At 41.3% G+C, this 72089-nt stretch overlaps 2 protein-coding genes across 4 annotated transcripts; one reads left to right on the top strand and one right to left on the bottom strand.

Annotated features, from left to right (window-relative positions):
- Nucleotides 1–16471: 16471 nt before the first annotated feature.
- LOC107830925 (vacuolar protein sorting-associated protein 32 homolog 2) lies at nucleotides 16472–20355 on the bottom strand. Of its 3 annotated transcripts, none has more exons than XM_016658613.2 (8): nucleotides 20137–20355; nucleotides 19913–20024; nucleotides 18428–18527; nucleotides 17932–18017; nucleotides 17753–17844; nucleotides 17458–17572; nucleotides 17108–17324; nucleotides 16472–16843 (listed from the first exon to the last, which is right to left on the bottom strand). In XM_016658613.2, exons 2-7 carry the CDS (start codon nucleotides 19982–19984, stop codon nucleotides 17133–17135), a joined length of 657 nt encoding a protein of 218 aa, XP_016514099.1. In that variant the 5' UTR covers nucleotides 19985–20024; nucleotides 20137–20355; the 3' UTR covers nucleotides 16472–16843; nucleotides 17108–17132. The 3 variants fall into 3 exon arrangements, with proteins under 3 accessions (XP_016514099.1, XP_016514100.1, XP_016514101.1); XM_016658614.2 differs by having other exon boundaries at nucleotides 20095–20235; XM_016658615.2 differs by having other exon boundaries at nucleotides 19913–20014; nucleotides 20095–20234.
- A 12522-nt stretch (nucleotides 20356–32877) lies between these two features.
- Nucleotides 32878–53898, top strand: LOC142168113 (uncharacterized). The gene is made up of 2 exons (XM_075228773.1): nucleotides 32878–33031; nucleotides 53429–53898. Exons 1-2 carry the CDS (start codon nucleotides 32878–32880, stop codon nucleotides 53896–53898), a joined length of 624 nt encoding a protein of 207 aa, XP_075084874.1.
- The last annotated feature ends 18191 nt before the right edge of the window (nucleotides 53899–72089 follow it).

Below are 72089 nucleotides of genomic sequence, written 5' to 3'. Positions count from 1 at the left end.
CGCATGTACATCTTCAATCCAGCTCCCATCGAACACAGCAACATCAGCAACCAACATCTGCACACAAGGTGCAGAAGTGTAGTATGAGTACAACCGACCCCATGTATTCAATAAGTAACAAACCTAACCTTAGGTTGAAAGTAGTGACAAGCTAACAGAAAGGTCATACGTGGATGACATTATCATCAAGTCAATCAAGAGTGCAGATCATTTAGACGACCTACAAAAGTCCTTTTAATGGTTGCGAAAGTACAATTTGAAGTTGAACCTTGTAAAGTGTGCATTCGGAGTTCCCGTCGGGAAATTGTTGGGTTTAAACATTAGCAGGTTAGGGATAGAGTGGAGGATCTATGCAATTACTTAGGGGTCGACAATCATGACTCGAGGATTCTACAGAATTTCATCTGTAATCCTATCTACACTGCCATTTGTCACACACTATGTGGTGTGGATTCCAATGCCAAGTGGACCAGAATAAAAGAAATGAAGCATCTGGAGCTGTGTAGAGTGGACTTCCTCAAGACAACCAAGGTAAGACTATCGATATTAGAGCACTCAAGTCCGATTTAGGAACAATGTAAAAAGGTTCTTCTTTGGGAACCTGTTAACGAAGTACATGTTGTCCCCTAAGGTGCCTGAGTATTCGGATAGTGATGATATAGAGGCTGCTCCTAAGGGACATTTGGACATCACATATGTGTTGGACACCACAAAGAAGATGAGCAATGCTGCTAAGGCTGAAAAGGATGAGAACTTCAACCACCACATCTATGGCACGTTGAACATGATTATGTGGCGACTGGGAATGACAGATGATGAGAGGTTGCAACTGCACACTAAATATCCTCTACTAGGAGCCATGAGAGAGATGTTGGAACTTACACCTGGCAGTCCAACTCACCCGTCTAAGGATGAGAACACGGTTCCAGGATCTCCTAAGGGAGGTGATGATGGTGAAGAGGTCGAGGGGCCACTCGAATTGGAAAGAGTTGTTGAGGTTGATGATGATGGAGATGATACAAAGTTAAAAATTGCTAGAGCTTCAGGCGGTGCACAGTCCGATGAGGATACATTAGAGTACGACCCGAAGCGGTCAGAGTAGTAAAGAGTACCCTTTTCCTCCCTAGTTGTTTACGTTTTATATGTGCATTGAGGACAAAGCACTGACTAAGTGTGGGATAGGGGAAACTTCCTGTGTCTATTTTTGGATAATTGTATCGGCATTATAAGTTTCTTTTGTTTAGTCATTTGACTATGTTATTTCTTGTAGGTTAAGATTATGGCAGTAGCTATCTAATTGTTAAATCTAAGGAAAAAAAGAAAAAATTGAAAAAGATTGAACTTTTTTCTGACGATGAATTTCCTGGACAGTTGTCTTGAGGGATTAAAGTCTAATAAAAAATCCAAAAAGATTTTTTTTTTAGGATTAGTTTGTTTTTCCTTCTAGGTAGTATTAGCGACTTAGCTAGGTAATAAATACCCTTGGTTTTTATTTGTGCATCGGTACTTTTTGAAGGTATATAACTTGAACCGGGTATTTGTCTTTTTAGTTTAGAATATAAATTAAGGAAAGAATATTGAATTGCTCCTACATGCCTTTTAACTTGTTTGATGCTAGCACACTTAGGCCTTAGCATGCGAATTACCTTTCTGACAAGTTTTAAAAATTCTTATGTCGTCGAAATATCGAATAGCCTATTATGTGACACCTTCTCTCAGTTCTTTCTCGCATGTTCATCTGGTGCATATTGCTTAATATCTCTTGGTTATGTGATTACTTGCTTTGACTTGAGAGTTGGAATGAACCTGTCCTAAATGGATCATGTGCAATGTGTATTAGAGGTTTAAAGTTGTGTTTTATGTTATCATGTGTTAGTCCAGAACTTACCATGTGTCTGTGACGAAGCGAAATAAGTAAGTCTTGTTGAGTATAAGAGATTATTTAGGCATTTGTTTTACTATCCCGTTGACCTATATTATTAATATTTACCATACTAGCTCTTTTAAGCTTGTAAACCTTTTCTTTGGCAACCGCATTACAAGCCTATCGCCTTTTGTTATTAATTGACATTGTTAAACCTTTTATCTAAAGCACTTGAATCGCAAGACTATGCGCTAGAAATAAGTAAGGAGAAAATTTTGGTAGCTTTTGAGTAGAACCATAAAAGGGACGAAAGGTGCACTTGTATAAGCTAAAAACCGCTAGAGAAAGTCGCAAACATGTGGAGAGTGTTAAGAGAAAAAAAAAAGAAAAAAAAGGAAGAACAATAAAACAAAACAACAAAAGAAAGAAAATAACAAAACAAAAAGATGAAGAAAAAAATCAAAACATTTCCCAATTATATCTTATCATCGCTAGTGAGTTGCTGATACTTAAGTTCTTAAAGAAAGAAGGCCTACTCGTGATGTGGTGGAACATGTAAAGATTGGATTATGATGCGTATGTACGTAAATTGATTGTTATATTACACAAATATATCTTACTTGTTTATTAGCCTACAATTATAAATCGTAAAGTCCTATTTGATCTTAGATTTATCAAGCTTAGATTAGTCTAGTCCTACTCTATGGGAAAGCTTATGGTACGACCATGGAAGCATATAAATTTATTTGTCAGAGCGAGTGAATTCTTGTTCCTGTGTGTAAGTTCTTAAATTACATTTGATCTCGTGAATTAAATTTGTGGACTATCTCTTCTCTTGTTTTGTGGTAGGGCACATGATTTCATGATGGATAAGTAACATTATTAGACTTTTCTTCTTAGGGTGAGTGTCTTCGAGAATGCTTAGTGGCGACGAGCCGGTCCTTGAGGTGGGGTGGTTATGGGCAGGTTGTTGGAAGCTTTGAAATAATTTACTTATACTTTGGTATGTAAAAGGTTAGGAAATATATAAAGTAGGTATGCAAAGGTTTACTTATTGGTATCAGCCATAGTAGTAGGTGCATTGTGGTTAATGGTTATATGCTCCCTCGTGGTGTGGCATTTTGAGTTGTTTTTGGGGATAGTGAAGTTTTAAGTTTAAGTATAGTGTGGTGTTATTCGGCTAAAAGTATGAGTATTTGTATATGTGTCACCTCACATTTTACTTAAATCTCATTTATTTTCATGAGTGTTGTGATTGGTTGAGCTTACTTTTGGTGTTCATATGTCTAGGAACCGATCGGGAGCGGAACCGAATGAATGTGCACGAGTTTAAGTAGAAAAGAAGAAAACTGAAAAAGTATAAGTCTAGTGTCCAGGCTAGTGTTAGGCGCTACCTGTAGCGCGGGGAACAGATCTGGCAGAAGATGAAGTAAGCGCGCTGCTTAGCGCTACGCGCTAGCCCAGGTCCTCTGTTTGGGAACTGTCCAATTTCGACTGGAAGAGATTTCTTTCAATCCTACATGTCCCTAACTTGTAAAAAGGTTTCAAAACCTAATTTGGAGGGGGAAATGACACTTCAGTTTGGAGAAAGTTGGAGCAAGGATTAGAGATTACTTCTACTGGTCATCTTTACTAAGTATTTTAATCATTAAATTTCTTGTGAAATTATTATGATTATTAAGCGTGGCTAAGTCCATTCATTCTAGGTTGGTGATTAGCCACGAATATTGATATTTGATTATTATTTACGCCTTTAATATGAATTGCTATTATATGATTATTTCCTTAACTCTGTGCTTAATTACTTGATTGTCTGGCTAACAGTTAAGTTCTATTCACTATCAAGATTATGCTTGAAAAAATGGCCAGCTAAGTTCTATCCACTATCAAGGTTATTCTTGAAAATACTGTTTTAGATTAGAGAAGAGTTAAAGAAAGCATGGTCTTATTTCTAAGATTAGAGGGCGGATTTGTAGTTAGAATATAATTATACCTAGTAATCATGCTTAATTGAATATTGTGATTTTATTGTGTCCTTGGTATATTAATTCCATACAAATATAGGCATTAACCTATCTTGGGCATGCGGGTAGTAATTCGAGAGAATGCTACGAGTACATATAATCCAGTTAATTAGCAACCATAAGAGATTCGAGTTGAAGAGAAATTAACTAGAATTCACTAATATTGGTGAACTTACCACAACCCTAGAATATTCATCTCTACTGATGTAACTCTAAACAATAGTGCTCTGATGTCCTAGTTTAATTTTTGCATCTATAGTTTAGTAACACCTCTGTACCTTCATGAGGTAGGGCTAAGGTAAGTGTACACACTACCCTCCCCAGACCCCACTTGTGGTATTACACTGGGTATATTGTTGTTGTTGATCCATAATTTAGTAACAAAACTCAACCTTTGGTCCACTTGGTTGAATAATGATTTTAGTTGAATTAGTAGGTGTCACGACCCCAATTTTCCTCCGTAGGATGTCGTGATGGCACTTAGTCTCTAAAACTAGGTAATCCTAACATTTACGCAGAAATAACTAAAATAATAAATAAACCCTCAAATACTCAACATCTATATAGAATAAACTCTGTTGCTCAACATATACAATTTTCCCAAAACCTGGTGATATCAAGTCACAAGATCTACAATAAGGAGTCCACGGCTCAACCACAATGTACACAAAGTCTCGACAATAACAACCGGAAGTGAATAACTCAACAGAATAGTATTTCACAACTTAACACTTTGCCTCAATGTGAATCACGACCTTTATAACTCAATACCAATTTCAACAACAAGATATTCCAAGAATGACAACTTCAAGTAAGGATTTCAACAGTTAAATAATGAATAAGGAATAAAGGAAACAAAAACTTCAATTAAACACGTAGAGCAATTAGCAAGTAAGAGATAAGACAAGTAGAACATGTAAAAAAAGACTAATGATAACGAATATATCATGATAAGATACCTCAATTAAGGCATGAAAGGAATCTACATAGCTAAAATCGGTAATTTTCACATTTAGCCCGTGCACACACCCGTCACCTTGCGTGCACGGCTTTCACACATCACAGCTATCACAAACAACACAAATCCTAAGGGGTAATTCCCCCACACAAAGTTAGGCAAGACACTTACCTCAAAACAAGCTAACTCAATCCACTAGTAGGCCTTTCCATCGATTTTTCAACTCTGAACGGCTCGAATCTAGCCAAAACAACTTCATACCATAAATATAAACTATAGAAAACTAATTCGAATAATAAAATTACGATCTTTGCGAAGAAATAAAAAGTCAACACTGGCTTGTATCTCGGAAACCCGACCAAAATTACAAAATCTGAACATACATTCGATAATGAGTTCAACCATACAAGAATTACTCAAATTTGACCCCAAATCGCCTTTCAAAACTCAAAACTTTAGTCTAGGAAGTATTTTACCATTTTTTCCAAATTTCCAACTCAAATCCCTAATTAGATGATGAAAATAGTAATAGATTTATGAAATATAGTCCAATCCGGGTTAGAATCACTTAACCCAATAATCTCCTTGAAGAACCCATGAAAGATCGCCACACACCGAGCTCTCTACGTCCAAAATATGAACCCTCGTTTTTGAAATTATATTATGTTGCCCAGTGATTTCTTCTTCGCGAACGCGGAAAGTGCATCGCGTTCGCGAAGCACAAATTAAGTTGCTGCCAAAATTCCTCTTCCGCGAACGCGAGAACCCACTTGCGAACGCGATGGCCAAACAATCCCAAGCTTCGCAAACGCGAAGCCTTATTCACAAACACGTAGACCAAACGCGTGAGGTCCCCAGTCTGCCTCTCTTCTACGCGAATGCGGCTCCCTGCTCGCAATCGCAGAGCACAAACCTACTGAACCTTCGCGAACACGTGGCCTTCTTCGCAAACGCAAAGGGTAAATTTCCAGCAACCCCTGAAGACTCTACATGAATGCGGGAAAACCTTCGCGAATGCGTAGAAGGAAACCAGACCTGTAGAAACCAGTATCTTCAGCAATCCTTAAGGTTTCGAAATGCGCCGAACATGGTCTGAATTACACCCGAGGCCCCCGGGACCTCAACCAAACATACTAACAAGTCCTAAAATATCATACTAACACGCTCGAAGCATCAAATCACATCAAACAACACTAGAACCACGAATCGTGTATCGATTTAAGCATAATGAACTTATGAACTTCTAACTTCTATATTCGATGACGAAACCTATCAAATCAACTCCGATTGAAATCAAATTTTGTACACAAGTCATAAATGACAAAACGAACCTATTCATACTTTCGAAATCATGAACCAACTCTGATATCAATAAATTCAACACTCGATCAAACTTTCCAACGTTTCAAACCTTCAGCCTTCTAACGTTCGCCAATTCACATCAAAACGAACTACGGACCTACAAATCAACATCCGTACATACTCCTAAGTCAAAAATCACCATACAGAGCTATTAGAACCGTCAAAACTCCATTCCGAAGTCATCTAACAAAAGTCAAACTACAGTCAACTCCTACAACTTAAACCTCCAACTTAGGGACTATGTGTCCCATTTAACTCTGAAACTCACCTGAAACCAAAATCAAACACCCCGACAAGTCACATAATCACAATATAGCATCGAGGAGGCAATAAATAGGGGATCGGGGCTAAAATACTCAAAACGATCAGCCAGGTCGTTACATTCTCCCCCTCTTAAAACAAACGTTCATCCTCGAACGAGCATAGAGCCATCCGAATGCTCGACTGATAGCTGTTGTTGTAGGCAAACTCCGCAAGCGGTAAGAACTGATCCTAAGAAACCCCAAACTCCATCACACATGCACGAAGCATATCCTCCAATATCTGAATAGTGCGCTCGGACTATCCGTCCGTCTGAGGGTGAAATATTGTGCTCAATTCAAACCGTATGCCTAACTCACGTTGTACGGCCCTCCATAACCACGATGTAAACTGTGTACCCTGGTCAGAGATGATGGATACCGGCACGCCATGAAGTTGGACAATCTCGTGAATATAAACCTGAGCCAGCTGCTCTGAAGAATAAGTATTCACCACTTGAATGAAATGAGCCGACTTGGTCAACATATCCACAATCACCTATACTGCATCAAACATCCTCTGAGTCTGTGGGAGCCTAACAACAAAGTCCATAGTAACCCGCTCCCATTTCCACTCTGGAATCTCTAGCCTCTGAAGCAATCCACCTGGCCGTTGATGCTCATACTTCATTTGCTGACAATTTAGGCACCGAGCTACATACTCCATTATGTCCTTCTTCATTCTCCTCCGCCAATTGTGCTGCCTCAAGTCACGATACATCTTAGCGGCACTCGGATAAATAGAATACCGCGAACTGCGGGCCTCCTAAAGAATCAACTCACGCAAACCATGTACATTGGGCACACATAGCCTGCCCTACATCCGTAACACACCATCATCCCCAATAGTGACCTACTTGGCATCGCCGTGCTGAACCATGTCCTTGAGGACAACCAGATGGGGGTCGTCATACTGACGCTCTCTGATACGATAATAAAGAGAAGACCGAGAAACCACACAAGTTAAAACTCGGCTCGGCTCCAAAACATCCAATCTAACAAGTTGGTGGCCAAGGCCTGAACATCCAATGCTAATGGCCTCTCCGATGTCGGTAGATATGCTAAACTGCCCAAGCTCTCCGCTTTGCGACTCAAGGCATCGGTCACCACATTGGCCTTCCCAAGATGATATAGAATGGTGATATCATAGTCCATAAGAAACTCTAACCACATCCGTTTTCGCAAGTTAAGATCCTTCTGTTTGAACAGATGTTGTAGACTCTGATGGTCGGTATAGACCTCACAAGGGACACCGTATAATTAGTGCCGCCAAATCTTCAAGGCATGAACAATAGCTACTAACTCAAGGTCGTGAACAGGATAGTTCTTCTCATGCACCTTCAGTTGTCTAGACACGTAGGCAATCACCCTACCGTCTTGCATGAACACTGCACCGAGACCAATAAATGATGCATCATAAGGTAACACCAACACTAGGGTTGTAGTCAAAGCAATCTTGAGCTTTTGAAATCTCTCCTCACACTCATTGGTCCACCTGAACGGAGCACCCTTCTGGGTCAATCTGGTCATAGGTGCAGCAATAGATGAGAAACCCTCTATGAATCGGCGATAATACCCTGCCAAACCAAGGAAACTCCGGATCTTAGTAGCTGAAGACAGTCTGGGACAACTCTGCACTGCTTCAATCTTCTTCGAATCTACCTTAATCCCCTCACTCGACATGACATGACCCAAAAATGCCACCGAATCAAGCCAAAATTCACACTTTGAAAATTTGCATACAACTTCTTTTCTCTCAAGGTCTGAAGCACGGTCCTTAGGTGCTGCTCATGATCCTCCTAGCTCTGGGAGTACACCAAGATGTCGTCAATAAACATAATGATGAATGAGTCAAGATAGGGCTGGAATACACTATTCATAAAGTGCATGAATGTTGCTGGGGTGTTGGTCAGCACAAATGACATCACAAGGAACTCGTAATGACCATACCGAGTCCTGATGGCAGTCTTCGGAATATCCGGCTCCCGAATCTTCAACTGATGATAGCTTGAACACAAGTCAATCTTTGAGAACACTTTGGCACCCTATAATTGATCAAATAGGTCATCAATGCGTGGAAATGGATATATGTTCTTCACTATAACCTTGTTCAACTATCGATAATCAATATACATGCGCATCAAACCATCCTTCTTCTTTACAAACAAGACCGGAGCACCCAAAGGTGATACACTGGGCCGAATGAAACCCTTATCAAGTAACTCTTGCAACTGCTCATTTAACTCCTTCAACTCTGTTGGGGCTATATGATATAGTGGAATAGAAATGGGTTATGTGCCAGGCAGTAAATCAATACCAAAATCGATATCCATGTCGGGCGGCATGCCTAGAAAATCCGCTGGAAATACATCTGGATAATCCCTCACAACCGGAACTGACTCAACGGTAGGAGTATCAATACTGACATCTCTCATGAAGGCTAGATATGCCTCATACCCCTTCCCAATCATCTGATGTGCCTTACGGAAAGACACCACCCTGCTAGGAACATAATCTAAAGCACCCCTCCACTCCAACCGCGAAAAACCTGGCATAGCCAATATCACCATCTTGGCGTGACAATCAAGAATAGCATGATAGGGCAACAACTAGTCCATGCCCAAAAAAACATCAAAATCTACCATACTAAGCAATAATAGATCATCTCTGGTCTCAAAACCACCACGAACAACTAAACACGATCAATACACACGGTCAACAGCAATGGAATCTCCCACAGGTGTGGACACAGAGACAGAAGAATACAAAGGATCACGGGATATACCCAAATATGGAGCAAAGTAAGATGATACATAGGAATAAGTGGAGCCTAGATCGAATAAGACTGACGCATCTCTATGACAAATCGGAATAATACTTGAGATAACTGAGTCGGATGCAACTGCCTCCGTCCTAGCAGGAAGAGCATAATATCTGCAACCTCTACCTGCCCGACCTACACTTCTAGCTCATTGTGCAGGTGGAATGGCAACTGGTGCAGTAACCACGGTCTGAGAAGCCTGAGGACCCTATGGAATACGTGAGGCCTGAGTAGTCTGTGAAGGTGCACCCCTCCTGAGTCTGGGGAAGTCCCTAACCATATGACGAGTTTCACCACACTCAAAACAAGCTCTCAGAGGACATCGCTGCTAGAAATGGCTCGGGCCTGGTCGGCTGGACTGACCGCTGAAAGCTCCCTGTGCAGGAGGTGTACTAGACAATGGCGGTGCATAATGGGGAACATGAGACCTGGGAGTGGCCAGAATACTGCTGGAGGCTGGAAGTGCTGAATGAACAGGGCGGCTCAAATAGCCCCTACCACAACGGGCTGTAACTGGGGCACGAGCACCACTATATGTGCCAGAATCTCGAGGCCTCTTGGCCTCCCTCTCCTATCTCTATCGGGACCACATACCCTCCAATCTCCTAGCGATCTATACTACTTGCTGGTGTGGGATGTCCATCTCCAACTCTCAAGTCATGCTGAATTTGATACCAGGTTTGAGCCCCTCGATAAATTGACGAACTTGCTCTTTGACAGTAGCAACGAAGGTTGGTGTATGCCTGGACAAATCACTAAACCGGACTGCATACTCCGACACGGTCATAGCACTCTGGCACAACTGCTCAAACTCTACGCTCCATTTATCCCTAAGACTCTTGGGAACAAACTCCCTCATGAACATATCTAAGAACTGAGCCCATGCGAGTGAAATTGCCTCGGCTGGACTACCCAACTCATACGCTCGCCACCACTGATAAACCACTCCCTTAAGCTGGAACGTAGTGAAAGTAACCTCACTCGACTCCTCAATACCCATAATACGGAGGATACGATGGCACTCCCTAAGAAAATCATGTGCATCCTCTGAAGCCAAACTGCTGAAAGCAGGAGGGTGGTACTTCTTGTACCTCTCGAGCCTGAGTTGCTCTCCCTCAGAAGCTTCTGCCCTAACCTCAGGCTGAACTGGGACATCCGACTACACTGGTATGACCTCTAGGACCTGGTCAACCTAGACCTGCTTCTCTGGGGTATGGGCGGTAGGAGTCTGTGCTCCTCCCTCGGCCTGAGATGTAGCAGGAGCAAGTGAAATCAACCCCGCCTGAGCTAAAGTGTCAAATATGCTCAAAACCTGGGCAAGAGTCTCCTGAAGTGTAGGGGTAGTGACAGGCATCTCAGGTGCCTGCCCTCCAACTGGAGCTACTGGCGGCTCCTCTGTAGTAGCTCGGGTTGATGCTCTGGCTACACCATGTGCTCGTCCTCAGCCACTGCCCTAGCCCCGCCCTCTCGTGGCTCTAGCAAGGGGCGCGAGTGTCTGATCATCCGATCTAGTTATGCGTGTCCTCACAATCTGTGAGAGAATAGAAAGACAGAGGTTTAGAATTTCTAAGTCAATAAATCCGCACGATAAGGAATCAAAGAAGTGGAGCTTTCCTAAAAGCTCCATAGCCTCCCGAAGATAAGTACAAACATCTCTGTACCGATTCACGAGACTTTGTTCGGCGCATTTCGGAACCTAAGGATTGCTGAAACTACTGGTTTTCTGCAGGTCAATTTTCTTTCTACGCGTTCGCGAAGGTTTTCCCGTGTTCGCGTAGAGTCTTCAGGGGTTGCTGGAAATTTACCCTTCGCGTTCGCGAAGGTTCAGTGGGTTTGTGCACTGCGATCGCGAGCAAGGAGCCGCGTTCGCGAAGAAGAGAGGCAGGCTGGGGACCTCACGCGTTTGGTCTACGCGTTCGCGAATGAGGCTTCGCATTCGCGAAGCTTGGGATCGTTTGGCCATCGCGTTCACGAGTGGGTTATCGCGTTCGTGGAAGAGGCATTTTGGCAGCAACTTAATTTGTGCTTCGCGAACGCGAGGCACTTTCGCGCGCGCGAAGAAGAAATCACTGGGCATCAGAATATAATTTCAAAAACGAGAGTTCATGTCATTTTTCATATTTTTGACCTAGAGAGCTTGGTGTGAGGCGATTTTTCAAGGGTTTTTCAAGGGTATTGTTGGAGTAAGTGATTCTAACATGGATTGGACTATATTTCATGAATCAATTACTATTTTCATCATTTAGGGATTTGAGTTGGAAATTTGGGGGAAAATGGTTAAAAACTTGCTAGACTAAATTTTTGAGTTTTGAAAGGCGATTTGAGGTCGAATTTGAGTAATTCTTGTATGGTTGGTCGGGTTCCAAGACGCGGGCCCTGGTTGACTTTTTATTTTTTTGTAAAGATCGTAATTTTATTATTCAAATTAGTTTCCTATAGTTTATATTTATGGTACGAAGTTGTTTTGGCTAGATTCGAGCCATTCGGAGTTGGAAAATCGAGCGAAAGGCCTACTAGTGGATTGAGTTAGCGTGTTTTGAGGTAAGTGTCTTGCCTAACTTTGTGTGGGGGAATTACCCCTTAGGATTTGTGTTGTTTTCGATAACTGTGATGTGTGAAAGTCGTGTACGCAAGGTAACGGGTGTGTGCACGGGCTAAATGTGAAAATTACCGATTTTAGCTATGTAGATTCCTTTCATGCCTTAATTGAGGTATCTTATCATGATATATTCGTCACCATTGGTCTATTTTCACATGTGCTACTTGTCCTATCTCTTACTTGCTAATTGCTCTACGTGTTTAATTGAAGTTCTTGTTTCCTTTATTCCTTATTCATTATTTAACCATTGAATTCCTTACTTGAAGTTGCCATTCTTGGAATATTTTGTTGTTGAAATTGGTATTGAGTTATAAAGGTCATGATTCACATTGAGGCAAAGTGTTAAGTTATGAAATACTATTATGTTGAGTTATTCACTTCCGGTTGTTATTGTCGAGACTTTGTGTACATTGTGGTTGAGCCGTGGACTCCTTATTGTGCAAATACTGTTATTTTTGATTTGTTTGGCAAGTGGAGATATTGGGCACTTGCGATGCGATTTGTGATACGTTATAATATTGATACGCATGCGGTGGTATAAGGTTTTGGGGTTAAAACGCATGCGGTGAAATAAGGTGAGCTTGATACGCATGGCTACTAGGGGAACTACTAGATGCCATGCGGTGTGATAAGGTGGGCTAAAACGCGGAATACTATTTCGGGAAAAAATGATTTTCAAAACTAAATGCAAGGCTCCCGCGGTGATATAAGGAAAGACTGTGAATTATTCTTGAGACTACGAGGCGGTACCTCGGTAGTGACTTTTGTTGGCACTTCTCTATTGCTGCACTTGTCTTTAGCTGCTTTGTTTCCTTAGCACATCATTTCTTGTTTTCTCCATATTGCATCAATTTCATTAGTTCCGTGTAGCTAAACTTGACATGCTATTGTTGTTTCAATTTCATTACTATCATTTCTATACTGCCATACAATTGTACAATTTCTTTTCCTATTTATTCCAGTAAGGGCTTGACCTGACCTAGCCACTACTCTACCGAGGTTAGGCTTGGCACTTACTGGGTATCATTATGGTGTACTCATGCTATGCTTCTGCATATATTTTTCTGCAGATTCAGGTACCTCCTACCAGTCCCGGCATCAGTGAGCTGAGTTTATATTTGGAGACTTCAAGGTACACTTGCCGACGTCCGTAGGCCTCGGAGTCACCTTATATCTATTTCTATATTTTCCTTCTTTTATTAGATACACTTGTACATGGATGACTATGATACCGTTGTAGAGCTTGTGACTTGATATCACTAGATTTTGGGGAAATTGTATATGTTGAGCAGTGGAGTTTATTTTATATAGATGTTGAGTATTTGAGGGTTTATTATTATTTCAGTTATTTCTGCGTAAATGTTAGGCTTACCTAGTCTTAGAAACTAGGTGTCATCACGACATCCTACGGAGGAAAATTGAAGTTGTGACAAGTTGGTACCAGAGCTCTAGGTTCATAGGTGTTATGAGTCACAAGCAAGTTTGGTCTGAATTACACCTGAGCCCCCCGGGACCTCAACCAAACATACCAACAAGTCCTAAAATATCATACGAACACGCTCGAAGCGTCAAATCACGTCAAACAACACTAGAGCCACGAATCGCGCATCGATTCAAGCCAAATGAACTTCTAACTTCTATATTCGATGCTGAAACCTATCAAATCAACTCTGATTGACCTCAAATTTTGCACACAAGTCATAAATAACACAACGGACCTATTCCAATATCCGAAATCGGGAACCGACCCCGATATCAATAAAGTCAACTCCCAATCAAACTTTCCAACCTTGCAAACCTTCAACCTTCTAACTTTCGTCAATTCACACCGAAACGACCAACGGACCTCTAAATCAATATCCGGACACGCTCCTAAGTCTAAAATCACTATACGGAGCTATTGAAATCGTCAAAACTCCATTCCGGAGTCGTCTACATAAAATCAAACTACAGTCAACTCTTACAAATTAAACCTCCAACTTAGGGACGATGTGTCATATTTTACTCCGAAACTCACCTGAAATCAAAACCAAATACCCCGACAAGTCACATAATCACAATATAGCATCGAGGAGGCAATAAATAGGGAATGAGGGCTAAAATATTCAAAACGATCGAGCGGGCCGTTATAGTAGACAGTTAACGACAAGTCTCTATGAGTTCAATACTCTTTATTATCACTTTATTACGTGTTGACCACGAATATTTATGTGTGCATTGGGGAGCAACAGAATCTATTTTGAAATTTGAAAATAACTAAAGAAAGAGACACAAATCATATTTGACAGCCAATCATTTATTCCATGTGGGGAGTGAAAAGGAATTTTCAAGCATTGTACGAGGTCCACCATTTTACTACTCTTTTATCTCTCCGTTCAATTTATGTGAACCTATTTTTTTTTAATCCGTTCCAAAAAAAATGACCCCTTTCTAAATTTGAAAATAATTTCGCTTAAACTTTTAATTCTACCCTTAATGAGAAGTTTTTATAATCACACAAATACTCTGGACCCCTTTCTGATTTGTTTAGGACCACAAATTCTAATTTTTTTTATTTTTTCTTAAACTTCGTGCTCAGTCAAACAGATTCACATAAATTGAAACAGATGGAATATATACTCTACAGCTCAATACTGCCTGTAGTCAGAACATGCAGCGTTTGCTGTCCTTACACGTGGCCATGATCAACGGCTGAAATCGGCTCTTGGTCCTTAACAAACTTGGAACAAAGAGAATGACAGAGTGGCTACCGATTGGAGATACCTTTAATTAAAATTCAAAAAAGGTGACAGTCAAGGATTCCCTCTCATCTCTGACTCCTTTAAATACTACCTTTTAGGGCAGCGTTGGCACAACATTCTAGTTCTAGTAGAAGGATTTAAAGGGTCTCAAAGTGTGCTGCATGGTCTCTGCTCTGTTTCAAGAAAAAGGAAGAAAAAAGAAGGTGAAAATGGAGGTCTTAAGAGTCTCTTTAATGATAGTTTTGGCTTTTCTTCTAGCATTGGCTATTCCTTCTATCAATGCTCAAGTCCCTGAGCCAGCCCCTGCCCCTTCAAACGACGGTTTGTGACTTTGTTCTCTCTCTCTCCTCCTTCCAGTCCCCCTCCCCCCCTTCCCCTTCCGACTTCGCAACTGTCACAAGAGAAGAGTTGTATTCAATTTTTAGATAAATGACAAGTTTTACGAATCTGACATATGTGCTTATCAATGAGTTGTTTTAACAGTTTGAAATTGAGCATATCTATTTACTATTGCAGGAGTTGCAATTGATCAAGGAATAGCCTATGTGCTTATGCTGGTTGCTTTGGCAATTACCTACATGATTCACTGAGCACTTTATTGTACCCATGTCCTTTTTTTTGGTCTTTTTTTTCTTCTGATAGTTGATTGGTATTGTAGATTTCATATTTATTCTGTTCGACAAATCAATCCTCGTGTATTCTTTCTAAGGCAGAAATTCTTCATTTGTTTACTTCACGATTAAATTGCATAAATCCTATAATTTTACTTCTCCTTTCTAGTACGCACCGGGTCCAATGCCTTGAGACTTTACATTCCCCAGAGACTCTTGTCCCGCCAATCGGCCATTCATAACCTATCTTTACCACTTGGGGACAGGGACTGGGGAGGAGAACATCTCCAAAAATAATTCTGACATATTGCTGAAGAAACAAAGAAACAATTGTCATACCATTTACGCTTTATTCGAGAACTCAAGAATTGAGAAATTACAAATGCGCCATTCAAGTATCTTGATTACACTCACCATAAGCTACCGGACCTAGCAAAATGGACTTGGAACCTTCACACAAGCAAAGGATAGAAGCAGAGTTACCTACAAAGCCAGGGGCGGAGCTAGCTTTTCGGCTACGGGTTCAACTGAACCCAATAGCTTTGATCCAAACCTGAATTTGTAGTAAGAAATTCATTGAAATATAAAAATTATTAATTTAGATCTCAGTAGATTAGAAAGACTAGTATTTCGAACCCATAAACTTTAAATTCTGGCTCCGCCTCTGACAAAGCTACTTCTTTCCCTGAAGGACTAAAGATGGTCTCTTGATTCAGAAGAAAGGGAGGGTTTGACAACAAGCATGTGACTTATTCTCATAGTTGTAAAATCCAAACTGCTTATTTTTCACCCCTATGCAGAATAGCATGCAAGTCCATTCACTACATTGCTAATAATCTAACATGACTCGTTTAATCACTCACAAGACACCCTACAACTAAATCTCATTTTTTCGGACCATAAATCAAGAGCTCATTTCAGTTCCGATGCTACAAGGAAACATCAAAAGATAAGAATGAAATATACTTTGGCATGAACTAATAAGAATATGATATACTTCTGCACAGATCAAAACCAGACGTCGTGAAGTTAGTCCAAAATCAATTGCCATTCAGACCTAAACTACCAAGGCGTACAGCATGAGCAGGGAAAGATCAAGGCATATCAAGGTTTTAGCTCAAGATTTTGTAAGCAATGACTGGATAAAAAAGAACGACAAACTACCGACATGCACCAGCCATTCAATCACCAATTTGCAGAAGCAGACAAAACATTTCATATAATCATCCTTCTGAGATGGTACAAGATTACAAAGGAGATTCTTAATTTTGTTTAAGAAAAAAGGGACGTAGTGAACATAAGATTCACTTAAGCATGAACCATAAATTCTGATGTTCATGGAATTCACCATTTTCTGCAACACAATTATGTACATAGTCCTACTAACCGACATAGATCTCTCGCATGTGAAAGCAATTGCAGTAGTCTCTCGCATGTGAAAGCAATTGCAGTAGTCTCTCGCATGTGAAAGCAATTGCAGTAGTCTCTCGCATGTGAAAGTAATTGCAGTAGTCTCATGCATGCGTACAACCAGTCTATATATGTAAGCTACCCGTGATAATATCTGCAGAAGAAAAATATCATCATAAACCAACAAATGATTGCAGACAAGCACTTTCCTCCAAGTTATTGCAAACAAATGAGTGTAAATCTAGATACACTACATGCAATTGCAACTGAGGACCTCAATCATTCAAATCCAAGAAGGCTCGGGCAATTGCATGTCTTAGGTGAAATCTTTCAAAGACAGGTGCTCTCATTTCACCAATAAGTTACCAGTTGAAAATCATACTGACTAATATTCAGATGGACTGGTAGGACAGCTTACCGGTTAAAACAAAAGAGGGACTAGCTCAAAGAGCCATCTCTGCTTGCAAAGCAGCAAGTTCATCTTCCTCAGCTGTACGCCTCTGAGGAATGGGCCGAGCAGGTTGCCTCCCCGCAGGAACATGGATTGGTGCATCAGGGGCAGTAGTTGCTGGTTGAAGGAGCTGCTCTTCCAATTCAGCACCTTCCAACTCTTCAAGTTCAGCCTCCAATTCATCCTGCAACAGCAGAAATAGCAGAAATGCATAAGCATTTTACGTTGACAAAGTACTCTAGCATAGAATATAGACTGTCCAACAAAGAATGCCATAGAGCTCATAGGGAAGCATAATCAAGTGATAGATCGGGAACCTCATCAAAATCAGCTGCTGCACCAATTGGAGTAGCCAAAGCCTCCTGTATTTGTTTCATATTCTCAGTCTGTTCATTTATTTCATCCATTGTCTTGTCCACATCATCAATATTCCTGCCAATACAATGCAATCTTTAATCAGAGAAAGGAGAAAAGAACCATACCAATAACCCAAATATACTCCAGACATCATATGAATAAAGAATAGGATAAAAACAAATGATAAAAACAAATAGGATACATGTGCTTTAGTAATTTGAGGATATAACTAAATAGAGCAACTTTGTTACTTACGTTGCTTTCTGCATTGCTTTCATTGCGGATGCTCCAGTTCTCAAAGCATCAACAGTTTCAGTTGTAGCTTTTGCACCTTCTAGCATTATCATCTAGAAATTGAAAGTTTGACAAGTGAATAGGTGTATGACCAATATTTCATGGAACATTAAACAAAGGTTACTAATTAACAAGCAAACCTGATCATGGATGCGAAGCTGGAAATTGCCAAGCTGCTCAATTTGTTGTTCATAGAGCCTCTTCCTCTTCAAACATTGTATTGCCGCTGCATCATAAATGACAATTACTCATGTAGGCCAGCAGCAAGAATCACGTAAATTCTCTTCAGTTGAGAAAAGAAGGTAAGAAATATCAAGAGATAACAGATCTAGAGAACTTCCTATGCTCTTTAAACTGTGTTATCACATACTAGATAATTCAAAGGGGGCAAACAAAGTGATATGCAACTAAAAGAGCAAGTATGTAGAGCCATTCAGGTGCAGCATCCAGTCACGAAGTGCAACAAGTATCTACAAAGCCAGTGACTAACAAACTAACCCATTATACCTATCTAAATATGAAGCAAGATATAACGGAGCAATAAGAGTATTATCTAATACAAAGTCCACATGACATAAGCAAAACAGGATCTAGAAAATTAAAATTTCCATGAAAGCACAAAAGATTCATCCATACCTCTTTTGTTCTTTGCTCTTGTAAAATCTTTGGCCTTCTCAACCTCTGCAGAAGCCTTCTTCTGAAGCACTTTCTCCTTCTTCTCAAGCATCTCCAGAGTCTGGACAAATGAAAAACAAAAAAATTCAAAATATATGCACCTGCTTGCAATGGACAAATCATCCACAAAGCAGGAAAAACAATCCATTTGACCTGTATAAAATTTTACAATTGTGTGTAAACAAACAGGGTAAATAATGCTCCCTAACAAGCACAGAGTTCAACCACCACTTTTCTCCGTATCACCTATGACTACCTAACAGAGCAATTCTCATTGGTAATAGAGATCCAATCCTATAATGCTATCCAATAAAATAAATTACCTAATAAATAAAACAGCCCATGTAATATGCCCAACGAATGTGGAACGAAATTGTCAACCTAATGGGAATTCCTCCTGAGGCACCAACAGTAAAAAGAACAAGGACTGCAATTTCGCAAGAGAGCAGCACATAACTACATTCCCCAACGTCCTAATGAGAAGAATGACGAGAAGCAAATGTATTGAAAAATGAAACCAGTAAAAAGGAAGATCATCCTTGATAGGCTACCTCTTAGATATACATCCTCATGACACTAATGACAATCCTCGTACCTAGTTAAATGTCAGGCGACAATTTGAAAGATAGTAAGATATGCCCCTCTAAATGGCCATCAACCATCGATTTTGAAGATAGCTTTACAATCAAGCAATCAATATGCCTTAGTACACCAAATTCAGGATCGGTTAAATCAGTCCTCTCTTTAAAAATATAGGTGGTATCCGAATCAGGGTGCACAGCTCGCTTAATCCATCAGGTAGCCACAAACACAGTTTCTCTTTCTCAAGGTAATCATGCTAGATGGCCTAATACCAATTACCAAGTGTTATAGGCAAGTCAAACACGGGATTTCCAAGTTGTATGTCTCAACCACTAGGACATCCCCTTGGAGACTTAGCTATACAATTCCTCTATATCCATTCCGCTATGTGCAGGTCAATTCGATTCCAATGCTAAATAATTCGTATTCTAAGCAAGTTAGGGTTATCTATAAATCTCACATTTATCACTACACTGAAAACTAGTTTAATCCCAACTAGTCAGTATCACCTACACGCAGAGGCGGAGCTAGGATATTTAGTTTAGGGGTTCTAGACAACAATTATTTTTGTTCCCTGGGTTCTTGATAAATTATTTATACATATTAAATGAATTTTTTTAACACAAATACAATGTTTGCCCAAAGCTAGTCGGTGTACTTTATGCAAATAAATGAAGTCAGCTGTATAAGACTTAAAAGAGTTTAGCAGTATCAATAAATTCACAGCCGAACCCTAGGAATTTTTCCTGGGATCAATTATTCCATTGATCTGCGTTCAAACAAAAGCAACTGACATTCTTTTTCCACTATTGATTTCAATAGTTACAGTTAATATAATTAATGGGCAAATAGCGATTATTATACCTCGTTTAATTTGTCAAGAGTCGCAAGAGCATTAGTTTCCTGCTTGGGTTTCCCAAATATCTTCGAAAACATCTTTGCTTATACAACAGACAACGGCGAAACCTGCTTTATTCTGCAATTAAAACACCAAGAAGTAATTGATATTTATAATTAAAAGCTCTGAGAAAGAATGAATTCCTGACCTGAAATGAAATAACAAGATGATGATGCCTACGTCGCAGTACCTGTTAATTAGAAGTTGGGATTAGAGTAGACGGTTGATCAATGATCAACTCGAAGGTATATGATTCTAGAGGAAATTTGATTCAACTCGAGATTATCATGATTGAATTTGGTTGTAAGGCAATGAATTTATGGGAAGTATCAAGGAAGGGGAGAGGAAAGAGAAGAAGACGATTTGGAAGGTAACGGGTCGACCCGGTTAGGTTGGGATTGGTTTTCGGGAGTAGGGGTGGGGGGTTATGGCTTTTCTTAAGCGTGTTGAGTGAATTTGGAAATGGTAGTCGGAACCCACACGGCAAGCATTTGTGGAGTGTCCTCCAAAAGGAGTTGGATGAATTCAAAGTGGGAAGCACCAAAGTTAAAAATCAATTTACAAATTTAACCACATATATACGGTAAAAATCGGGCCTATCCGATTTTGCTGTTTGATTGAGGCAAGGGAGTTGCATCGATGTAACCTCGTAATAAATCAGACCTGAGTTCGAAGATAAGACATCGAGCCTAGAGATCGAAGTGTACGTTGAGACCAAAACCAACAACAATCGAGACCAAGTATGACCAATTTTGAGGGAAGCATAATAACAGAATTGCGAGATATCAGTAACCGGTCGAAGATCACGACGTAAATCTCGGGACGAATATTCGTGATTGGTCGAGGATCATGGCGTGAATCTCGGAACGGACCAAATCAAAAGCGGTTAACTAGCTGTTTATACGATTTCCTTCTAAAATTAGAGACATGCCATAATTAGGTTTCCTCTACTATATAAAGAGGTGTTCCAATCATTTGTAAGGTATCATGATCCACTGAAAAATAATACATATACGCTGCTTTCTTTGTCTTACTTACTGTTCATCACTGCTTGTTCCATCCTCTACTGTTCTTATTAACTAACCTCGAGACTATCTCGAATCAAGGTCGAGGCATTGTTTGTAGACCGGTTTGATTTATTTTACTGTCCAATTTATCTATTTAATTCGTTGTTTATCAATTGGTACTAGTTTAAATCACATATCCTTAAAACCACAATATAAGTTTAATTGTTACTCAATTTTAAGGGTAAACAGTTTGGCGCCCACCGTGGGGCTAAGGATAATAGTGATTGTTGAATACTGATTTTGGTAAAACGCACTATTTTACGCTTGTTCTTGTCAAGTATCTTTGCTTTCAGGTTAAAATATGTCAAACTCACAAAACGCATCCACACACGGTGACAATGGCCTCGGATTCCACGGTGAAAACGAAAATGTGATTGCTCCAGGGGTCGAGGTGCCATAGGCTATTTTCGGGGGAGCATCGGTTGCCAACCCAGTCGATGTCAGTTCGCACGTTGCTCTAAATGCGGACCTAGGCGCAGATCTCGAGGGGAGCGTACACAAAGAAGGCCGATCTAGTAACCAAGGAACACAGGGTAGAGGAGACGAAGGAGTCAGTCTCCAAGTGATATTCGAGATACTTCAGGCTCAGCAAGTCACTATTGCTCAGTTACAAAATCAACATAGAGCTCTGAATAGGGTCGAGCCGGAAATTACTCGTCGTACCGAGCCAGTACCGGAAAGGTCGAATGGTAACGAATCGGGGAATGATCCTACGGTAATGAAAATGCTCGAGGAACTCACCAAAAGAATTGAATTGGGAGAGAAGAGAATCGAAGCCAACGATAAAAAAATGGAGACATACAACTCTCGAGTTGACCAAATACCGGGGGCACCGCCAATCTTGAAAGGGGTGGATTCGAAGAAGTTTGTACAAAAGCTGTTTCCTCTAAGTGCGTCTCAGAAGCCTATTCCAAAGAAGTTTCGTATGCCAGACATACCCAAATATAATGGGACCACCGATCCCAACGAGCATGTTACTTCGTATACATGCACCATCAAGGGTAACGATTTAGAAGATGATGAAATCGAATCTGTGCTGTTGAAAAAATTCTGAGAGACCCTTTCGAATGGAGCAATGATTTGGTATCACAACCTGCCACCAAATTCTATCGGCTCGTTTGCCATGTTAGCAGATTCTTTCGTAAAGGCACATGTCGGGGCCATAAAGGTCCAACGAGGAAATCAGACCTTTTCAAAGTAAGACAACGGGATAATGAAATGTTGAGGGAGTTTGTATCCCGATTTCAAATGGAACGCATGGAGTTGTCACCGGTCACAGATGATTGGGCCGTTCAAGCTTTCACCCAAGGGTTGAACGAGCGGAGTTCGATAGCATCACGACAATTGAAACAAAATTTGATCGAGTATCCAGTTGTAACTTGGGCAGATATGCATAATCGATATCAATCGAAGATCAGGGTCGAGGACGACCAATTAGGAACCCCTTCCAGTTCAGTACATACTAACAGGTCGGCAGTTAAAAACCAGAGGGACGTCGACAGGGATCCAAGATCGAACAGATACCAATATCAACCATATATCGCAGATCGAAGGAACAATGATTCAGGACGCAATTCCGCCCGGAGCGATCGAAGAAGTGATCGAGGATAGAATTCTCGGGGACTTATGAGCAAAAGTGGTTTTGACAAGTATGCCGATCCCATAAAGGCTCCTCGGTTATCGGAATATAACTTTAGCATCGATACATCGGGCATTGTATCGGCAATCAGAAGGATCAAAGATACTAGGTGGCCCAGACCCATACAAACCGATCCTTCCCAAAGAAATCCAAATTTGATGTGCAAGTATCATGGCACGCATGGTCACAAGACCGAGGATTGCAGGCAATTAAGGGAGAAAGTAGCCCGTCTATTTAATGAGGGCCATCTTCGAGAGTTCCTCAACGATCGAGCCAAGAATCATTTCAGAGAAAGGGATGCCAATAGGAAAAATTAACAGGAGAAACCCCAACATATTATTCATATGATCGTCGGTGGGGTCGACACCCCACAGGGACCCATATTCAAACGCACTAAGGTATCAATCACTAGGGGAAATCGAACCCAAGATTATGTGCCTGAAGGCACTTTATCATTCAACGACGAAGAAGTAGAAGGCATTTCTCAGCCCCACAACGACGCTCTGGTAATTTCTATCTTGTTAAATAAAGTTCAAGTTAAGCGTGTTTTAGTAGATTGAGGTAGCTCGGCGAATATCATCCGATTGAGGATCGTGGAGCAGCTCGGCCTACAAAATCAAATCGTGCCCGCAACTCGGGTCTTAAACGGCTTCAATATGGCTAGTGAAACACCTAAAGGGGAGATTATTCTACTGGTGAACGTGGCTGAAACCATTCAAGATACCAAGTTCCACGTAATCGAGGGCGACATGAGGTACAATGTCCTACTCGGAAGGCCTTGGATCCACAATATGAGGGCAGTCCCTTCGACTCTCCACCAAATGATGAAATTTCTGACGTCGGCCGGTGTAAACCAGTATACGGGGAGCAACATGCTGTAAAGGAAATGTTTGCAGCCGATGAGGTAATGCCAGTATCGACACTATCAACCTTAGAAAGGTCGAGCATCAAAAGTAAACAGGAAGTCAAATAGCAATCACAGCCACCAGCCTCGACCGAATCAGGGAAGCTGGAGATAGAAGAAGAAGAGGAGGATTTTCTGACCCCTCGAACTTTTATTGTTCCCGAAGATTCTGACGCCACCAAATCAACGGTCGAAGAGCTGGAACAGGTTATATTGATCAAGTACCTACCTGAGCGAAAGATATACCTGGGAATGGGATTAAACCCTGAACTCAGGAAAAAGCTTATTCAATTTCTTATTGATAACATAGATTATTTTTCTTGGTCCCATTTAGACATGACAGGGATCCCACTGGAGATAACGATGCATCGACTAAGCATGGACCCTAGGTTCAAACCGGTGAAGCAAAAGAGAAGACCCCAGACCGAGGTAAAGCACGCATTCATAACGGATGAGGTAACTAAACTTCTCAAAATAGGGTCCATTCGGGAGGTGAAATATCTCGAATGATTAGCCAATGTAGTTGTAGTCCCTAAAAAAGGGAACAAACTTAGAATGTGTGTAGATTATAAGGATTTAAATAAGGCGTGCCCCAAAGATTATTTCCCACTTCCTAACATCGATCGTATGATCGATGCCACAGCCGGCCACTAGATCCTTACTTTTCTCAATGCTTATTCCGGGTACAATCAAATCCAAATGAACCCGGAGGATCGAGAAAAGACTTCATTTATCACCAAGTATGGAACATATTGTTATAATGTAATTCACGTCGGGCTAAAACATGTAGGAGCTACTTACCAACGCCTAGTAAATAAAATGTTCGAAGAACAAATAGGTAAATCAATGGAAGTTTATATTGATGACATGCTAGTTAAGTCCCTGCGTGCAGAGGACTATTTGGCTCATTTGCAGGAAACATTCGAGATTGTAAGGAAATACAACATGAAGCTCAACCCCGAGAAATGTGCTTTCGGGGTCGGTTCGGGCAAGTTCCTTAGCTTCATGGTATCGAATCGGGGTATCGAGTTCAACCGCGATAAAATCAAGGTCATCGAAGACATCACCGTCGTGAACAGTTAAAAAGCCGTGCAGAGGCTGACTGCACGGATAGCTGCCTTAGGCCGATTCATTTCGAGGTCATCGGATCGAAGTCACAGATTTTTCTCTCTGCTCAAAAAGAAGAACGATTTCGCCTGGACCCCGGAATTCCAATAGGCATTAGAGGAATTGAAGTGGTGCTTATCGAGCCCACCACTACTTCACACTCCAAAGACAGATGAAAAACTTTTCTTGTACTTGGCAGTATCGGAAATCGTGGTAAGTGGTGTCCTAGTTTGGGAAGAGCAAGGTACGCAATTTCCCGTTTATTATGTAAGTCGAACCTTAGGAGAAGTAGAAACTAGATATCCACATTTGGAGAAATTGGCACTTGCATTGATAAGCGCCTCTAGAAAGTTAAGACCATACTTTCAATGCTACCCTATATGCGTATTAACCACTTACCCACTTCGTAATATTTTGCATAAACCCAAACTATCGAGCCGATTGGCCAAATGGGTCGTCGAACTCAGTGGGTACAATATGGAATATCAACCTCGGACGGCCATCGAGTCTCAAATTTTAGCGGACTTCGTGGCCGATTTCACGCCAACCCTCGTATCCGAAGTTAAAAAGGAACTCTTGTTAAAATCGGGTACATCATCGGGGGTATGGACCCTTTTCACAGACGGTGCTTCGAATATGAAGGGTGTTTACCCTCAAAATTGAGTAATAATTAAACTTATATTGTGGTTTTAAGGATATGTGATTTAAACCAGTACCAATTAATAAACAACGAATTAAATAGATAAATTGGACAGTAAAATAAATCAAATCGGTCTGCAAACAATGCCTCGACCTTGATTCGAGATAGTCTCGAGGTTAGTTAATAAGAACAGCAGATGATGGAACAAGTAGTGATGAATAGTAAGTAAGACAAAGAAAGCAGCGTATATGTATATTTTTTCAGTGGATCATGATGCCTTACAAATGATCGGAACTCCTCTTTATATAGTAGAGGAAACCTAATTATGGTATGTCTCTAATGTTAGAAGGAAATCGTATAAACATCTAGTTAACCGCTTCTGATTTGCTCCATTCCGAGATTCACGCCATGATCCTCGACCAATCACGGATATCTGTCCCGAGATTCACGCCGTGATCTTCGACTGGTTGCTGATATCTCGCCATTCCGTTATTATGCTTCCCTCGAAGTCGGTCATACTTGGTCTCGATTGTTGTTGGTCTCGGTCTCAACGTGCACTTCGATCTCTAGGCTCGATGTCTTATCTTCGAGCTCGGGTCTGATTTATTACGAGACTACCCCCGATGCAACTCCCTTGTATCGATCAAATAGAAAAATCAGGTAGGCTCGATTTTGACTGTATACAGATAGTCCCCTCATTTCTTGGGAGTGTAACGAGAAAAAATGAACTGAGCCTTTGATCTAATACCCCGACCAATTATGACGTCAACATCGTGACGTAAGCGACAGAAGCGATTGAAGCGTCGTGTATGCACAGTCCCTAAGGTCATTAATTAACGCAGTTGATGGTCGGCCACCAGTGCTTTCAAATCATCAAAGTGGCTATTATAAATAGACCGCCTTCATAATCTTCTCAAACTTTATCTTCAAACTTTCTTCTATTCTTCAAAAGCTCTTTTATTCTCTTCAAGTTCATCACTTTGCCGGTTTTACGTTTGCCAATCTCTTATTAAAACACAAATTCCGTCTTCTTCTTCCTTAAACCTCATATAGCAATGGCGAAAACATCAAAGACCATTCCTCAAGAAGAAAAGGCCTCCTCATCGCGGCCGACCGGTGACAAGACACCGGTGGAGCCACGTATCGAAGAGTGCATCCCCGGGCCATGTGAACTTACTTCCAACTTTAAAGTCGAAAAACACTCTTTGGCTCATGGCCGATGCGAGAGCATGCTAGATACATCTGTTCGATATCCAAGGCAATCTCGAGTAAGTGAAAAAAGACTGCCACTAGGAGAATAAAGAGGTGGTGATTCCTACCCCCGAGGAGGACATCACCACTCATGTGAAAGGGTTCTTAAGTGTGTATACTTACCCTTCACACTGGGTTTCGCCGATCCTGTCATAATCGACTTCTGCCGCCAATGCCGGGTAACCCTAGTCTAGATCTACCCCTCTTTTTGGCGCATTGTCATTTTGCTCAGATTCTTCTCGAGCAAGATCGAGGGTATGTCTTTCACCCTCAATCATCTTATTAGTCTATACAGCCCCGTCTTTATCGGGGTGGACTGATAAGGCTTCAGCGCCGGGCCACGAAGGTGCTATTCTAGAGCATAGACGAGGACAAGGACCGAGGGTGGATGGTCCGATTTGTCCGAGTCAAGACCTCAGACTTAATCCCTGTCGAGAAGATGCCATTACCCGAAGAATGGAACATGAAGCATAAGTAGAACCTCACCGATAACGTTTGAATACTTGTTATGTTTCCTTTACCTCTTCTCATCTATATTCTTCTTTATGGTGTAGCTTCCCCCTGGTTCCCTCGTGCAGTCCCAGACCTTGTAGGTTGGGTTCGACAACTGGTTTTAACCTCTTCGTATGCTGAGGGCTCGTGGCGCGATTTGGCCAAGGGTCGATGGGAGGCCAAAGATCATGGTAAGTTCCCATGTCCGTGTTTTATGCTTTCCTATGAAATACTTCTTTTTAATTTGATTTCTTCTCATACAGGTCTTGGAGATAATGTCGTCATGAGGTCGCCTCCCCTCGGGGAAGGGGAGGCCCCAAAGCCGACCAAAGACAAGAAAAGGAGAAGGGCCTCAACTCCAGATACCCCAAGGCCCAAGAAAAGCAGGGCTCAAAAATCAAAGACTGATCCCTCCGTTCTGTCTGCCGATGTAGTCCAAACGCTACGAGATGAAGACGAGGAGGGAGAAGATGCTGACTACCTGCTGGTGGCTCAGAATAGGGAAAGCATCGAAGCTTCGAGAACTGCTGAGCCGGTGACTGTCGAGGAGGTTCAGCCGTAGATCGAGGTGATCTCGGGGGAAGGTCCGAGCAAAGTCCCCGAGTCATCGGGTGTTGATGATGCCTCCTGCCGTGATGAGCAGCCGATGGATGTGCCCGAAGGGTCTAGTTTTGAGGCACTTCAAAGAGAAGATAATGCCCCGAGTGACTCGCTCGGGGCAATTAATATCGATGATTGGCCGCCCAGTCTCACATTCTCTGAGGGGCAGTTTCGGGATGCCCGGTCCATGGGGACCCTCGAAGTGGGGACGGCCCCCGAAGGGGATGATATATTTCAAGGTTGCTTCACGAGGGTCGATGATGTTTCTGACCTTGACGCATCACTCATTTTTGATGAGGCTCAGCGGCTTTTGAACCAAGTGAGTTTTAGCCCATGCTACCATGCTTGCGTTTGTTCTTATTTCTCTAAGTCTGGTTTCCTTTCTTTCTCTACAGGCTACAACGCTCCATCTAGAAGCGTCTTCTAAGTACCAAGCTGAGCTGCCCCAATGTGAGGCTGATCTCAAAAAGCTTACGAAGGAGAGAAACTCCCTCAAACTCCTCTATGTGCAAAAAGAAGAGGAGATCATGAGCATTTGGGCCGAACTGACAAAAGCTCATCCAGATCAGACCGAGCTCATCGAACGGGTAATGTAAATTTTTGGGAGCTTGTTATGTATTGACTTGATATTGGCAACTAACACTTTGATCCTGCAGGTTCAGCAGAGGCCGAATTGGTTGAGTAGCTTCGTGAGGAGGACAAGATGAAAGAGGCAGATACTTTGGGGGTGGAAGCAGAACATGGACCGTCTCGCCTCGGAGAAAGAAATGGTTCGGGCCCAACTGTCTTCGGTTGAGCGTCAACTCCAAAGTGTGAAGGAGGAGAACTTGGCCCGAGCGCAGAAGGTTGAAGAGCTCGAGACTCGATTGGCCGCTGAGCTTGTAAGGGCTACACCCGAGGCAGAGGTGCTCGTGGTCTCCTACCGAGCTGATGCCGAAGCCGCTATAACTCGAGCAAAGGAAATTTCTGATGCTGCTAAGGTTAGATTGTCCCGTATTGTCGAGCATGCTAGGCGCCAATCTCAAAGAGAGACTCTTGAGGAGGTACATGCTCGTGGCTTCGACCTCACGGCTGATATCGAGAATAAACCATTAGGTTTTTAGTTAAGCGAGGGCGAGTCCCCAAGCTTAATAACATGTTCGGGATTTTGATTTCGGATGGCTTGATCGAAGACGTAAATGTACTGCTTTTATAGCCGAGTTCGAGTAAGTTTCGAACTCACAGTAACCGACCCCTTAAGGTTTTTATATCAAATAATGATGAATCCTCGAGCTATATTTTATTTGAGCCCGGAATAATGGAACCCTTAGGTCCGAATTGAGTGAGAACAAAATCTTGAACTCTAAGTGTATTGGCCGTTAGGCTCTTTAGATTAGGCCGATATGGCCTCTAAAAGATGGCTATTGTTTCCCCTTTTCAGCCTAGAAGTCTTAGTAAAATAAAAATTTCTTTATGCCTTAACACGTATTCTTTACCCATTTAGTTTTTTGAGGGTTCGATGTCGATTGAAACCCCTTTGCTTTTCGTGCATTAGCACATTTATGTTAAGATAATTTGATACCTCTTAAGGTTTTTCGAGGGCTGATTTTATCGAAGCCTTTTTGATTACATGCCGAGGGTAGCCTTTTTTGAACGGTTTTTCAAAGAATTCGAAGGCCTATTTTTATTGCGGAATTCGGACGTCTCCGAACCCCTTTAATTTGGCTGTAGCCTTTGGGTATGCTTCTTGGGCTTATTTCCCAATAATACTTCGAACTTGTTCGAAGTGTTAGTCCCTGAGAATGATGGCCTTGGCCTGTAGATCGAGGGGTGCCTCTTTGTGGTCTTATAAATTTTAGTTTAGATTACTCGAATATGTCGATCGTCGACAGCATTCCCCGAGTGTACGAGGTATATTTGCACTTGGCCCTTGAGCCATTTCTCCCAAAATCATTAGTATGGAGCTTGTATAGTAGCAAATTTTCTTTGAGACACAAGATGTTTGATATAAAAAGAATACTTCTTTTTATAATTTATACATGCGTACATGTTTTGCCATCGGGGCTCGACTAATCTATACGAACACGGTTCATTCGACCGTTTGGCCCATTATAAAGTTTCTCTATCGAGTCATGTTGATACCTAATATTTTTCTCATATTTTTAAAAAATGTATATATACTTTCAAAAATAGCATATTTGCATCATCATTTAGTTTACAAACTCATACAAGCAATTTTTCATAATTTTTAGAAGATTTAAATTAATTTCTTGCTGCATTTTATTACATAAATATCCAATAATTACCCTTAAAATTATTTTTATGATGATTTAATCATCCAAACTTATTATTTACACCAACATGTATGTTTTATAATATTCTACTTCATTTTTCTATAATTGCATTTGTATTTTTAGGCTAATTGCACGTTTTTGCAATAATAGCCTATATTCATGTATAATTACGTTACTTGTGCCAAAATAACTTTTTATATTAATGTTAAGTTATTATTTTCCATCATTTTAGTGCACAAATAATATTTTTTATTATTTATTAATTACTTTTATAAATTATTTTGTTTGATAAATATTGGGTATTTAAACAACAACCCATTTTAAAACCAATTTCAGACCAAATAAATGGCCCAAAACCCTCAAACATCAAGCCCAAATACCCCAGCCCAAACCAAATGACCCACTAATCCAAAACTCGGTCGGTGCCCCATCTCCATGACCCGCCCGTTCCAACTTTTAATCTTGGCCATTGATCTCTCAAGATCAACGACTCTTATTCACCCTTCCTTTTTAATTAACCCAACCCCCAAACCCTAACCTATTATCCCCTAACCCGCCACCCTCACACTCTCTCAACCTCCCCTTCTCTCTCTGGTACTAATAAACCTAGACTATCCCATGATAGCCTAGCGAATTCTCCTATTTCCTCTAAGAGAGGAGTCATTTCTACATCACCAAAGCGGAAGACAACTCTTTTCTCATCCCAAAACATAGTGGCGGCCTCAATCAATGCGTTATTTGGCCGAATGTCCAATAAGGAAGGTAAATTTCTGAGGACCCTTTTCACATGATTCTTGTCACTAGGTGAGAGGTTGTTCCACCAATCAAGCAGCAAAGGTGGGATGTTTTGAACCATGCCGAACCTGGGAACTTCGTGCCTCATTTTCTGCAAAACAAATAGAGTTAGCCCTTACCCCCTCCGGGTCTGACTATTTACACATTAATGATCAACATATCGGCATGTTTTCTCCAAGTAATGCACATAATGTGATGGTGTCCATTGAGATTATGGAAATCTCGTCGGACTTTGGACAAGGCTTATCTTAGTGGATTATCACGTGGACAACATTCTAACCCATACTAGGTTTGATATGATGCATGCACAGTTGATATTGGAGTGAGGTTTCTAGAAGGGTCTAGACCGGTACCCTCAAGTGGATAACTTAAGAGGGAAAGGCACGGAACCGTCGACTGCACCACTGATCGACTAGTTTTACTGCAAATAAGCCTTTCCAAATTAAAAGGGTAATTTTGGGAAGAGCGCGGACACTCATCAAGTGCCGTTATGGTATTAGTTGGGCATGAGTGGAATATGATGTGGAACATGCTTTATGCAAAGATAATAACACATTGCCAAGTATTTACATGATAAATATGTGAAAGCAATAAACGCAGTATTAAGATAAAACATAAAGGACATAAAAAGAAAGACAAAAGAAGAAGTTAGTTCGTGGAACATAGGGAATATAATCAAGTGAGAAAGGGAGTAAGGGTAGGAGAGACATGATATAGATAATAAATAGTAGTTAGAGAAACTAAGGGCGGATATGGAAAGGGATGTGCATGTTATAACAAATTTAAGCACATAAAGATGGAGAAGGGAAGGGTCGTACATGTTATAACGATTTTAGACAAGTAAAGGTGACCGGAAAAGGGATATGCGTGTTATAGCAAATCTAACAAATAAATATGGAATAGGAATGTGTGTTTATAACAGAGAAAACTAATCCACATAAGCCAAGTTCATTATGGTAAGAGCCTAAGTATATTTCCCCAGTAGAGTTACCATGCTGTCGCGCCCCTTTTCTCACAAAATCGGGTTTCGACATGTGACAACTCTTTTAAGGAAGTATTAAAAGAGGAGAGTCGCCACCTAATAGTTTAATGTGCGTTAGGGCACCTATTTGCATATGACTCGGGTTAAACTAGTTTGTATCACTAAAGATCGGGTAAGGGCTCGAAATTACCTCGAAGAGAAGGTGTTAGGCACTCTTCGATGTCCACAACTGCGGGTCCCGGCCAAACTTGAATTATATGAATTAGTCAGATAAATGAAGACAGAGAAAAACAAGAAATTTGGGAAATTTATTAAAAGACTTTGAGTAAATACGAACACTTAATTCAAAGATAAACAAGAAAAGAGAAGATAGGGGGGTACTAAGTTTTTTAGCCTAAAGGATCACCCCGTGCAACATAAATAATACTTCGTAACTCCCTCGAGATGGGGTATTACTCGTATTATTCAGCGGGCACAGACTATCATCTCCTTCTACCCGATTACTATCTTTAAGTTATTACCTAAAGCGCACTAGTTGATTCTAAATCGTGCCTTATGCGTGCACCACCCGTCCCATACCTATGGTCCAGGAGGCATTTGGACCTCTATTTTGGGTGGTTCTAGACTTGACTTAGGCTTCTCAGAAAATGTTAAAACTAGGCGACAATTCAAAACAGATAGGACTGCAATTAAATACAATTAAAGGCTCAAGTTAGCCTCCGCGATTAGACAACAAAGGCACGCAGACAGATTTCTATGTAGGGTATTAGGCAGTTTCAGAATTGAGGAAGATTGAAGTCGTTAAGCCCTATAGACATGGATTCTAGATGATCTAATTCAGATATGCAGGCTATTTTAGACCTATGATTTCTAAATTACCAGTTGTGAATACCTGCTACTGTTAAGCCCTCTCTTGATACCATGTCGGCCATGTATACTTCTACCCATCATGGTTGGTAGATGATATAGCGGGAGATGTCAAGCCAGGGATTAATCTGAAAAATAGGGTTATAGATGACGCTGCTGAAGCACAAGTCAAGTATAGGATGTTGCGCAAGAGGTTTTTCGAGTCTGAAGCTAGACATTTGGAACAGCACAAAGTGGATATGGAAGCCATCAATTAATGGAAAGAAATTGCCACTAAATCAACAGAAAGATTGGAATATTTGGAGCAAGGGTTAATGGAACTTGAGGGGAAGATGAGGAAGAGGCTCTCAGATTGTCAGAATACGGAAAGCAGTGAGGGAGGGCACCTAGCAAGGGCTTACCTACTATTGGACATGAGCGACTTGGGGAACTTGATTGATGGATCCAAGAAGGCCAAGCATGGAGAAGGTCCCTCCGGGGCCAAATAGATTAGGAAATGATGTTCTTTACTGCTTTTTAGCTTAGTTTTAGATTTCGAATGTAATAGGGCAAATGCCATTAATGACTTTCTTATTATTGTTGTTTTAGTAAGAATTTGATCCATTTTCGCATTAATGAAATGACATAATTATTGGCATCAATTTTCTCCAAGTCTATGTGTCGCTTAGGCCTACCTAGGGAACAACGAGGTCCCCCAAATTAGGACGTGAATTTATTTACTGATTTTGTAACACATGTTCAATATTGCAAGCATTCTTTCAATATCCCTTACTGACTTGGTTACCTTTTTGTTTTTCTTTTCTTTGTTTATTCCCATTCCCCAAAGGTTGGTTTGTGTATACTAGCATCATCTATATATCATACTAGATCTAGAGGTCCTCCACCTCCTCCTCCACTAAGTGATCCTAAAGGCAAAAGCAAAGGGAAAGAAAAAATCAACGATTTAAGCAGTATTAGAAAGGACAATCCAGAAAACGTTGAAACCTCGGACGGTCGGAATACTCCAACACAGAACGAATTGGTCCTATGTCTGGAACAAAAAATATTGGAACTACAAGGGGAACTTGAGCAGGTCCGGAACTTGGAAAACCTTTCCCTCACCCTAAACGTCCCTGACATCAACCAAGAAAACACAAAACCCAAAACCCGACACCTCCCCAAAACACGCAGAATCAAAACCCACCACCGAATCCTCCTGCACCACATCAATACGCCACACTATCTCAGAACCACAACCCTCCACCGATATCTACTCCCCAACAGCACCATCACCACCCAACTCAATACCCACAAACAACCACATACCACACCCCTCAGAATGCACCAAAGCGTACTCCTGACCCGCAAAACTCAACCGATGACCACCATTACGCCCAGATTCCTAGAATCCACCAAAGCAATCCCATATATGTGAAAACCTTACCCCATACCCCACAACAAACCCTATACATACCTGAATCCGCCGAGAAGGACCTGTTCGTCAAGAATATGGCAGAGGAACTCAAGAAACTTACTGGCAGGGTCCAAAGTGTCGAACGGGGCAAAGGCATTGAGGGTTTGAATTATGAAGATTTGTGTATTCAGCCGGATGTAGAACTGCCAGAGGGTTACAAACCTCCTAAGTTCGAAATGTTCGACGGAACTGGTGATCCGAAGATGCATTTGAGAACATATTATGACAAGCTTGTAGGAGTTGGCAGGGATGAAAGAATCCCCATGAAGCTGTTCATGAGAAGCCTCACCGGAGACACCCTATCTTGGTACATTAGTCAGAACCCAAAGAAATGGGTTAATTAGGTGAGCATGGCATCAGATTTCATGGATTGGTTCAGGTTTAACTCAGAAAATGCACTAGACATTTTCTACATTCAAAATCTCAAGAAGAAGCCAATAGAAACTTTCTACAAGTATGCTACTCGGTGGAGGTCTGAAGCTGCAAAAGTAAGGCCAGTACTGGAAGAAGAACAAATGAATAAGTTCTTCGTCAGAGCTTAGGATCCGCAATACTACGAAAGATTGATGGTTATTGAAAATCATAAATTTTTGATATCATCAAGTTGGGAGAGAGAATAGAAGAAGGGATCAAAAGCGGAATCGTGACAAATTTTGAAGCACTCGAAGACACAAATAAGGCCCTGCAGTCAGGAGGTATCTCCAAGAAGAAAGAAGTAGGTGCAGTAATGGTAGCCCAAGGTCCGAAGTCTCCTCTCACAGACCAAACACCTCTACCCACATATCGGCCTTCACCTCCCAGATACCAACAACTTGCCACCACTTACCATACCTATAACACCCAACCTGCATACTACCACTCACCACCAGCCCGCCATAGCTACCAAAAACCTAGACCAAATTTCGACCGCAGACCACCCAGATAATACACCCTAATTGCTGAACCTATAGACTAATTGTACGAGAGATTGAAGGTTGCCGGTTATATCACTCTCATTCCCGCTGTTGCTATGGAAAACTCTTCCCAGTGGATTAATCCAAACAAGACATGTGCCTATCACTCAGGCATGAAAGGTCATACTATTGATGAGTGTCGTACTTTGAAGGATAAGATTCAGACATTAATTGACCATAGCCGTACAGGCAAAAGAGGCTGCACCCAATATCCGTAACAATCCTCTCCTAGATCACGAGGGGGGAGGAGTAAACGTGATTGAGACCGATGAAGAATGGGACTCAGAGGGGTCAATTGGACTCATTCGGGAAGGGGATAATTCTGAAACATCTCCAATCACTCTCACACCTATCATGGTACAGACTCAGGCACCAATTGAAGTTGAGGTAGCTACACCAACTCCGTTTGAGGTTGAAGTAACAACGCCCTTCACCGTGATTGTAGCCCCAACGTCATCTTATAAGTCTAATGCTATACCATGGGATTATGTTGCGGAAGCAAGAAGGAAAGGAAAAGCAAAAATGGAAGAAACAGGTGCAGCGCAAGGCATGAACAGAACTGGTAGGGTTTATACACCCAAGCATTTAGGAGGAACGAGCAAAGAAACTGCATCTAAATCACCTATCATTGAGACTGGCCCGGATGACCTTTGGAGAAAGGTGCAAGCAAGGGAATATTCTGTGGTTGATCATCTAAACAAAACCCCTGCTCAAATATCCATTTTATCACTGCTGTAAAGCTCCGAGGCATATAGGAATGCCCTGATGAAGGTGTTGAACGATGCCTATGTACCCAACAACATCACCAGTGGTGAGATGGCCAACATGGTAGGGCAAGTGTTGGAAAGCCACAAGATAACTTTTCATGAAGATGAGCTACCACCAGAAGGATTAAGTCACAACAGGGCACTGCATATCACAGTGCAGTTTAAAGACAAGTTCATTGCCAGAGTCCTAATAGATGGGGGTTCGAGTCTCAATATCTGTCCACTAACTACTTTGAAAAGGTTGGGTAAAGGTCTGCACGAGATACGAGCAGGAAGTATGAATGTAAAAGCATTTGATGGGTCTCAAAGGGCCACAATTGGGGAGACCAACCTCAGCCTACAGATGGGCCCAACCCGGTTTGATGTTGAGTTTCAAGTGTTGGACATATCTGCTACCTACAACCTATTATTGGGACGACCTTGGATACACGCTGCTGGAGCCGTAGCTTCTACTCTACATCAGGTCGTGAAGTTTGAATGGAACCATCAGGAAGTGATCATCTATGGGGACGGGAGTAATTCCATTTACACCAATCAAACTGTTCCGGTCATTGAGAATAGCAGGAAGTTGGGGGGAGAAACATACCATCGCATCGAGCGCGTCAACGTAATTGAAAAGGACAAATGGTGGAGTAGTAAGATAGAAGGCATATTGGCATGGACAGGGTATGAACCTAGCAAAGTCTCGGTAAGAATCTCCAGGGGATCACCAAACCGATACAGCTAAAGCGTCACGGCACAACTTTTGGGCTTGGGTATGAATATACCTGGCACGAGTATCAGAATTGGTCGCCACCATGGCATGGTCCTTATTACCCTCTAGAGCAACCAGTATCATATTTGAGCCAGTTATTTCATCAAGCTGACATGATATGGGAGTCCGAAGAAGATGAAGTTCTAGCTGGTATAAGGAATCTGTTTCTGGATAATGAAGACATGGATTGTAGTGCGATAGTTGAGGAGGAGGAGGAGGAAGGCCTCATTATTCAGACCATGGAGAAGGGAGCTATTCTCAAGAACTAGACTGCTGCACCATCAAGGGCCCGTCGAGTTCCTGGGTAGCCTGGCAATTAGCATCATTTATTTTAAAAGCAATTTTATGAGCATTTAAGACATTTTCAGTATTTTGTTATAAGCATGTTTTGTTTGAAATAATTGCTCAGGTCATCGAGCCGTACTTGTTTGACGTTTTCAAGATTTATCTAATGCATTGTTATTTTTAGTATTTATTATTATTCTTTACATTTTTCTCTACAACATTATTATTACTTATCTCGATAAACTTACTACTGTGACATGTAATGAGACAACACAACATAAGGATAATGATTCATAGGATCTGGAGGAGGATATAATACTCGAGGAAATCGTCAGAGAAGTGGAAAACTTTGAAAACAAGCCTAAGTCCAATTTCGATGAGACCCAAACAGTTAATTTGGGAGATTCCGAAACAGTCAAGGAAACATGTGTAAGCATTCACCTATCACCACTAGAGAAGGCAGAGTACGTCCGGTTCTTGAAGGAGTATGAGGATATCTTTGCATGGTCCTATGATGATATGACTGGTTTGAGCACGTCTATAGTGGCTCATAAACTATCTACCAACCCTATGGGTCCGCCTGTAAAGCAGAAGCTCAGAAAATTCAAGCCAGATATGAGTTTGAAAATAAAGGAGGAAGTCACCAAGCAGATCAAAGCCAAGGTTCTCAGAGTGGTTGAATATCCGACCTGGTTGGCTAACATTGTGCTAGTTCCAAAGAAAGATGGGAAGGTCAGAGTGTGTGTCGACTATCGGGACTTAAACAGAGCAAGTCCCAAAGATGATTTCCCGTTGCCCAATATACACATACTGATCAACAACTGTGCCAAGCATGAACTCCAATCCTTTATGGATTGCTTCGCGGGATATCATCAGATATGGATGGATGAAGAGGATGCCGAAAAGACAACCTTTATTACACCATGGGCAGTGTATTGCTACAAAATAATGCCGTTTGGCCTAAAAAATGCTGGAGCAACTTATATAAGGGCCATGACAACCATTTTCCACGACATGATACACAAGGAGATAGAGTGTACGTGGATGACATCATCATCAAATCCAAAAGAAGCACAGATCATATAGCAGATTTGAGAAATTCTTTGCTCGACTTCGAAGGTACAACCTAAAACTGAACCCCGCAAAGTATGCCTTCGGGGTCCCCGCTGGAAAGCTGCTAGGGTTCATCATCAACCGTCGAGGAATTGAGCTAGACCCGTCAAAGGTCAAGGCTATCCAAGATTTTCCATCTCCAAAGAACAAGAAAGATGTGATGAGTTTCTTGGGGCGTCTCAATTACATCAGCCATTTCATAGCACAATAAACTGTGATTTGTGAACCAATTTTCAAAATGTTAAAGAAAGCTACTTCAACGAGTTGGACCGAAGAATGCCAGAAATCCTTTGACAAGATCAAGAAATATTTATCCAAACCACCTGTTTTGGTCCCCCCAGAACCTAGGAGACCTATGCTACTCTATTTATCTGTACTGGATGGGGCTTTTGGCTGTGTCTTGGGACAACACGACGAGACAAGAAGAAAGGAAAAAGCCATATACTATCTAAGTAAAAAGTTCACGCCCTACGAAGCACGATACTCTTTGCTGGAGCACACCTGCTGCGCTTTAACATGGATAACTCAGAAGTTGAGGCACTACTTCTGTGCCTACACCATATATCTCATATCAAGAATGGATCCGTTAAAATACATCTTCCAAAAACCCATGCCTATGGGAAAATTGGCAATGTGGGAGATACTACTGAGTGAGTTCGACATCATCTATGTAATTTAGAAAACGGTCAAGGGACAAGTGTTGGCAGATCATCTGGCAGAAAATCCTTTGGGCGGAGAATACAAAGCACTAAAAATGTATTTTCCCGATGAAGAGGTATCATTCATAGGAGAAGATATCACCGAAACCTATGACGGTTGGAGAGTGTTTTTCGATGGAGCTGCGAACTTCAAAGGAGTAGGTATTGGAGCAATTTTGGTATCAGAGATGGGTCAACACTATCCGATATCCGCAAAACTTAGATTTTCATGTACCAATAATATGACAGAATACGAGGCTTGCATCTTGGGGCTCAGGTTGGCCATTGACATGAACATTCAGGAATTGCTAGTAATTGGAGATTCAGACCTTTTGGTACATCAGGTTTTAGGAGAATGGGCTATAAAGAATACCAAAATATTGCCATATTTGTACTACGTACAAGAGTTGATGAAGAGGTTTACAAAAATAGAATTCAAACATGTTCCAAGAATCCAGAATGAGTTCGCAGATGCGTTGGCCACTCTATCTTCCATGATACAACACCCAGACAAGAATTTCATCGATCCTATTCCAGTAGGGATCCATAATCAGCCAGCTTATTGTGCTCATGTTGAAGAAGAAACTGATGGGAATCCGTGGTTTCATGACATCAAAGAATACTTGGCAAAAGGAGAGTACCCGGAGCACGCAAATCATACTCAGAAACACACACTCCGAAGACTGTCCAACCATTTCTTCCAAAGTGGTGGAATTCTGTACAGAAGGACTCCAGATCTAGGATTATTATGGTGTGTCGACGCCAAGGAAGCATCCAAATTGCTCGAAGAGATACATGCCGGAACTTGCAGACCACACATGAATGGCTTTGTTTTAGCTAAGAAGATATTAAGAGCAGGATATTTCTGGATGACTATGGAAACAGACTACATCAGGTATGTCCAAAAGTGTCATCAATGCCAAGTACATGCAGATATGATACGAGTGCCACCCAATGAACTCAATGCAACAAGTGCACCTTGGCCTTTATCCGCTTGGGGAATGGATGTCATCGGTCCAATCGAACCCGCCGCTTCAAATGGGCACAGGTTCATCCTAGTGGCCATAGACTATTTCACAAAATGGGTTGAAGCCGCATCTTACAAGGCTGTAACTAAAAAGGTCGTCGCAGATTTCGTTAGGGATCGTATTTTCTGTCGATTCGGGGTGCCAGAATCCATCATCACCGACAATGCCGCCAACCTTAACAGTGACTTAATGAAATCTATGTGTGAAACCTTCAAGATCAAGCATAAGAATTCCACAGCATACAGGCCACAAATGAATGGAGCTGTGGAAGCCGCCAATAAGAACATCAAGAAGATATTAAGGAAGATGGTAGATAATCACAAACAATGGTACGAGAAGTTACCATTTGCCCTACTTGGATATCATACCACGGTTCGCACATCAACTGGGGCAACTCCTTATTTGCTGGTCTACAGTACCGAAGCCGTCATTCCCGCCGAAGTAGAAATTCCTTCTTTGAGAATCATACAAGAGGCTAAACTCAGAGATGCAGAATGGATACAAAGTCGTTATGAGCAACTGGCTCTCATTAACGGAAAAAGAATGAATGCAGTATGTCACGGTCAACTTTACCAGAACAGAATGTCCAGAGCTTTCAACAAAAGGGTCAGGCCTAGACAATTCACACCGGGGCAGCTGGTGCTGAAGCAGATCTTCCCGCATCAAGATGAAGACAAAGGGAAATTTACCCAATTGGCAAGGGCCCTACATAGTTCACAGAGTACTAACAGGAGGAGCGCTCATACTCGCAGAGATGGACCGAGAAATTTGGCCAAAACCTATCAACTCAGACGAAGTCAAGAGATACTATGTTTAGATTATTTGCATTTCTTCATATGATGTAACTAAACTACGCTTGACCTGATTCCCGTTTAAGAGGGGATACGTAGGCAGCCCTGTGGGTTCGGTCACAACTCAATAAAATCTTCATTTTTACCATGGTTAGAAACTGGGGCAGAGCCAGTCCAGCCAACTTCGTAGCAAGCCCAGCCAACTTCGTCACGTGCAGAACGGTCAAAGAATCGCTTATTGAACTGGAGCAGAATTTTGAGGAGGACCCTCAAAATTCTAAATGCAAGGAAGTCGCAATGTCTCTAAAAGTGTCACAGTCATTGGTTCATCTAACTTACTTAATATTGCATACTACTATTGACTACATTCATCAAATACACACATGTTTTCTCAAAAACTTTATTTTATAAATAGCCAGATGCTACTCAGGATAACTCAAACAGGATCTCGAATTAAGAGCAAGAGCAAAGCAAGAAGGTGAAAGCACGAACCAACCTTCCCCGCAAAACTCACATTTTTTCTTTGGATACAGGAACAAGGAATAAGCACACATATCAAAATCGTTATCTTTGTAACGACAAGATTGCTAAACGCAAATGCGTTTCCAGCTAAGAAATACTCTGCTATCACTCATTGTCTTTTCTTTTGTATAAGGCTAAGCATTGCCTTTCTTTGCATGAGACTAAACCCTGTCTCCATTTCTTGCATGAGGCTAAGCATTACCTCCCTAATTGCATAAGGCTAAGCATTGCCTTCCATTGCATGAGACTAAGCCCTGTCTCCTTTTCTTGCATGAGGCTAAGCATTGCCTCCCTAAATGGTAACTCAAATATGATCTAAAGACAGGAGCACAGGCAAAGCAGAAGACAAAAACGCGAACCAACCTTCCCCCACAGAACTCACAATTTTTCTTTGAATGCAGGTACAATAAGATAACGATACTCGCAGATACATCAAGACACTACCTTTAGATTATCTAGCACAAATATCTTCATCTACAAAATACTTTTCCACTTGCCTCCTATTCTTTGCATGAGGCTAAGCATTGCCTCCCTAATTGCATAAGGCTAAGCATTGCCTCCCTAATTGCATAAGGCTAAGCACTGCCTTTCTTTACATGAGACTAAGCATTGCCTCCTTTTCTTGTATGAGGCTAAGCATTTCCTCTGTAATTGCATGAGGCTAAGCTCTGCCTTTCCTTGCATGAGACTAAGCCTTGTCTCCCTTTCTTGTACGAGGCTAAGCATTGCCTCCCTGATTGCATAAGGCTAAGTTCTGCCTTTCCTTGCATGAGACTAAGACCTGTCTCCCTTTCTTGCACGAGGCTAAGCATTGCTTCCCTAATTACATAAGGCTAAGCTTTGCCTTTCCTTGCATAATACCAAATGCTATGCTACTTGAAATCTAGCACTACTTTCTACTTTCTCGGGGCTAAGCTCTGTCTTGTTTCGCTTCGCATATGACCCAGCATCATGTCTTTGCATCTCATGGGCTGAAACATCGCCATTTTGTCCAAAGGCGTCATAGTCCGAAGGCATCATCCTCATAGCCGGAAGACACCATGCCATGGCCTGAGGATCTCTCAATAAATCATTATTCAAAGGCGTCATAGTTCAGAGGCACTATTTTCAAGGCCCGAGAACATCATTTCATGGCCTGCGAATCCCTTATCACGCGATTCATAGCCCAAGACATCATGGTCTAAGGACATCATCTTCGTCATCTAAAGACAACTTTCATGGTCCAAAGAGAATTTCCATCATGTTTAAATTCTCGTAATAATCCCATATATACTTGCATGCATTGCATTTAAGTTTTGTAGGTAATCCAGAAGGTAACCGTTCTTTTAAACGGGAGCAATCTTCGCTCCGGTTTTCGTTTGGTGCTCACATCCTGAAATTACCTCAAATGCAGCCAACCACCGTTCGTTACCCGCTTCCACTTGATAACTGTTCAAATGCTCATCCATAACCGTTCTGAGATACATCCATTAACAACCTCATATAAACTCATCTGATATTATCCTACATAAAGGAACACTTTTCGAAGCATATGACCATTCCTACAACAGCTCCATCGGCTCAGTTCACCGCTGGATCCAGAACTACACGCGGCCTGATTCCCGTAATACCAGGGATATGTAGGCAACTCAGAAACCAGAGTTCGACCTCTATTTTTCAAATCATCCCATTCGGTCAAAATCGGTCTTCATTTCTTTACCCGACAATTCTTTCATCATTCCCGGGTAAAGAAGGGCAGCTGTTGATACCCAATTTTTCCTTCATATTTTAAAATAATATATATATACTTTCAAAATAGCATATTTGCATCATCATTTAGTTTACAAACCCATACAAGCAATTTTTATAATTTTTCATAATTTTTAGAAGCTCTAAATTAATTTCTTACTGCATTTTATTACATAAATATCCAATAATTACCCTTCAAATTATTTTTATGATGGTTTAATCATCCAAACTTATTATTTACACCAACATGTATATTTTATAATATTCTACTTTATTTTTCTATAATTGCATTTGCATTTTTCGGCTAATTGCACGTTTTTGCAATAATAGCCTATATTCATGTATAATTACATTACTTGTGCCAAAATAACTTTATATATTAATGTTAAGTTATTATTTCCCATCATTTTAGTGCACAAATAATATTTTTTGTTATTTATTAATTACTTTTATAAATTATTATTTTGATAAATATTGGGTATTTAAACAACAGCCCGTTTTAAACCAATTTCGGACCAAATAAATGGCCCAAAACCCTCAAACATCTAGCTCAAATACCCCAGCCCAAACCAAATGACACACTAAACCAAAACCCGGTCGGTGCCCCATCTTCATGACCCGCCCGTTCCAACTTTTAATCTTGGCCGTTTATCTCTCAAGAGTAATGACCCTTATTCACCCTTCCCTTTTAATTAACCCAATCCCCAAACCCTAACCTATTATCCCCTAATCCACCGCCCTCACAGTGAGAGATCAACGACCCTTATTCACCCTTCCCTTTTAATTAACCCAACCCCCAAACCCTAACCTATTATCCCCTAACCCACCGCGCTCACACTCTCTCAACCTCCCCTTCTCTCTCTGAAGAATCCTAAACTGCCGCCCCCTAAATCCTTCTCCTAATCCCACTAAATATTGGATTCGACTACCATTTCTTGCCATATGTGACCCCCTTTTGGTACTGGTTGTTCTCTTATGGTATTACCTAAGTGCTTGCCTAAACATGGCAAGCAAATCTCTTCCGAAATCGAACCAAAATGGTTCAAATCTCTGATTTTGAACGCTATTCTGTCTATATACGTTCTATGCTACTATGTGAGTCCGATTTTTTGTTTAAATTCTGTTGATTTACACTTTTCCTAAAAATTAGGGTTTACAAATTTCTCTATTAAATTGATTTTCAGATTGATTTGCATGTTTATTTTCCTTGTTTGTTGCTTAATTTACTCTATTTCCTTGATTATTGCTCGATTTTTCACTACTATATAAACCCCTCCCCCATTCCTTTTTGGACAGACTTCGAATCACAAAATTCTCACTAAAAATCTAAAGATCTTCACTCTATTGTTCTTTTATTCTCTTGTTCTACTCTGGCTCTTGGCTGGCTAAAAGCCAATGCCACCGGAATTCCTATTTTTTGACCTTCCTTAGGTGCAAGTATTTCCCTGGGTTCCTCGAAGCCCTTGGGAACTTGACGCATCTAAGGTCCTGGATTATACTGCTGTGTTTACGTTCAAAATGTTGTGGAGTCTGTTCTTGCTTGTTTTGTCTACTTGTCAATTAGTAACTGGTGAGTTCTTTAGCCTTTGCAATATTCATTCTCTTGTGTTCATGATTTGCATATTCACATTTTTGAAATTTCATAACCCAATGTGTTTCTAGACTATCTCTATGTGCAACCCTGCTAGTATCGAATCTGTTTGTGATATGAATCTCTCTAGCATCTGCTTATGCCTAAACTGCCAGTTCTGAAATGTGTTTATGTTTAACTGGAACAATTTGGATTGTTTGAAGTTGTTTAGCTTAATATATTGGTACTTTGAGTGTCTACATTGGTTATATGACATCAGTTTGTTTCCTACCTTGTCCTGGATTTCTATAGTGATTGATTTGTATATGTAATATGCACCAATCCATGTTAAAACCCTCATTCTAGCTATGATTTGCTCCTATGATCATTTTATCACTTAGTATATCCTTACCCTGCCTAACTCTGCACTCCCTAGCAACTAGTTGGAACCTTTTAGAATAGCTTCCCAACTTGAGTTTCCCTCATGACATTTGACTCTGTTTTGCCTTGTTGCTATGAGTTGGTCTATTTAACTTCTGGTGTGCAGCATAATTTTACCCTTAGGTTTGAACCTGTTAGATTAATGTTCTATTATTTTCTTACTGGCCTAATGCACCTTTGCTTACTAGTTTGCAATCCCAGAAGTCATAATTCCCCATTGCTTCCCACAAATATCCTCTGCCCCAATATGCTAAGTGTGGACTTGTGATATCAACCTGTCTTTTAAGTTTGTTTACCCTCTTTGCTGATATTTTCATTGTGTGATCACCTCTGCAATGCCTGTTTCTAAAAATGCAAATGCACATCTTCAAATTCTACCAGTTGATCACTATTTTTTATTCTCATTGGTTATTTACCCTATTCTAAGACTATAATTCTTGGTCGGCTGAAAGCCAAGGCCACTAAAGCTTTCTCTATTAACCTCCCTAGTGTGAGCACTACTCGGGGTCTATTTTGAGACCCTTGTGAACTCTGACACACTAGGACCTGAGGTTCTTTGGTCACTTTCTTTACTACTCAGTTCTATCCCTTTTTCTGTCTATTCAATGTGCAAATTGATTTGTGTGAGTGATTGGTTTCTGGATCCTATGATCAAACCATGGCTGTTTGGTTTGGTTTGAGTTCTCCTATGGTTTCTGGGCTATGTTGAGATCCGTGTATGCTAAAAGGTGGAGAAAGAGCTTAGTTGAAGGCCTGGCAATGCTGGGTATCTCTTTGGGCCTGTCTTGGGCCTACTATTATTACTTGTACCACTTTGTAATTTATTTATTATTGGGTCTGTAATAATTTTGTAATAATAATTGGGGTAATAGTAAAATTGGGAAATGGTCATCTCTTAATACTTGCATAAAAAGGGTAGAAAGCATGCTCGTAGGATTTATGTGATACATTTGCTTTCCGTCCTGTTATATTTAAATCTCTTTATGCCCTATTAGAGATCATGTTATTAGGGCAATCACACACTCACATAACCGGTGTACTGTCAAAGCATGAGTGCTCTATTTATTCCCATATCTACTGCTATGTGTTGCTAGATAGCATGCCTATAGGAAATAATTGCTAACAACTATTCTTTAATCCGCACCATGTTCATTAGATACCATGCCTATAGGATTTTAACTAATTAATTTGCTTCGTTCATCTAGACAACATGCCTATAAGAGCTAAAGGTATAAATCAGTTCCAATCATCAATCTCTAGAAATCATGCCTATAAGACATCACTGCTCGCTTTTCAAATGCTGTAATAAACGACTTAGCAGCAACATGTATTCACAACTAGTAATTTAGAAATCATAGGTCTAAAATATTCTGCATATCTGAATCAGATCATCTAGAAGTCATGTCTATAGGGTTTAACGACTTCAATCTCCCTCAATTCTGAAGCTTCCTAATACCCTACATAAAAATCTGTCTGCGTGCCTTTGTTGTCTAATCGCGGAGGCTAACTTGAGCCTTTAATTATATTTAATTACAGTCCTATCTATTTTGAACTGTCACCTAGTTTTAACATTTGCTGAGTAACCTTAGTCAAGTCTAGAACCACCCAAAATAGAGGTCCAAATGCCTCCTGGACCATAGGTATGGGACGGGTAGTGCACGCATAAGGTACGATTTAGAATCAACTAGTGCGCTTTAGGTAATAACTTAAAGATAGTAATCGGGTAGCAAGAGATGATAGTCTATGCCCACTGAATAATACGAGTAACACCCCATCTTGAGGGAGTTACGAAGTATTATTTATGTTGCATGGGGTGATCCTTTAGGCTAAAAAACTTAGGACCCCCCCCATCTTATTCTTGTTTATCTTTGAATCAAGTGTTCGTATTTACTCAAAGTATTTTAATAAATTTCCCAAATTTCTTGTTTTTCTCTGTCTTCGTTTATCTGACTAATTCATATAATTCAAGTTCGGCCGGGACCCACAGTTGTGGACCTCGAAGAGTGCCTAACACCTTCTCTTCGAGGTAATTTTGAGTCCTTACACGATCTTTGGTGATGCAAACTAGTTTAACCCGAGTCATATGCAAATAGGTGCCCTAACACACCTTAAACTGTTAGGTGGCGACTCTCCTCTTTTAATACTTCCTTAAAAGAGTTGTCACATGTCGAAACCCGATTTCGCGAGAAAAGGGGCGCGATAAGTCCCTTTGACACGAAGTATTTTCCTCGAAAGTATAACATCCGAGGGTGATGCCCCCAGTATTCAAGGTTGATTTAAAGAAGCCTTGGATAATGTTAAATGGTCCTCAGGTAGCACATAATTGTTTCCTCATTAAAAACCTCGCCGGAAAAACCCACTTGGGACAAACACCGATCAAAGAGAAAAAGAGTGCAACGCGTGCTTTAAAACCCGAGGTCTCGATATCTTCGATCGATCATCTGCAATGAGTTAGTGTCGAATATATAAATGAAAAAAGGGAATAAAGTCATACCGTAACAATAATACCGTTTAAGAAGCGATATGTTCCAATTATTTGGCAGTTGTTCGCCGTTCATCTTGCCGAGCTTATAAGATCCCTTTCCGATGATGTCGAGGACTTGGTAGGGTCCTTCCCAATTTGGGCCGCACTTTCCTTCATTAGAATCTCGAGTGTTGATGGTGACTTTCCTTAGGACTAAGTCCCCAACTCTGAAGTGGCGAAGGCTGGTTCTCCTATTGTAGTATCTTTCGATTCGTTGCTTTTGTGCAGCCATTCGAACGAGTGCGGCTTATCGTTTTTCATCCAATAATTCGAGGCAAGTGTTCATAGCCTCATGATTTGACTCTTCTGTTGTATGTCGAAACCTGGCACTGGGTTCCCTGACTTCGACTGAAATCAAGGCTTCGAAACTATATACTAATGAAAAACAGGTTGCCCCCGTACTGGACTTTGATATTGTTCGATATTCCCAAAGGACTTCGGGTAGAATTTCTCTCCATTTCCCCTTAGCACCGTTCAACCTTTTCTTTAGGTTTTGAATAATAGTCTTGTTCGTCGACTAGGCCTATCCATTCCCGCTAGGGTGATACATCGTTGATAATATCCTTTTTATTTTGTGGTCTTCGAGGAATTTCGTCACTTTACTACCGATAAATTGTTTTCCATTGTCACATACTATTTTGGCAGGTATCCTAAATCGACATACGATATGATCCCAGATGAAGTCTACAACCTCTTTCTCTCTCACTTTCTTTAACCCATTTAGAGAAATAGTCAGTCATAAATAAAGTGAACTTGGCTTTACTTGGGGCTGATGGAAGAGGGCCGACGATATCCATCCCCCATTTCATGAATGGCCATGGGGATAGGACTGAATGAAGTTGTTCTCCGGGCTGATGGATCATCGGTGCAAACCTTTGACATTTATCAGATTTTTGAACAAACTCCTTAGTGTCTTTTTCCATGCTATTCCAGTAGTATCCTCCTCTAATGATTTTGTGAATCAGTGATTCGGCGCCGGAGTGGTTCCCACAAGTGCTTTCATGGACCTCTCATAGAACATAATCGGTGTCTCCTGGTCCTAAGTATACTGCCAGTGGTCCATCAAATGTCCTTCTGTATAATGTTCCATATTCAGCCAATGTGAATCGAGCAACTCTGGTTCGTAGGGCCCTCGACTTTTTAGGGTCCGATGGGAGCTTTTCGTTCTTCAAGTATTCAATATATTTATTCCTCTAATCCCAGGTTAAGCTTGTAGAGTTTATCTCGTTGTGACCTTCCCCGATTACGGATCTCGAGAGTTGTCCCCTAGCTGATCTTATCTTCCTCGACCGATGACCCTAAACTTGCAAGTGCATCGGCCTCACTGTTTTGTTCTCGAGGTACATGCTGTAAAGTCCATTCCTTGAAACGGTGCTAGGTTACCTGCAGCTTTTCCAAATACCTTTGCATTCTATCCTCTCGAACTTCAATGGTTTTGTTTACTTGGTTCACCACCAGTAAAGAGTCACACTTGGCTTCAATGACTTCTGCTCCTAAGCTTTTAGCTAGCTCGAGACCTGCAATCATGGCCTCGTACTCGGCCTCATTGTTAGTCAACCTAGAAGTTTTGATAGATTGCCTAATAGTGCTACCTGTGGGCATCTTCAAAACGATGCCTAGACCGGACCTCTTCACATTCGAAGCACCGTCTGTGAAAAGGGTCCATACCCCCGATGATGTACCCAATTTTAACAAGAGTTCCTTTTTGACTTCGGGTACGAGGGTTGGCGTGAAATCGGCCACGAAGTCCGCTAAAATTTGAGACTTGATGGCCGTCCGGGGTTGATATTCGATATCGTACCCACTGAGTTCGACGGCCCATTTGGCCAATCGGCCCGATAGTTCGGGTTTATTCAAAATATTATGAAGTGGGTAAATGGTTAATATGCATATGGGGTGACATTGAAAGTATGGTCTTAACTTTCTAGAGGCGCTTATCAGTGCAAGTGCCAATTTCTCCAAATGTGGATATCTAGTTTCTGCTTCTCCTAAGGTTCGACTTACATAATAAACGGAAAATTGAGTACCTTGCTCTTCCCGAACTAGGACACCACTTACTGTGATTTCTGGATACTAAGTACAAGCAAAGTTTATCATCTGCCTTTGGAGTGTGAAGTAGTGGCGGGCTCGATAGGTACCACTTCAATTCCTCTAATGCCTGTTGGCATTACGGGGTCCAGGCGAAATCGTTCTTCTTTTTGAGCAGAGAGAAAAATCTATGACTTCGATCCGATGACCTCGAAATGAATTGGCCTAAGGCAGCTATCCGTCCAGTCAGCCTCTGCATGGCTTTTACAATTTTCACGATGGTGATGTCTTCGATGACCTTGATTTTATCGGGGTTGATCTCGATACCCCGATTCGATATCATGAAGCCAAGGAACTTGCCCGAACCGACCCCGAAAGCACATTTCTCGGGGTTGAGATTCATGTTGTATTTCCTTAAAATCTCGAACGTTTCCTGCAAATGAGCCAAATGGTCCTCTGCGCGCAGGGACTTAACTAGCATGTCATCAATATAAACTTCCATTGATTTACCTATTTGTTCTTCGAATATTTTATTTACTAGGCATTGGTAAGTAGCTCCTGCATTTTTTATCCCGACGTGAATTACATTATAACAATATGTTCCATACTTGGTGATAAATGAAGTCTTTTCTCGATCTTCCGGGTTTATTTGGATTTGATTGTACCCGCAATAAGCATCGAGAGAAGTAAGGATCTCGTGGCCGGCCGTGGCATCGATCATACGATCTATGTTAGGCAGTGGAAAAGAATCATTGGGGCACGCCTTGTTTAAATCCTTATACTCTACACACATTCTAAGTTTGTTTTAGGGACTATAACTACATTGGCTAACCATTCGGGATATTTCACCTCCCGAATGGACCCTATTTTGAGAGGTTTAGTTACCTTGTCCTTTATGAACGTGTGCTTTACCTCGGACTGGGGTCTTCTCTTTTGCTTCGCCAATTTGAACCTAGGGTCCAGGCTTAGCCGATGCGTCGTTATCTCCGGTGGGATCCCTGTCATATCTAAATGGGACCAAGTAAAATAATCTATGTTATCAATAAGAAATTGAATAAGCTTTTTCCTGAGTTCGGGGGTTAATCCCGTTCCCAAGTATACCTTTCGCTCGGGTAGGCACTCGATCAGTATAACCTGTTCCAGCTCTTCGACCGTTGATTTGGTGGTGTCAGAATCTTCGGGAACAATAAAAGTTCGAGTGGTTAGAAAATCCTCTTCTTCTTCTTCTTCTTCTTCTTCTTCTTCTTCTTTTTCTTCTTCTTCTTCTTCTATCTCCTACTTTCCTGATTCGGTCGAGGCTGGTGGCTATGATTGCTATTTGACTTCCCTGTTTATTTTTGATGCTCGACCTTTTCGAGGTTGATAGTGTCGATACCGGCATTACCTCATCGACCGCAAACATTTCCTTTGCAGGATGCTGCTCCCTGTATACTGTTTTTACACCGGCCGACATCGGGAATTTTTATCATTTGGTGGAGAGTCGAAGGGTCTGCCCTCATATTATGGATCCAAGGCCTTCCGAGTAGGGCATTGTACCTCATGTCACCCTCGATTACGTGGAACTTGGTATCTTGAATGGTTCCATCCACGTTCACCGGTAGAATAATCTCCCCTTTAGTTGTTTCACTGGCCATATTGAAGCCGTTTAAGACCTGAGCTGCGGGCACGATTTGATTTTGTAGGCCGAGCTTCTCCATGACCCTCGATCGAATGATATTCGCCGAGCTACCTGGATCCACTAAAACACGCTTAGCTAGAACTTTATTTAACAAGATAGAAATTACCAGAGCGTCATTGTGGGGATGAGAAATTCCTTCTGCTTCTTCGTCATTGAATGATAAATTGCCTTCGGGCACATAATCTCGGGTTCAATTTTCCCTAGTGATTAATACCTTAGTGCGTTTGAATATGGGTCTCTATGGGGTGTTGACCCCATCGACGATCATATGAATGATATGTTGGGGTTTCTCCTATTCATTTTTCCTATTGGTGTCCCTTTCTCTGAAATGATTCTTGGCTCGATCGCTGAGGAACTCTCGAAGATGGCCCTCATCAAATAGACGGGCTACCTCCTCTCTTAATTGCCTACAATCCTCGGTCTTGTGACCATGCGTGCCATGATACTTGCACATCAAATTTGGGTTTCTTTGGGAAGGATCGGTTTGTATGGGTCTGGGCCACCTAGTATCTTTGATCCTTCCGATTGCTAATACAATTCCCGATGCATTGATGCTAAAGTTATATTCCGATAACCGAGGTGCCTCTGTGGGATCGGCATACTTGTCAAAACCACTTTTGCTCATAATTCCCCGAGAATTATGTCCTCGATCACTTCTTCGATCGCTACGGGCGGAATTGTGTCCTGAACCATTGTTCCTTTGATTCTGCGGTATATGGTTGATATCGGTCTCTGTTCGATCTTGGCTCCCTATCGACATCCCTATGGTTTTTAACTGCCGACCTGTTTGTATGTACTGAACTGGAAGGGGTTCCTAATTGGCCGTCCTCGACCCTGATCTTCGATTCGATTGATATCAATTGTGCACATATGCCCAAGTTACAGTTGGATACTCGATCAAATTTTGTTTCAACTGTCGTGATGCTATCGAACTCCGCTCGTTCAACCCTTGGGTGAAAGCTTGAACGGCCCAATCATCTGTGACCGGTGGCAACTCCATGCGTTCCCTTTGAAATCGGGATACAAACTCCCTCAACATTTCATTATCTCGTTGTCTTACTTTGAAAAGATCTGATTTCCTCGTTGCGACCTTTATGGCGTAGGTATGTGCCATTACGAAAGAATCTGCTAACATGGCAAATGAGTCGATGGAATTTGGTGGCAGGTTGTGATACCAAATCATTGCTCCCTTCGAAAGGGTCTCTCCGAATTTTTTCAACAGCACATATTCGATTTCATCATCTTCTAAATCGTTACCCTAGATAGCGCATGTATACGAAGTAACATTGATAGGTTACAACTACCTTGCTTTATGTTTTGATGATCTAACAAACTTACTGCCAAGAACCAGATAAGGAACCGGTTACATATCCTCAAGACTTTAAGATCGAAAGGTTCCAGCTTGGAATATGCTTCAACTCTTCAGAGTAAGAGGAACAACAGAGGGAACAGATAATTATCGTTTCCCAAGGAAACAGTACAAGTCAACTGCCCTAGCTGTAAAGTTGCTGCCTGCACACGTTACAAGATGATGTAGCATATTTTTTTACCTTCCTTGATGTTAATAATGCATTTGTGACATCACTAGGATGATGTAAAGTTGATGCCTGCACACGCTACAGTGCAGAAACAGTACAACAGTCAACTTTATGGGGAGTGTCTTTTAACCTACCTTGCTTACATCATCCTAGCGATGTCACAAATGCATTATTAACATCAAGGAAGGTAAAAAAAATCACTTGTTCACTTAGAGAAATCAAGAAGGCTCTCACACGGTGATTTTGATCATCAAGCAATCAGTTCTCAGGTGCATTAAGAACAAAGAACAACACTACAACGGACTAGTTCCCCACAGCAACTCATTGTATGTCCTTTGTTGAGTTGTAACTTTGTAATAGTTCTAAAATTGTATTTCCTACTTAGCTTTTTCAAAAGCATTCTATAGGAAACTCCTTGTAAACCTTAAACCCTTGTGTTTGAGTCGTGGCTAGAGTTAGTCGAGTTGTAAAGTCTTTGTAATAGAGTTATTACAAAGTGGCTTGTAATAGAGTATTACTAGTTAGTGAGGGATTAAGAGGTTAATTCCTAGGTTGCATAGTTTGTAATCTAAAAGTTTCTCAGTAGTGAAGTTGAAATCCTACAAGGGTAGGTCGTGGTTTTTAATCCAGTTGAGCCTGGAATTTTCCACGTAAAATTCCTCCTGTTATCTATTTACTGAAGTGTGTGTGTGTGTGTTCTAGTGGAACTGATAGAGAACCTGGTTCTCTATAAAGTTTGGTGGACCCTTATATTCTATCAATTGGTATCAGAGTAGGTTCTTTCTATCAGGTTAACACCTAGAAAGGATCCTCATGGCTGCTCCTCCAAACTTCGAAGAAGGCCAGTCTACTTACAGACCACCTAGGTTCAATGGACAGTATTACTGATGGTGGAAAACTAGGATGCACGACTTCATCATGGCTGAAGATTCTAAGCTATGGGATGTCATATGTGACTGACCTTTTTTTCCCACCAAGAATCTTGGCAACCCAGCTGTAGCCATTCCCAAGACGAGGAAGGAATTCAATGATGTTGATCGAAAGGCCATAGAAAAGAACTTTCGTGCAAAGAAAATTCTTATTTGTGGCATTGGTTATGATGAATATAATAGGATATTGGAATGCCAACCAGCAAAAGAAATCTGGGAGGCTCTTCAGACAGCTCACGAAGGAACAACACATGTTAAGCAATACAAGATCGACATGCTCACAACTGAATACGAGCTTTTCAGGATGAAAGATGATGAACCCATCCAAGATATGCACACTCGCTTCACCTCCATCATTAATGAGCTTCACTCTCTTGGTGAAACTATTCCAAGAAACAAACTTGTCAGGAAAATCCTCATTGTTCTGCCCAGTTCTTGGGAAAGCAAAGTGAACGCCATTACAGAGGCGAAGGACTTGCAGACACTAACCATAGATGAACTTGTTGGCAATCTGAAAACATATGAAATTAAGTAGAAGAAGGACAATGAAAGAAGAGAACCCAAAAGGGAGAAGAACCTGGTGCTCAAGACAGACATCAATGATTCAAGTGGTGAGGATGGCGATATGGCTTACTTGACAAGAAGATTCCAGAAGATGGTTCGCAGGAATGGAGGCATTCCAAAAAGGGGAAATTCTAGCAAGCCAAAATATTATGACCTCTGCCATAAATGTGGCAAGCTAGGACACTTCATCAAGGAGTGCCCTCTCTTAAATCAAGATCAGTACAAAAATAACTTTGACAAAGTAGCCAAGAGGAATCCGGTTCCTGATAAACGCTTCAAGAGAAAGAATGTCGCTGACAATATTGTAAAGCAAGCTCTTGCTGCATGGGGAGACTCCTCCAGCGAATCTGAAGAAGAAAATGATCATGGTGATAGTTCAATGATGGCAGTGGAAAGAGAAGCAACTGAGTATGACTCAATCTTTTCCTTGATGGCTGAGTCTGATGATGATGAAGATGACGATGATGATGAGGTAAATTTTCTAAATGTTCAGAGAAATCTGAAATCTTATTCTCCTAAAAAACTCATGTCTTTGGCAAATGTGTTAATTAATGCTTATCACAGTTTTATAAATGATAAAGATTCTTTAACTGTGGAGTTAGGAGAAGAAGAACAAACCAGAGATGACTTAGTAATCGTGGTTGTTGACTTAAAGGAAACAATTGAGAACCTGAAGAAAGAGAAGGATGCCTTAGATGAAAAATTGCAAATATAGAACATGAAAGAGATGATCTAATGGTCGCTATGGTAGACCTAAAAGAGACCTTTGAGTGTGTAAGAAAGGAAAAAGAAATCTTAGCCGAGAGAGTTTCTAACATTGAGCATGAGAGAGATGACCTATTAGTGGTGGTAGTGGACTTGAAGGAAACAATTGGTGAACCTAAAATAGAGAGTAGGCCTGAAAATTCTCAAAAGGGAAAGGAAGTTGCAAGCGAGGCACACATTAAGCTTGAAAGTGAGTTAAATTCAGTGAAGTCTAGTCTGTGTGCTGAGCTTGAGAAAAACAAACAACTTCATGAAGAACTAGGAAGAGTAAAGAGTGATCTTGAAAAATCACTCAAGTGGACCTAGTCCTCTGATGCTATCACTGCCATGTACACCAACAATGGGGGAAACAGGTAGGGGATTGGGTTCCAAAGGGAAAATATTCCCTACAACCCTCCTAACAAGTTTGTTACTGTACTTGATAATCGACTTTGCACCCACTGTGGCAACATTGGGCACTTTAAAGAAAACTGTAAGACCAGATTTCAGTCACAACAGAAAAACATAGTTTTCGCTGAAAAAGTAACTACTGGTAGAGAACCTAGTCCCTCATATAAAAAACGCATGATGCCTGCTTGGACCAGAAGATCCCTCATTCACCCCTTTCCTCATTACAAGGGACCCAAACTCATTTGGGTTCCCACGTCTAACTCCTAATTCTCTTATGCAGGGAACAGTGAAAGGAAGCAGCCTACAATGGCACATGGATAGTGGATGCTCAAAGCACATGACTGGAAGTACAACTGATTTCCTTTCACTTAAATCCCTGCAAGGAGGGAGTGTATCCTTTGGTAATGGCAAGAAAGGATACATTCTGGGAGTTGGAAGGATTGGGAAGTCTCTCTCACACTCAATCGAAAATGTGTACTATGTGAACGAGTTAAAGTACAACTTACTAAGTGTTTCCCAGGTCTGTGACAAGAGAAACAAGGTGGAAGTTGTGTCAAAATTATGTACAGTCACAAATATAGTGACTGGTGAGGTGGTGCTAGTAGCAAAAAGATACAAAAATATCTATGTTGCTGATTTTGAGTCTCTACAGAATGGCGATTTCAACTGTCTAAGTGCTATTAACGATGATGCTGAATTATGGCATAGGAGGCTGGTTCATGTAAGCTTCACGTTGCTGAACAAATTGGTCAGGAAGGACCTGATTCGTGGTCTGCCCAAGTCAAGTTTCAAAAATCACAAAGTGTGTGATGCATGTGTAAAAGGTAAGCAAGTCAGATCTTCATTCAAGCCCAAAAGGGAAGTCAGTACCTCAAAGTCACTTGATCTTCTTCACATGGATCTATGTGGACCCATGAGGCTGGAAAGCAAGGGAGGAAAGAAATATATCTTCATTATAGTCGATGATTACTCCAGATTCAGTTGGACCTTGTTTCTCAGAACCAAGGACGAAACCTTTGAAGTGTTTGTTGCTTTCGTCAAAAAGATTCAAGTGAAGATGGGTAATAATGTAGTTTGCATCAAGTCTGATCATGGGACAGAGTTCGACAATGCCAAATTTGATGAGTTCTGTACTGAAAATGGTATCACTCACAATTTTTCGGCTCCAAGAACACCTCAACAAAATGGTGCTGTGGAGAGGAAAAATAGAACTCTTGAAGACATGGCAAGGACAATGTTGATTGACAGTGGGATCGCAATCAATTTCTGGGCAGAAGCCGTCAATACTGCCTGCTACTTGGTGAACAGGTGCATGATCAGGTCCCTTATGAACAAGACTCCATATGAACTGCTGAATGGAAGGAAGCCCAAGCTGAAACATATAAGGACCTTTGGGTGTAAATTTTTTGTCCTCAACAATGGAAAGAAAGCTCATGGAAAATTCGATGCCAAAAGTGATGAAGGAATCTTTCTGGGATACTCATCCCACAGCAAAGCTTACAAAGTATACAAAAAAAGGACTCAGTATGTTGAAGAGAGTATACACGTGATCTTTGATGAATCCCACCTCTCCTGTGAGAAGGACAGACGTGTTAACCAAGATGGAGAACCTTTATCTTTTCCAGGTGAAGTTATTGACATGGCAAATGAAAAGGCAGACATGATGAGTCATGTCAAGGAATCCAGAAAAGATGATACAAATACGTCTCCATCCATTCGAGAGGAACCTAGCCCCACGATCACAACAACTGAAGCTGAAAATAGAGTTGTTGATGCAGTCCAAGGTACTCCACTTGCTGAAGTAAGAAGTAGCCAAGAACCTCAGTCAGATATACCTGAGTCCTCTACAAATGAGATTCAGGTACCAAACTGGAAGCACAAATGCTCACATCCTCTTGACAACATAATTACCCCTCTTGACTCAAGTGTTCAAACCAGATCAAGAGCCAGAAATTCACTTACCTTTTCGGCCTTTCTTTCTCAAATAGAGCCCAAAAACATCAAAGAAGCGTTGAAAGATGCAGACTGGATCACAGCAATGTAAGAGGAGCCACATCAATTTGAAAGAAATAAGGTATGGCACCTGGTCCCTCGACCTGCAGATCGAACCATCATAGGAAGCAGGTGGGTATTCAGGAACAAACTTGATGAGTTTGGAAATACAACAAGAAACAAGGCAAGGCTTGTAGTTAAAGGCTACCATCAGGAAGAAGGGATCGATTATGATGAAACGTTTGCTCCAGTTGCTCGAATAAAAGCCATTAGAATTCTTATTGCCTTTGCATCTCATATGGAGTTCACACTGTTCCAAATGGATGTCAAAAGTGCACTTCTAAATGGCTATCTAAAAGAAGAAGTCTATGTCAAGCAGCCTCCTGGTTTTGAGAGCCACGAGCATCCTGAGCATGTGTTCAAACTGGACAAGGCATTGTACGGGCTAAAGCAGGCTCCCCGGGCTTGGTATGAAAGGTCGTCAAAATTCCTTCTAGAAAATGGATTTACAAGAGAAAAAATTGACAACACTCTTTTCTGAAGAAAAGAGGGAGGAACCTTCTCATTGTTCAGGTATATGTTGATGATATCATCTTTGGAGCCACAACTGACTCTCTTTGTGAAGAATTTGCAAAACTCATGGGGAATGAGTTCGAGATGAGTATGATGGGCGAATTAAATTTCTTTCTAGAACTTCAAGTAAAGCAATCTCAGAAGGGAACATTGATAAGTCAATAGAAGTACATCAAGGAGTTGCTGAAAAGGTTTCACATGGAAGCATCAAAAGTCATCGACACCCCTATTGCCACAGCTACCCAACTAGACATGGATGAACCTAGTTCTCCTGTAAATCAGGCCATGTATAGAGGGATTATAGGGTCACTCTTGTATCTTACTTCAAGCAGACCAGACATTGTGTTCAGCATGGGCCTCTGTGCAAGGTTTCAATCCAATCCAAAGGAATCTCATCTGAAATCTGCCAAGAGAATATTGAGATATCTCAAAGGAACGCATGACCTGGTTCTCTACTATCCCTCAGGTGACAGCTTTGATCTTATTGGGGTATGCTGACGCTGATTATGCAGGATATCTGGTGGACAGGAAAAGCATGTATGGAATGGCACATTTCCTGGGTTCCTGCCTAATCTCGTGGGGTACAAGGAAGCAAAACTCAGTGGAACTCTCAACTGCAGAAGCAAAATATGTAGTAGTTGCTTCCTGCTATGCTCAGTCGCTGTGGATCAAGCAGCAACTGGAAGACTTTGGAGTGTTCTCAGATTGTGTGCCTCTCCTATGCGACAATACAAGTGCACTCAATATGGCCAAAAATCCAGTCCAACATGAGAGAACCAAGCACATTGACGAGCGTCATCACTTCCTTAGAGACAATGTTGAAAAGGGACTCATTTGCATGAAATTCTGTAGCACAGAAGATCAGATTGCAGACATATTTACCAAGGCCATGAGTAGAAAATATTTTGAAAGAAATCGTCTGGCTTTGGGATTGATAAAGCCTAACTGAGAACCTGGTCCCTCAATGATTGGCTATGAAAGACATGTTCAGGTACAATTTGCTAAAAAGTGTTTCCTGGCAAAGTCTAACTCATCTCTATACCGTTACAGGTACACACGTATGATGATTACAGAGCAAATAGGCAGTTGATGCAGTGCGCGTTGGTAAAAAGGGCAAAGCTTACAGATGCAAGATTTGTGAGGGAACCTGGTTCCTCTGACACAGGTTAGTAGTTTCTCTGGTGTCTCATGCACAATTTTGAACGGATAAAATAAGTGCCATGTCATCAGTGCGTCAGTTTCTTTTCATTGTGTCTTGTGAACCCAAACGTCCTACCCGACAATTATTGACCCGACTCCCAAAACTGCCTCCCTTTCTTAACCGGTCCCTCATCTATCATAACTTCATCTATCACTGTTACAACTCCTCCCATCAAATGTCAAAACCCCATTCTCTTACCTTTCCTCAAACTGCCAAAATCCCCTCTCTTCCTCTCACCCTGGATGAACATCAAACAACTTCGAGTACTCCAAGTGACATCCCCATTGAGTCCTCACCTGTTGACACACCCATTTTAGACTCCTCATCCCACACCACTGCAAACCAAAACCCTAGGACAGAGTCACCCCCACACTCTGTCTCCTCTCCTACCCACTCGAGTTCTGGTTCTCATAGGAGTCGCAAAATCTCGACTCCCAAAAGATTTTTAGCCCAGAGCCCTTCTCCTACCTCGCCGAAAAAAGGGGATGAACAGACAAAGAAGAAGATTAGGCAATTTCAAACTCGCCTATGAAAAAGGGGTCAAAGGTAGATCCACCTGATAGTTCCGAGAAGCTTGACTCAACAACGACTGCTCCTGAGTTTATGTCCACAGGTAACACTCCTTTCTCTACTGAGTTTTCCATGGATGTAAAAGAAAAGAAGGCAATAGAGAACATGATGTCCATAGCTCATGAAAGGGGTTGTTATAGAAGGAGATGATGATGGTTTTGGAACTCAGGGAGAAGAGTCTATGACTGTGAAAAATGACAGAGAGCTTGTGCCTGTTGAACAATTGGCAGAGGACAATACTACTGGGGTACCAAATGAGGGACCTGATCCCTCACAGGAGGATTTAACTCAGGGGTTCTCTCAAGAACCCCAGGTCAGTGTTGACCCTACTCCCTCTCCTCATTTTGATGCTGAGCCTTTGTGTGTGGTGATGCCTGAGGAAATATATGTGTCCGAAGAAGAAAAAGGTGTTAGTGAAGAGGATTCTGATGATATGCCAATTACTAGCTTGACTAGGCATAGACCAATGGTTGCTCAAGAGTCCACACCTAAGCGACCTACTACAAGGTTGCAAAGGAAGGAGGCTCTTGAGTCTACGCTTAAGAACAACCAAGCTAAGTCAAGAAGAAGAAAATTAGTGAAAGATGGGAAAGTTGTGAGCGAGAAGTTAGTGCTAGTTGTGAATATGGATGATGAAGTAGAAGAGGAACCTAATTCCTTAACTAGAAAGCGCTCACAGAAGCATGGTCTCCCCAAGCCTAAAAGGGGATATTCTGTGTCTGTTGAAGGTTTGAACAAGTCTGATGATGTTGTTTCTAGTAAAAGTACGGTGAAAGAATCTGGTGATAAGTTAGTAGAAGAGTCTGCTGCCAGGGTGATGGAAGAATTTGGTGAAAAGTCTGATGAAAAAGGAAAAAATGGTTCCAAGTCTACTAAGAGAAAAGCTGATACGGATGAGGAACATGGCTCCTCAAAGAAGGCCAGAATGGGTGATCTAAGGAGTGTTGGGAAAGAGAGGTTAAGAAGTCAAAAGGTGCTGTGGGGCCGCACATTTGCCCCCGATATCTTTGAGGAGGCTGGTATGAGACAACTGGTTAAGATCTGTGAGTTCCAACAGTGGACACATTTGTTTACAAATGATGCTCCAATGGTGTATGAAGAGGAAGTTCAAAGTTTCTATGTTGACCTTTTTAAAGTTGAAGATGATCACATCTGTGTGTTGGTGAATGAAGTTGATATGGTGATGGACTCTGCCTTGTTGGGGTCCATTCTTGGTGTGCCTGCTGAAGGGTTGTCTAGTGTTCATGGATCCTGCTCTCAAAATTTTAGAAATGCCATATTAAAGGACAGAGCAGTTCAGCAGGGGGAACGGGTTCAAAAGAGCCCTCCTTCCTGTATACCAACTGTTGTTTAAGATGGTGAACAAGGTACTGCTGTCTCAAGCTGAGAGAAGATCTATCACCTCTCGTGCAGACCTGTTCCTCATGGAAGCACTGGACAACTTCACTACCATCAATCTGCCTGGGATTATGATAGAGCATATGAACAAAGTGGCAGACTTTAAAGATGGTAATCATTGGCTGTCGTATGGGTTCCTTCTCACCAAGGTCTTTAAGCACTTCAAGGTTCCTCTGGGACAAGCTAAAGTGGGCACAAAGAAGCAAACTTTCTCCAAAGCTACTCTTGAAGAATGTGAGTGTATCGAGAAAATTGGAGGGGTTGGAAGCACTTCTACCATATCTCAGTTGATCAATGCTCAGAACAGTGCTACCTTAGAGATACGGAAATTGAAAGCAGGGAATGCAATCCTTGAGACTCAGTTAAGTTAGCTACTGGAGGCACCTGGTTCCAATTGTTCTCAAGGAGAAGAGGTTGCTCGTCTAACAAAAGAGAATGATGAGCTTAGGAAACAAGTGGAGGACCTGAAAGAGAGACTGCTCAACGAGCAAATGTCAGCAAATGCTCGAGTGGATTTAGTCCTCCAAGCCCTTTCTAAGCCATCTCCTTCCAATGCTCCCTAAACAGCATCCCTTCAGTCTCCAGTCTTTAGTGATCAATCTATTCCCTCAGTGTCAGTTTTTTTTAATGATGATGTTTATGGTGTTTTTTTTGTTCAAAATTGTGGATGGTGGTAGTAACATTGACTCTGCCCCTGTTGAAAAATCCAAATTAATGATAATGCAAGCTTTTCCCTTTTTGCTAACTATGCCTTGTCTTTATGCTCTATTTTTAGTCATGTTGTGTGCACACAAGAGACATGAGTTAACTCGAGCTAGACTTCTTTTTGCTATATACTTGCTGCTCTTCTTTTTATGATGCCAAAAGGGGGAAGATTAATGTGCATAATTAATTAATGAGCACTGATTAAGGGGGAATACAGACTCAGGGGGAAACTTAAGGCTTTTCTGGTTCACGTTCTGGTTCTGTGCGTTTTCTTTGGGATCTTCAATTATAAGTTTGTCATCATCAAAAAGGGGGAAATTGATAGGTTACAACTACCTTCCTTTTATGTTTTGATGATCTAACAAACTTACTTCCAAGAACCAAATAAGGAACCAGTTACATATCCTCAAGACTTTAAGATCGAAAGGTTCCAGCTTGAAATATGCTTCAACTCTTCATAGTCAGAGGAACAATAGAGGGAACAAATAACTATCCTTTTCCGAGGAAACAGTACAAGTCAACTGCCCCAGCTGTAAAGTTGGTGCCTGCACACGCTACAGTGCAGAAACAGTACATTAGTCAATTTTATGGGGAGTGTCTTTTAATCTACCTTGCTTACATCATCCTAGTGATGTCACAAATGTATTATTAACATCAAGGAAGGTAAAACAAATCACTTGTTCACTTAGAGAAATCAAGAAGGCTTTCACACGGTGATTTTGATCATCAAGCAATCAGTTCTCAAGTACATCAAGAACAAAGAACAACACTTCTACGGACTAGTTCCCCATAGCAACTCATTGTATGTTCTTAGTTGAGTTGTAACTTTGTAATAGTTCTAAAATTGTATTTCCTACTTAGCTTTTTCAGAAGCATTCTATAGGAAACTCCTTGTAAACCTTAAACCCTTGTGTTTGAGTCATGGCTAGAGTTAGTCGAGTTGTAAAGTCTTTGTAATAGAGTTATTACAAAGTGGTTTGTAATAGAGTATTACAAGTTAGTGAGGGATTAAGAGGTTAATTTCTAGGTTGCATAGGTTGTAATCTAAAAGTTGCTCAGTGGTGAAGTTGAAATCCTAAAAGAGTAGGTCGTGGTTTTTAATCCAGTTGAGCCTGGAATTTTCCACATAAAATTCCTCATGTCATCTATTTACTGAAGTGTGTGTGTGTGTTCTAGTGGAACTGATAGAGAATCTGGTTCTCTATAGAGTTTGGTGGACCCTTATATTCTATCAAACATACTCGTTGGGATAGGTGGTCCCATTATATTTGGGTATGTCTGGCATACGAAACTTCTTTGGAATAGGCTTCGGAGCCGCACTTGGAGGAAACGACTTTTGTACAAACTTCTTCGAATCCATCCCTTTCAAGATTGGCGGTGCCCCCGGTATCTGGTCAACTCGAGAGTTGTATGTCTCTAGTTTTTTATCGTTGGCTTCGATTCTCTTCTCTCCCGATTCAATTCTTTTGGTGAGCTCCGCAAGCATTTTTATTACCGTAGGATCAGTCCCCGATTCGTTACCATTCGACCTTTCCGGTACTGGCTTGGTACGACGAGTAATTTTTGGCTCGACCCTATTCGGAGCTCTATATTGATTTTGTAACTGAGCAATAGCGACTTGCTGAGCCTGAAGCATCTCGAATATCACTTGGAGATTGACTCCTTCGTCTCCTCTGCCCTGTGTTCCTTGGTCACTAGATCAGCCTTCTCTGCATACGCTCCCCTCGAGACCTGCGCCTAGGTTCGCATTTAGAGCAACGTGCGAACTGACATTGACTGGGTTGGCAACCGGTGCTCCCCCGAAAATAGCCTGTGGCACCTCGACTCCTGGAGCAATCACATTTTCATTTTCACCGTAGAATCCGAGGCCATTGTCACCGTGTGTGGATGCGTTTTGTGAGTTTGACATGTTTTAACCTGAAAGCAAAGATACTTGACAAGAACAAGCGTAAAATAGTGCATTTTACCAGAATCAGTATTGAACAATCACTATTATCCTTAGCCCCGCGGTGGACGCCAAACTGTTTACCCTCAAAATTGAGTAACAATTAAACTTATTGTGGTTTTGAGGATATGTGATTTAAACCAACACCAATTGATAAACAATGAATTAAATAGAAAAACTGGGCAGTAAAATAAATCAAACAGGTGTGCAAACAATGCCTCGACCTTGATTCGAGATAGTCTCGAGGTTAGTTAATAAGAACAGTAGAGGATGGAATAAGCGGTGATAAATAGTAAGTAAGACAAAGAAAGCAGCGTATATGTATATTTTTTCAGTGGATCATGATGCTTTACAAATGATTGGAACTCCTCTTTATATAGTAGAGGAAACCTAATTCTGGTATGTCTCTAATCTTAGAAGGAAATCATATAAACAGCTAGTTAACCGCTGCTGATTTGGTCTGTTCCATGATTTATGCCATGATCCTCGACCAATCACGGATATCCGTCCCGAGATTCTTGCTGTGATCTTCGACCGGTTACTGATATCTCGCAATTCCGTTATTATGCTTCCCTCGAAGTTGGTCATACTTGGTCTCGATTGTTATTGGTCTCGGTCTCAACGTACACTTCGATCTCTAGGCTCGATGTCTTATCTTCGAGCTCGGGTCTGATTTCTTACGAGGCAAGCTCCAATGCAACTCCCTTGTCTCAATCAAACAGCAAAATCGAGTAGGCCCGATTTTGACCGTATACAAAGGGGTCCGGGCTAGGCATCATTTTGGAGCCACCCACAGGTAGCACTATTAGGCAATCTATCAAAACTTCTAGTTTGACTAACAATAAGGCCGAGTACGAGGCCATGATTGTAGGTCTCGAGCTGGCTAAAAGCTTAGGAGCAGAAGTCGTTGAAGCCAAATGTGACTCTTTACTGGTGGTGAACCAAGTAAACAAAACCATTGAAGTTCGAGAGGATAGAATGCAAAGGTATTTGGAAAAGCTGTAAGTAACCTTGCACCGTTTCAAGGAATGGACTTTACAGCATGTACCTCGAGAACAAAATAGTGAGGTCGATGCACTTACAAGCTTAGGGTCATCGGTCGAGGAAGATAAGATCAGCTAGGGGACAGCTCTCGAGATCCGTAATCGGGGAAGGTCACGATGAGATAAACTCTACAAGCTTAACCTGGGATTGGATGAATAAATATATTGAATACTTGAAGAACGGAAAGCTCCCGTCGGACCCTAAAGAGTCGAGGGCCCTACGAACCAGAGCTGCTCGATTCACATTGGCTGAAGATGGAACATTATACAGAAGGACATTCGATGGACCATTGGCAGTATTCTTAGGACCAGGAGACACCGATTATGTTCTACGAGAGGTCCATGAAGGCACTTGTGGGAACCACTCCGGTGTCGAATCACTGATTCACAAAATCATTAGAGCAGGATACTACTGGGATAGGATGGAAAAAGACACTAAGGAGTTTGTTCGAAAATGTGATAAATATCAAAGATTTGCATCGATGATCCATCAGCCCGGAGAACAACTTCATTCAGTCCTATCCCCATGGCCATTCATCAAAATGGGGGATGGATATCATCGGCCCTCTGCCATCAGCCCCAGGTAAAGCCAAGTTCATTTTATTTATGACTGACTATTTCTCTAAATGGGTTGAAGCACATGCATTTGAGAAAGTGAGAGGGAAAGAGGTTATAGACTTCATCTGGGATCACATCGTATGTCAATTTGGGATACCTGCTGAAATAGTGTGCGACAATGGAAAATAATTTATCGACAGCAAAGTGACGTAATTCCTCGAAGACCACAAAATAAAAAGGATATTATCAACACCGTATCACCCTAGCGGGAATGGACAGGCCGAGTCAATAAACAAGACAATTATTCAAAACCTAAAGAAAAGGTTGAACGACGCTAAGGGTAAATGGAGAGAAATTCTACCCGAAGTCCTTTGGGCATATCGAACAACGTCAAAGTCCAGTACGGGGGCAACCCCATTCTCATTAGTATATAGTTCTGAAGCCTTCATTACAGTCGAAGTAGGGGAACCCAGTGCCAGGTTTCGACATATAATAGAAGAGTCAAATCACGAGGCTATGAATACTAGCCTCGAATTATTGGATGAAAAACGAGAAGCCGCACTCGTTCGAATGGCTGCACAAAAGCAACGAATCGAAAGATACTACAATAGGAGAACCAACCTTCGCCACTTCAGAGTCGGGGACTTAGTCCTGAGGAAAGTCACCATCAACACTCGAGATCCTAATGAAGGAAAGCTCGGCCCAAATTGAGAAGGACCCTACCAAGTCCTCGACATCATCGGAAAGGGATCTTATAAGCTTGGCACGATGAACGGCGAACAACTGCCAAATAATTGGAACATATCACTTCTCAAACGGTATTATTGCTAAGGTATGACTTTATTCCCTTTTTTCATTTATATATTCGACACTAATTCATTGCAGATGATCGATAGAAGATATCGAGGCCTCAGGTTTTAAAGCACGCGTTGCACTCTTTTCCCCTTAGATCGGTTTTTGTCTCAAGTGGGTTTTTTCGGTGAGGTTTTTAACGAGGTAACAATTATGTGATACCTAAGGACCATTCAACAGTATTCAAGGCTTCTTTACAATCAACCTCGAATACTGGGAGGCATCACCCTCGGATATTATACTTTTGAGGAAAATACTTCGTGTCAAAGAGACTCGATAGAGAAACTTTATAATGGGCCAAACGGTCGAATGAACCGTGTCCGTATAGATTAGTCGAGCCCCGATGGCAAAACATGTACGCATGTATAAATTATACAAAGAAGCATTCTTTTTATATCAAACATCTTGTGTCTCAAAGAAAATTTTCTACTATTCAAGATCCATACTTATGATTTTGTGAGAAATGGCTGAAGGGCCAAGTGCAAATATACCTCGTACACTCGTGGACTGCCGTCGGCGATCGACATATTCGAGTAATCTAAACTCAAATTCATAAGACCTCAAAGAGGTACCCCTCGATCTACAGGCCAAGGCCATCATTCTTGGGGACTAACACTTCGAACAAATTCGAAGTATTATTGGGAAATAAGCCAAAGAGGCATACCTAAAGGCTACAACCAAATTAAAGCGGCTCGGAGATGTCCGAATTTTGCAATAAAAATAGGCCTTCGAATTCTTGGAAAAACCGGTTAAAAAAGGCTACCCTCGGCATGTAATCAAAAGGGCTTCGATAAAATCAGCCCTCGAAAAACCTTAAGAGGTATCAAATTATCTTAACACAAATGTGCTAAGGCACGAAAAGCAAAGGGGTTTCAATCGACATCGAACCCTAAAAAACCCAATGGGTAAAGAATACGTGTTAAGGCATAAAGAAATTTTTATTTTACTAAGTCTTCTAAGCCGAAAAGGGGAAAAACTAGCCATCTTTTAGAGGCCATATCGGTCCAATATAAAGATCCTAAGGGCCAATACACTTAGAATTAGAGATTTTGTTCTCACTCAATTCAGACCTAAGGGTTCCATTATTCCGGGCTCAAATAAAATATAGCTCGAGGATTCATCATTATTTGATATAAAAACCTTAAGGGGTCGGTTACTATGAGTTCAAAACTTACTCGAACTCGGCTATAAAAGCAGTACATTTACGACTTTGATCAAGCCATCCGAAATCAAAATCCCGAACATGTTATTAAGCTCGGAGACTCGCCCTCGCTTAACTAAAATCCAAAGGGTTTATTCTACTCTGAGTTCGAGTTATGGCTCACTCAATTATAGAGGCTACAGTAACCCAATTGCAACAAAGTTTTCACAAGGCAAAGGCAAAACATAATTTATCATAAATCGGAAATCGGAGACGAAATGGAAAGAAAAGAAATCTTTCATATATGAAAAGTATTTACAAATACCACTCAGGGTCTTACACAAAAAACAAAAGGAGAAAAACTCCTAATTGCCTAGTCCGCCTCGGGAGACATATCTTCGGGAGCTTCATCTTCATCTCCGCTCTCAGATCCACTCGCAGAGTCTTCCTCATTGGAAAGCAAAGCTCCGGCCTCATCCTCCAAAACCTTCACATTCTCGATATCAGCCGTGAGGTCGAAGCCACGAGCATGTACCTCCTCAAGAGTCTCTCTTCGAGACTGGCGTCTAGCATGCTCGGCAACACGGGACAATCTAACCTCAGCAGCATCAGAAATTTCCTTTATCCGAGTGTTAGCGGCTTCGGCGTCAGCTCGGTAGGAGGCCACGAGCACTTCTGCCTCGGATGTGGCCCTTGTAAGCTCAGCGGCCAACCGAGTTTCGAGCTCTTCAACCTTTTGGGCTCGGGCCAAGTTCTCCTCCATCACACTTTGGAGTTGATACTCAACCGAAGACAGTTGGGCCCAAACCGTTTCTTTCTCCGAGGCGAGACAATCCATGTTCTGCTTCCATCCCAAAGTCTCTATCTCTTTCATCTTGGCCTCCTCATGAAGCTGCTCAACCAATTCGGCCTTCTGCTGAACTTGCAGGATCAAAGTGTTAGTTTCCAATATCAAGTCAATACATAACAAGCTCCCAAAAATTTACATTACCCGTTCGATGAGCTCGGTCTGATCTCGATGAGCTCTTGTCAGTTCAGCTCGAATGCTCACGATCTCCTCTTCTTTTTGCACGTAGAGGGGTTTGAGGGAGTTTATCTCCTCCGTAAGCTTTTTGAGATCAGCCTCACATTGGGCCTTGCTTAGCTCGGTACTTGGAAGACGCTTCTCGATGGAGCATTGTAGCCTATACAGAAAGAAAGGAAACCAAACTTAGAGAAATAAGAACAAACGCAAGCATGGTAGCATGGGCTAAAACTCACTTGGTTCAGAAGCCGCCAAGCCTCATAAAAAATGAGTGATGCGTCAAGGCCGGAAACATCATCGACTCCCGCGAAGCAACAACGAAATATATTGTCCCCTTCGGGGATCCCCATGGACCGGGCATCCCGAAACTGCCCCTCGGAGAACATGGGGCTGGGCGGCAAATCATCGATATTAATTACCCCGAGCGAGTCACTCGGGGCATTCTCTTCTCTTTGAAGGGCCTCAGAACTAGACCCTTCGGGCACACCCACCGGTTGCTCATCACAGCAGGAGGCATCATCAACACCCAATGACTCGGGGACTCTTCTTGGACCTTCCCCCAAGATCACCTCGATCTGCGGCTGAACCTCCTCGACCGTCACCGGCTCAGCAATTCTCGAAGCTTCAATGCTTTCCCTCTTCTAAGCCACCGGTACGCAGTCGACATCTTCTCCCTCCTCATCTTCATCTCGTAGCGTTTGGACTACATCGGCAGACAGAATGTATGGATCAGTCTTCGATTTTTGAGCCCTGCTTTTCTTGGGCTTTGGGGTATTTGGAGTCGAGACCCTTCTCTTTTTCTTGTCTTTGGTCGACTTCGGGGCCTCCCCTTCCCCTAGGGGAGGCGGCCTCATGACGACATTATTTCCAAGACCTGTATGAGAAGAAATCAAGTTAAAAAGAAGTATTTCATAGGAAAGCATCAAACACGGACAGGGGAACTTACCATGATTTTTGGCCTCCCATCGGCCCTTGGCTAAATCGCACCACGAGCGCTCAGCATACGAATAGGTTGAAGCCAGTTGTCGAACCCAACCTATAAGGTCCGGGACTGCACTAGGGGAAAGCTGCACCATAAAGAAGAATATAGATGCGAAGAGGTAAAGGAAACATAACAAGTAATCAAACGTTATCGGTGAGGTTCTACTTACGCTTCATGTTCCATTCTTCGGGAAATGGCATCTTCTCGACGGGGATTAAGTCTGAGGTCCTGACTCAGACAAACCGGCCCATCCACCCTCGGTCTTTGTCCTCGTCCATGCTCGGGAATAACACCTTCATGGCCCGGGGCTGTATAGCCTAATGAGATGATCGAGGGTGAAAGACATACCCTCGATCTTGCTCGAGAAGAATCTGAGCAAAATGACAATGCACCAAAAAGAGGGGTAGATCTGGCCTAGGGTTACTCGGTATTGGCGTCAGAAGTCAATTATGACAGGATCGATGGAACCCAGTATAAAAGGGTAAGTATACACACTTAAGAACCCTTTCACATGAGTGGTGATGTCCTCCTCGGGGGTAGGAATCACCACCTCTTTATTCTCCCAGTGGCAGTCTTTTTTCACCTGCTCGAGATCGCCTTCGGATATCGAACAGATGTATCTAGACATGGGCTCGCACCGGCCAGGAACCAAAGAGGGTTTTTCGACTTTAAAGTCGGAAGTAAGTTCACATGGCCCGGGGATGCACTCTTCGATACGTGGCTCCACCGGTATTTTTTCACCGGCCGGCCGCGATGAGGGGGCCTTTTCTTCTTGAAGAATGGTCTTTGATGTTTTTGACATTACTATATGAGGTTTAAGGAAGAAGAAGACGGAATTTGTGTTTTAATAAGAGATTGGCAAACAGAAACCGGCAAAGTGATGAACTTGAAGAGAATAAAAGAGCTTTTGAAGAATAGAAGAAAGTTTGAAGATAAAGTTTGAGAAGATTATGAAGGCGGTCTATTTATAATAGCCACTTTGATGATTTGAAAGCACTGGTGGCCGACCATCAATTGGAGTTAATTAATGACCTTGGGGACTGTGCAAACGCGACGCTTCAATCGCTTATGTCGCTTACGTCACGATGTTGACGTAATAATTGGTCGGGATATTAGATCGAAGGCTCAGTTTGTTTTTTCTCGTTACACTCCAAGAAACGAGGGGACTATCTGTATATGGTCAAAATTGGGCCTACTCGATTTTGCTGTTTGATCGAGACAAAGGAGTTGTATTGGGGGTAGCCTCGTAATAAATCAGACCCGAGCTCGAAGATAAGACATTGAGCCTAGAGATCGAAGTGTACATTGAGACCGAGACCAACAACAATCGAGACCAAGTATGACCGACTTCGAGGGAAGCATAATAACGGAATGGCGAGATATCAGTAATCGGTTGAAGATCACGGCATGAATCTTGAGACGGATATCCGTGATTGGTCGAGGATCATAGCGTGAATCTCGGAACAGACCAAATCAGAAGCGGTTAACTAGCTGTTTATACGATTTCCTTCTAAAATTAGAGACATACCATAATTAGATTTCCTCTACTATATAAAGAGGAGTTCCAATCATTTGTAAGGCATCATGATCTACTGAAAAAATATACATATACGCCGCTTTCTTTGTCTTATTTACTGTTCATCACTGCTTGTTTCATCCTCTGCTGTTCTTATTAACTAACCTCGAGACTATCTCGAATCAAGGTCGAGGCATTGTTTGCAGACCAGTTTGATTTATTTTACTGTCCAATTTATCTATCTAATTCGTTGTTTATCAATTGGTGCTGGTTTAAATCACATATCCTTAAAATCACAATATAAGTTTAATTGTTACTCAATTTTGAGGATAAACACCATAAAAAACTGAGCGACTATTCTACCCTTCACCCAAACATTACTTTGAAAATATTTTTGATATACTCTACCCTTCACCCAAATATTACTTTGAAAATATTTTTGATATATATATATATATATATATATATATATATATATATATATATATATATATATATATATATAGTATACTAGTATAGAATGTTATGTAAGCACCAAAGTTAAAAGTCAATGTATAAATTTAACCATAAAAAACTGAGCGACTATTCTACCCTTCACCCAAACATTACTTTAAAAATATTTTTGTATAAAAATGTAAATATACATTCTAATAAAAATATTAAAAAATTAATTGGGCATTTAAGAGTTCCTTCAGGAATGTGTTTTTTTATTTTTATTTTTTATTTCATTCAATGCAATTCAACTTATGCTTAAAAGTTCAAAAGTCACAAGGTAAACCGTTGTCATTATGTAAGAAGTCCAAAATCCTCATGTCCCTTGGAAAGACATCCCATCCGTTTTTTTCTTGTAAAACAAATATAAGAACAACAGAAATCGTCTTATTATACCAAGCATTCAGCAATACCTCATCGTTTGATCTCCTCTCCTCCTCTTCATCTTTTTCTTGTGTGTCTGCATTTGTTTTGGGGGGGGGGGGGAGGAGGAGGAGAAGAAGAGAGAAAAAAGATAAGAATGAGAAGGAAGATGCATGCCAATTGATAACGTCATTGACGGGATTTTGCCGCTTAAACACAATTTATTTTCCCTTTTTCTCATCTTCTTTTTAAGTTCTTTCTTTTCTTTTTAATAGGTAGATGGGAATTTTGGCTGTAGCATCTTAATATTTTGATCGACGACATTCCTTTGCCACTGATCTAATATCTCTATGCTCATCATTTAATAATAAGTATTATTCAATTTTTGAAATAATACGAGAAAAATAATTGTCCATTATCTTTATGATTTTACTCTATAAATGAATTTGAATGTTATTATAAGTAGTACACTAAATTATAAAGATTTGTTATGCTTCTAAAAAATAAAAGTTTATGGGACAGTCACACCAAAACAATATAAGAAAAAGACTAAGATTATGAGTAGTGGTTTTGGGTTGCTAGGATTGGAGATGGAGAGAGGAAAGAATGAAATCAAGCAAAGGAAAAGAAAAAGAGAAAGGCTGTAAGGAAC

Source organism: Nicotiana tabacum, chromosome 13, assembly GCF_000715075.1.
Source record: "Nicotiana tabacum cultivar K326 chromosome 13, ASM71507v2, whole genome shotgun sequence".
NCBI classification, from domain to species: domain Eukaryota; kingdom Viridiplantae; phylum Streptophyta; class Magnoliopsida; order Solanales; family Solanaceae; genus Nicotiana; species Nicotiana tabacum.
This window is presented reverse-complemented; position numbering and strand designations above follow the sequence as displayed.

Excerpts from the sequence above, each read along its gene's own strand:
- LOC107830925 (XM_016658613.2), bottom strand. The coding sequence starts at position 19,984 with ATGTTTTCGAAGATATTTGGGAAACCCAAGCAGGAAACTAATGCTCTT. Across the intron at positions 18,528-19,912 it reads CTCTTGACAAATTAAACGAG|ACTCTGGAGATGCTTGAGAA; the intron begins GTATAATAATCG and ends TCATTTGTCCAG. Across the intron at positions 17,573-17,752 it reads AAAGCAATGCAGAAAGCAAC|GAATATTGATGATGTGGACA; the intron begins GTAAGTAACAAA and ends TTGTATTGGCAG.
- LOC142168113 (XM_075228773.1), top strand. The coding sequence starts at position 32,878 with ATGGAACTTGAGGGGAAGATGAGGAAGAGGCTCTCAGATTGTCAGAAT. Across the intron at positions 33,032-53,428 it reads GAAGGCCAAGCATGGAGAAG|CTGTAGCCATTCCCAAGACG; the intron begins GTCCCTCCGGGG and ends TTGGCAACCCAG.